This window comes from Lygodium microphyllum, chromosome 2 (genome assembly GCF_053477565.2).
Source record: "Lygodium microphyllum isolate KBCC chromosome 2, Lygodium_microphyllum_v1.1.10, whole genome shotgun sequence".
In the NCBI taxonomy this organism is placed as follows: Eukaryota; Viridiplantae; Streptophyta; class Polypodiopsida; order Schizaeales; family Lygodiaceae; genus Lygodium; species Lygodium microphyllum.
In genome coordinates, this window is record NC_141136.1 from 105,278,350 (window position 1) to 105,350,438 (window position 72,089).

The 72,089-nt window shown below is 41.5% G+C and overlaps 1 protein-coding gene across 1 annotated transcript; it reads left to right on the top strand.

Annotated features, from left to right (window-relative positions):
* Positions 1 to 5,546: 5,546 nt before the first annotated feature.
* LAG13 (LAG1 longevity assurance-like protein) lies at positions 5,547 to 59,674 on the top strand. The gene is made up of 6 exons (XM_087696984.1): positions 5,547 to 5,872; positions 22,998 to 23,227; positions 23,360 to 23,515; positions 58,662 to 58,847; positions 58,959 to 59,143; positions 59,222 to 59,674. The coding sequence occupies exons 1-6, from the start codon at positions 5,726 to 5,728 to the stop codon at positions 59,248 to 59,250; spliced, it is 933 nt and encodes a 310-aa protein (XP_087553110.1). The 5' UTR covers positions 5,547 to 5,725; the 3' UTR covers positions 59,251 to 59,674.
* The last annotated feature ends 12,415 nt before the right edge of the window (positions 59,675 to 72,089 follow it).

Consider the following 72,089-nt stretch of genomic DNA (forward strand, 5'->3'; position numbering starts at 1 on the left):
CGATGTGTCACACTTGAAAGTGTTTGATTGTATTGTATATGTTCATGTGCTAGATGAATTGCGAAAGAAGCTTGATCTAAAGACTGAAAAATGTATTTTTATTGGATACTCTTTAGAGCAGAAAGAGTATCATTGTTATAACCCTATCAAAGGTGAGTTTAGAGTGAGCAGGGATGTAATTTTTTTATAGATGAGCAATTGGTACATCTACAAGTATTGCAGGTAAAGACAAAGAGAAGAAGAAAATATCAGATGGTAATGATGCATCTACTAGTCATTTGGCATTTCATAAAGGTTTCGGTGGTTCAGAGAGGTTGGATGATGAGCTTGGTATTCCTTCAATCAAGACACTAGGTACATAGAGAGTACATGGTAACATAAAGGCTCCACTAAGTGATCCTATGGTGCACAAGTCTAACAAGGTTAGATACCTTGTTAAAAGATTTGGTTTTGAAGGTTATGCAGCTCACCATTATGCTTATATGGTAAAGGTAGTTGAGGATATTGAGCCCACTTATTTTGAGAATGTTGTTGGTCATGCTCATTGGGATGTAGCAATGGATGAGGAGTTGACTGCATTGGAAGCCAAGAAAACTTGGGATTTAGAACCATTACCTAAGAGCAAGAATGCTATTGGGTGTAAGTGGGTTTACAAAATTAAGCATAATGTTGATGGTTCTATTAGCAAGTATAAGGCTAGGCTCGTTATAAAAGGCTATGCTCAAACATATAGCATAGATTATAAAGAGACATTCAATCTAGTTGCTAGGATGGCAACTATTAGATACATGATTGCTTTGGCATTAGCCAAAGGTTGGAATTTGTAGCAAATGGATGTCAAGAATCCCTTCTTACATGGTGAAAAGAAGAGGTGTATATAGAGAAATAAGCAAGTTATGAGGATTTAGAGCACTCCACATATGTGTGCAAGTTAAAAAAAGCACTCTATGGGCTAAAGCAAGCACCTAGAGCATCGTCTTGACAAGATTGGAGAGTATCTTGTCAATATCGACTTTTATATTTCTGATGCTAACCACTCACTTTATGTAAGAAAGGGAGATACATGCTTGTTCATCGTAGTCATCTATGTAGATAACTTGATTATTACAGATGATAGTGAGAGTGGGATTACTGAGGTTAAGGACTTTTTGAATATAAAGTTTGAGATGAAGAATTTGGGTGAGCTAAGGTACTTTCTTGGTATTAACGTGATCAATGTGACGATGACATATGGCTATCCCAAAGACAATATGACTTAGATATGTTATCTAAGTATGGTATGACAATGTGTAAGCCTCTTTCAGTGCAATTGAAACAAAATGTGAAGTTGAGTGTTGATGTTGGGGATGAGATAGAAGACCCTACTATGTTCAAGAGGATAATAGGGGGTTTGATTTACATGACTATCACAAGGCCAGTTATGATATTGGCCTTGTTAGTCTATTTATACAGATGGCCTCGTTTGGATGTAGTTAGATGCATATTGAGGTATGTGAAGTCCACTTTGCATTATGGACCTTTTTTATGAGACAGGGAAGGATATATAGGTATTTGGGATACACAAATGCAAATTGGACTGGTAGTATATTTGACAAAAGATCTAGTAGTGGATTCATGTTTTCCCTTAGTAGTGAAACAATTATGCGGAGTAGCAAAAAGCAATCTATAGTTGCTTTATCGAGTACATAGGTTGAGTATAGAGGTGTTGCTATGGGTGGCAGCATGTGAGGTGGTATGGCTCCAAAAGTTATTGGGTGATTTGGATGTGCAGGGAGAAGGTCAAATTGTCATTCGTTGTGATAACATGAGCAATATAAAAGTTAGCTAGGAAGCCAATGTTCCATGCTAGAACAAAACACATTGAGGTGCATTATCACTTTGTGAGAGAGAAGGTACTTGCAAGAGAGATTGACTTAATATATATCGATACATACGATCAGATAGTTGACATTTTTACAAAGATATTGGGTGCAAAGAAGCTTCGAAAATTTTGAAGCTTACTTGGAGTTGCAGAGATAGAGTTGAGCTTGAGAGGGGGTGATGAGATGGCAAGCTCAATATGTGCAGACATTGATGATAGACTGCCTAGTTAGATGGGTCTGCATTTCTATACTTAGCATATCAGTGGTCATTATGATCTTCACATTACCACTAGCTTATCACTAATTATATTTAGTTTGTTGCACCTACGTACATTTGGCATAGTTATAGTATTAGTTGATTAGTATAGTCAATTATGCACTATTTGACTTAGTAGGGCCACTTTCCTTTATATTGTATCTTATCTATACTTTTTTCACATTGCATTGTGTGAGTAAGAAGAAGAAAAAAACCAGCAAGAAAATGTTTTGGCCTCCATCTCCCTTCTTGTGTTCTTGAGAGAGCTTCCTCTTATGAGTATAATATGTATTTGGTACAACAACTCAAGTAAGTCCCCCCACCATGTAATTCTTGACACATAACTATTATGCCCTCCAACATGCTTGAGCACACAATAGACCGCCTTCTTCCTTGTGATCTCCTTGATTTTGCATATATTCACTTGCATATTAGGAGTGCACTATATAACATTTGATACACACACATTCTTATTTGCTTCTGAAGCCTCCATACTGCACAAAATGCATACGTTAACCTTGAGGGGCCTATAAACTATTCTCAAAATTTAGAAATAGCGAAAACTCCCAGATGTCATTGGATTAGCCTTCTAATGCATAAAGTCTAATATTGGCACTGTTCTAAAGTCTAAAGGGGCTATATTTTCAAATGATTTTCCAAGCAAATCTCCAAAGTATTCCACTTAGCTCATATAATAAAAGTTTTTGACATTGTATTAATATCAAATGATATGTTTTTGATCACCCAAAACATTGTATGATCGATGTGAATATCCAATATCGATTGGATTTTCATTATTTACACCTATACCTCGAAAAAAGTCCTTTGGGGATATATGTGTGTGTGTAAACAAATAACCAAACAAAACTAACAAACCTATCTATTTGACTGACTAACCCACTAACAAAACTAATTGCCTACCTACTAATAAAACTAACACTAACATAAACAAAACTCTCTCTCTCTCTTTTTCTCTCTCCAATAAAATTAATCAAAACTAACAATCCAACCTAAACAAATAAACTAACCAACCCAACTAATTGACTAACATACCTAACTTTCTCTCTCCAACCAACAAACTCTCTCTCTCTCTCTCTAACAAAACTAACAATTTAAGCTAAATTAATAAACCAATAAGAAGAGGAGAGAGAGAGAGAGAGAGAGAGAGAGAATAATAATAATAAAGAGAGAGAGAGAGAGCAGAAGAAGAAGGAGAGCGAGAGAGAAAGATAGAAGAAGAGAGAGAGAGAGAGAGAAAAGGAGAAGAAAGAGAGAGAAGAAGAAGAAGAATAGAGAGAGAGAGAGAGAGAGAGAGAGAGAGAGAGAGAGAGAGAGAGAGAGAGAGAGAGAGAGAGATCTTACTAATATTAACTTGCACTAACATTAATAATAGCATAAACTAACAATAAACTATATAAACAAATCTCTCCCTCTTTTTCTCTAACTAATAACACTAACAAAACTAATCCAAACTAATATATATTCTCTCTCTCTCTCTCTCTCTCCAACCTATCTAACTAACAAACTAACCTACCCCCTCTCTCTCTAACATAAAAAATGCATAAACCGATAATAAACCAAATAAACAACCATCTCTCTCTTTCTCTCTAACTAATAACACTAACAAAACTAATCTAAACTAAAAAACTAACAAAAACACGTTCTCTCTCTCTCTCTCTCTCTCTCTAATAAACCAAATACAACAAAACTACAACCCATGTAGAGAGAGAGAGAGAAACCAAATACAACAAAACTACAACCCATGTAGAGAGAGAGAGAGAGGAGAGAGAGAGAGATTACCAACTTGGACAATAGTCATCGAAAACTACTTGAAAGACCAAGCCTCGCAAATAAAACTCCTCTACTCATAAACTTGCAACCAAAACACCAACAAAGAGTAGCACACAAAGCAAATAAATAAGCAAACCAACATCACACACACACACACAAATCGATAAATGATTAATAAATCTACCAAAAAATTAATAAATTGATAAAAAATAACAAACCAATAACCAAGCCACAATTAAAAATAAATAAATAAATAAACTAAAGTTTAATAAGCAAACTAATAAATAACAAATAAACTAATAAGCAAACTAATAAATAACAAATAAACTAATAACCAAACTAAGATAAAACTTAAACCAACTAAACTAAAAATCATTACTCTCTCACCACACATCTCTCTCTCTCCCACCTAGCTAACAAACCAACTAACCTACCCCTCTCTCGTTCCCTCTTTCTCTCTAACTAACCTCTCATCACCTATCTCTCCCCTCTCTCTCTCTCTCTCTAACTAATCTCTCACTTCCCCCCTCTCTTTGTGTAATCGATCTCTCACTCCCCCCATCTCTCTCTAACTAACCTCTCACCCCCTCTCTCTCTCCCTCCCTCCCCCCATCTCTCTCTCTCTCTCTTTGTCTCCAACTAACCACCCCTCTCTCTAACTTCCCACTCCCACTCCTCCTCTCCCCCCCTCTCTCTAACCACCCCTTTACACCTCTCTCTCTCTCTTTGTCTCCAACTAACCACCCCTCTCTCTAACTAACTTCTCACTCCCCCTCTTCCCCCTCTCTCTCTAACTCCTGTCTCTCTAACTAACCACCCCTCTCTCTCTCTCTCTCTCTTCTCCCACCAAAACATTCTCACCCTCTCTCCCTCACTCTAACCCCAGCCCTCTCTCTGACTAACCTCTCACCAGCCATCTCCCTCTCTCTCTAACCTCTCTCCACCACCCCTCTCTAATCTCTCACCGCCTCTCTCTCTCTCCCCACTAACATATTTCCACCCCCCCTCTCTCTCTCTACGCTATGGAGGAGGCTGCCCACTTAACTAGCGGCCAACGATTGCAAAGGGAGGGGTGGTGGTGGGATGGATGTTACTTTGGTGCCCCCCCCCCCCCCCCCCCCCCCCCCCTCTCTCTCTCTCCATCACGTGGAGGAGAGTGCCCACTCAACTTGTAATAACTACCAAGGGAGGGGTGGTGGCGGCTGGTGTCAACTACGGAGGGAGTAACAGTGGTGGGTGGATGCTTTTGGTGAGTCGGTTTGGGGGGTAGGTCTAGCAGGTGGATAGGAGTGCATGGCTAGCTAGAAGTGGACGAAGCTCTAGATAAGTTATGATGAAGTATGCTTTTTAAAAAATCATTCATTTAAAAAGTATATTTTAAAAAAGTACTTATCTTATGAAAGTTATTCTACATTTTCAGCAATGTTTCAAGAAGGGAAAGCTTAAAAATTTTCCCCCTTACCCTTCAAATTTGAGGGCAGCCCTTTACCTTAACCAATAATCTCCCCATTAGAGACGAAAAAGACCCACGTAAGAATGTAATGAGTCATGCATGACACATAAGCTTAGAGGCGAGGGGTTATAACTTATAATTGGCCAATCGATTAAGGCTTTATAAGTGCGGACCTACAAATGTAGTTTACTCCGTCATTGACCAAAGCGAGGTCCACTTCTGTCTCGGTTGAATGAAGCATCTGACTCGTAAAAAAGCCATCTCAATCTTACGTCTGGTCTACTTGGGGCTTGCCATCCACTGATATCGCGATATACCGAGAGAGAGAGAGAGAGAGAGAGAGAGAGAGAGAGAGAGAGAGAGATGGCCGGTTCTTTGCTGGCTACATGGTTGCAGATCAAGGGATGGCAGGAGGAAAAAGAGCCTTGCTTCGAGGACTTCATCATGATACCTGCCTTTGCTCTCCTGTTCCCTGCTGCTCGCTTCTTCTTGGATCGCGTTATACTGGAGGTGTGTTGTTCTTTCAATGTTCGTAGAATTATGTGCAGCTCAACCGGCGTTACTAGATGATTCGCCTTGCTTATCGTACTTGGCCGAAAAGCAGATCAAGGAATGGCAATGTTTTTCACCTCTGAACTTGAATTGTGAAACTTAGTTATCTGCGTTCTTTACGGACATACTGAATGCTGCATGCGTTGCCATGGTCTGCAATTCTGTACGAGATTGATGCCAGACCAATACTGTGATGTATTGGTTACTTGGTACTGAGCAGTTGGACGTGCTTGCAGTCAGCGTAAGTTTATAGATTGTTCAAGTTTTTTCAACTTACTCCTAGAAGGATAGCAACGGGTTGCAATCTGCATCTGTCTCAGCATGTGGATTCATGTTAGAGTCTATAGGTAGGCTATGGTGGACAATCAGCAACTACTGGGTAACATATTTTGGGGAAAGTTCCAATATGGGCAAGATTTGGCACAAGGAGGAGCTGTGCCAATGTTGTTCTATGGTCACATGCGTGGATTTGTCTCTCTGCATAAAAATGGGACTATTTGACCACTGTTGTTACCAGCATTTTTGTAAGAGTGAAACAGCTGATTTGGATGGATGGAGTGGAAATCTACCTTAAAAGAACAAGACTGATGGAAAACCGAACTTAGTAATAATGAACCTGAAAATATGCTCAGGTATGACTAAGGAAGCCATGCTTTGGTATAGTAAGCTAGGCTAAATCTTGTCAGATAAAAATCAAGCTCAGAGTAACTGATCTAGAGATCAATTTCAAATATTCAGGCTGACTAATGACTTTCATGATTCTTAGATCCACAGTTCTATTTGTTTATGGACAACTAGGGTTTGAATGATACATGATACTGAAGTGGCAGATCTTGAATGTGCTTGTATAAAACCTAGACTACAAATATAGTGAACCCACCTGAAAAATTGTTTTGTATTGAGGGTTTTTGCATTGTAATGTGGTTTGACATGCTGGATCTTATTACTTATAAGCACACTTAATCGACCACAAATAAAATTGAAAGGGAAAACAAAATGGAAAGATTAAGGGCTGTAAATTTCGTTTGCTAGTAGTTTGTGACTTTGCCTCATAGACCTCCAAGAAGCACCTTTGGTCCAGGGAGTAATTATTGATAAGTCATCGAGCAGTCGCAAAGAAGTAAAAATCCCAAGGTTGAGAAGACATCTAGCATATTAGAAATTCCTAAAGCTGGTCAACAAAAGTCTTAAAGGAGAAAGCCTATTTCAAGCAGATTTGTGGCTGAAAATACAAGCAGCTGAATTCCCACAGTAGATAAGGGGAATGATCTCCAAAACTATGGATGAAGGCTTAGAACCCAAAACACTAAGTAGTTGCGGTTATTAGTAGTACAATAATGCCGACTCCATAAGAGGAAAATTTAGAAATGATAGAATAGAAGAGATGATGCCCAAAATGATGGGAATGAAGGCTTAATACCAAAGCACCAAATGCTGTAGTTATTGCCAGCAATAATACTCATTCCTTTAGAGAAAAGGATAGTATTAATCTCCTCGCATCCATAAAATTGGAAATTTAGCCAAATGAAAGATTGGCATCTCAAACTAGCAAGATGATGAATTCATTGCACACAAATTTCTTGAAATGTGCAATTACTCATTTTCTTCAAGTGATTGAGAGACTTTGAACACTATCAAAAAATACACATTGTGTGAAGGCAATGCCTTTAGTTGTGTGTGAAGACAATGTAAAGAAGTATGGTTTGCAATGGAGATATAGAATGTGTATGGCAATTTGCAAACTATAATAGTGAATGGACTTAGAAACATAGAGTATGGATGAATGATGGATGAGCTACAATGGTAATATGATGACCTTAGGCCTCCGTGTCACTTTGATTGAGGCTAAGTATCATGGGGACGTGAAATTTTGAGATGCTTTAATCTTGCTGATAACATTTAATTAAATTATTAATCAAATGTGCAAGGTTGTTTAGCACATGTGATGTACATGGTAGTTGTTTCATGGTAACAGGCCAAGGACCCTGAGGATGCAGTGAGTGCCAAAGTTAAAAGTTATAATAATTTATGTTTGACAGGTACTAGGTGGTACTTGGTGTTAGATTTGGGCCTAGACTAGTTTATTGGCCACTAATGTTAGTGGTGACATTAGAGACTAGGCATTAATTAATTAATTAATTCTAGTCTAAGGGCTAATAACTGCTCATGGATACTTAAAAGACAAATTGGCTTAGCCAATTTAATTATTGATTGGTGAAATTAATTTTTTGAGCATTTGAATAATTATTAAATTAATTTTCAGAATTAATATTTTGAAGGTTGTGAGAGAGGTGAAGGTTGTTAGAGAGTAAGGAAATCTGTGGCAGTAGTTTCGAGCCCTCCAAGAGCAAATGACAACAGCCCAAGGCCCTTTTGGTGTAGATGACAGCATATAGGATGGGCAACAATCTTTCTGGTGATCCTAAGCTATAGGTGACAGCTTTCATAGTTGTTTGAGCAAAGTAGTAGCAAATTTTCAATGTTTCTCGCAATGAAACTCTGAAATTTCTCTCTCTATAGCATTTTCTCTCATTTTCCAGTCTTCTCTCAAGTTATCTCAACATTTTCCAGTAGTTTGAGCTATCAAAGGAAGAGATTTCGATCAATCTCTGCTGTAAACCCTAATTTATAGTAGAAATTAGGGTTTTGACAGCTGCATTGGGATGCGTGCTTAAAATTGAGGGCCTAGGACTTGAATTCTAGTAGTTGAATTTGAGGAATTTTAAGGACATTCAAGAGGCTAGCCAGCCAATATTAGATTTGGGCTGAATTTGTCTTTCAAGGAGCAGGGTGAAGGCCAATTCTCGAGCAAACCAAGGGGGCAAATTTGTTTGGAGGCTTGCTGGCCAATTTTGATAGTAAGAGATACTTGGATTAGTAGAGGAGATGAGAGGATCTTAGTTGTAGTGCTTTCATTTGTAATATAAGATAAAGAAATACTACAAGGGGCGGTTGTTTTGGGGCTAATAGGGTGTCCAATGTCCAAGATTAAAGTGGTAAAGTGTGCATTTTCAGTTTTGTGAATTTGTTAATTGTTGTAATTAAGTACTTAATTAGATTATTTACCACCCTTTCCAAGAAGATTGGCTGGTTTCATGGTTCCATTGTTGGGGTATCACTCAATTCTTTGATTTGGTGGGCTCGAGGCACCCGGTTACAAGCCAAAGCTTTGTGCTAGTGCTGATTTTTGCTTTCTACTGAGAAATTATAACAATGTCTTCATATTGTGAGATGCAATCAAGCAGTGATGATGGCTCTCAGTATGAACATTTAAATGGGTTTTGAAGGCTGCCACCTGGCAAAAATGCCCATGCAAGTTTGAAAAACGTCTTTGGAGGCTGGAGAGACGTATTCGGTGCATTCTAGGGTGCAAGAGAGAGGGAGGAGATGTTGCTGGTTTGATCTACAGCCATTGGAGAACCTTTTGAGGCAGCCAAGAGCAAGAGAAGACCCAATTGGAGCAGGTGACAGCAATTCTGGTCTTCCCAAGAGTTGGCAATTGGTGACAGCTTTAAATGCTGTTTGGTACAGACAACAATCAGATTTCATGCCTTTCTCATGAAGAATTCGTGAATTTCTCTCTTTTTTGGCATTCTCTCACCTTCTCTAGCTTGTGCTCAGTCAATCTCAACATTTCTCAGCCTTTTGGATCAGATTTTAGTCAAATTTGGTGGACAATAGAGAGATCTCTATTGTAAACCCTAAATTTCTACAGAAATTAGAGTTTGAAAGGTACCTTGGGACCCATGCCAATTGGTGAAGGCATTTTACACTGAATTCTGCACTTGAAATTTGTGTAATTGTCAGGGAATTACTACCCTTTCCAAGAAGGAAGGTTGGTTTCATGGTTCTAAGCTCCAAACTCCAAACTATTGTCACATGTTGTAGTAATGATCCCTGGTGGCTGAAAATCACATCAGCTGTCTCTCCTTGCTCTCTAACAGTCTCCTCTCTCACAATGGCTAGAGTAGACGTCCATTAGTTTCTAAAAACGTTTTTCCCACTTGCATGGGGAAGTTTTGCCAGGTGGCTGCCTTCTAATCCCATTTTTCAGCATTATCTAGCTTATTAAATTAATTTTTAAAATATGAATTTGGAAAATTAATTTAGTAATTATTCTAGTGCTCAAAAAATTAATTTTACTGGCTAATAATTAAATTGGCTAGGCCAATTTATCTTCCAAGTATCCTTGAGCAGTTATTAGCCCTTGGACTGGAATTAATTAATTAATTAATGCCTAGTCTTTAATGTTACCATTGACATTTGTGGCCAATAAATTAGTCTAGGCCCAAATCTGATGTCGGGTACCATACCAAGTACCTGTTAGACATAACTTATTACAACTTTTGCCTTTGGCACCCAGTGCATCCTTGGGATCCTTGGCCTACTATCATGAAATAATTACCATGTGCATTGCGTGTTAAATAACCTTGCACATTTGATTGATATTTTAATCAAATGCTATCAGCAAGATTAAAGCATCTCAAAATTTCACGTCCTTGTGACACTCCTCCCCCTTGAAATCTTTGCAATCGTCCTCGATTGCATTGCATTGTGCCAAAGGAAAAGTATATTGCACTAGAATTTCCATAAGGCATTATAGTCACAACATTGACCACTGTTATTCAACCATGTTACATGCCCCAATCTTGCTGAAAATTTCAAGCTAGCATATACCTAACATTAAATTGAAAATCAGTCTAGAACTCTTGTTAGAAACCCATTGGATCCATCCATAACTCATGTTTCTCAACAATTCTGACTTCAGAATCATAGTAAAGCATATTTTCAGCATAAACCATGGCTGAAACTCTCAATGGCATTTACTCACATGCTGCTGTCCATGGAACCAGCTATAAATCATTGAAAATTGAGTATCAACTGATCATAAACTGATCAATTTCTGATCTGAGAACTGATCACAAATTGCTGCAAATGTGATTCCAAATTGATCATAAACTCATTGCAAAAACTGACCAGCAATCAATGCAAAAAGTGATGCAAAACTAATTCCAAAAGTGACCATAAACTGTTCTCGAACCAATAAAAAATTAAGCTGAAATTGATCATAATTCCTATCTTAAAACTAAGGTAAAAGCTCATGGCAAACTAATCATAAACTGATGCAAAAGTATAGTTCCAGTGCCTAGGTGAAACTCATACTCATTTGCATACATCTCACAATGACTGGTACACTAAGTAGTAACCTCATGGCAAACATATTGTTAGCACAATACCTTAGATGCATGTTGAATACATCTGAGATCCACTACATACGAGAGCAATCCATAGCTAGAGTGGAAGTGCTACCTCCCCCCTCAGCATCAGGCAATACCCTGGATGAAACCAGCCTTCCTTCCGTGGATGGGTGGTAAATCCTTGATTACAACTTAATTATAGCAGCAAACAGTTTATGCAAAATTGAAAATACAAATTTACCTCTACTAATCTTCGACAATGCACACCCGATTGGTCCCAAAATTGGCACCCCTTTCGGTATTTCTTTAGCTTTATTGAATAAGAAGTTGAATTACAATGGGATTCTCCCAATCCCTTTCGGTATTTCAACTCCCCTTGTTATGATGAATCACTAGCAAGTCTTTAATTTGATTTGCCCCTTGATTCGGGCAATCAATTAGCCTTCACCCGCTTTGATGGAGATGAAGAATGCCCCAAATTCAATTATTTGCTGGTCCCTCCACTTGAATAGGCTAAAAAACAGCTTCAGCCTTGTTGAATCTAAGTCTTGGAGCTTCCAATTTCTTGCACGCTTCCCGAGGCTGCTGCTAAACTCTAATTTCTGCTGCTGCAGATTAGGGTTTACAGCAGAGAAATCTGAAATTTCTCAGCCTCCAAGGGTCCAAATGCTAAGATCTTCGGAGCAAAGTTGTGAAATGGCTGAGAGATGAGAGGGAAAGTTGTAGAGAGAGAAAAATTCAAAGTTTTGTTACGAAGAATGACTGAAAATTAGTCAAATGCAGTTGCTGTCCTACCACAACAGCTTGTAGATGCAAAGAACTGAAGAAAATCAATCATTTACTACTGCTGCTCTGTATCAACAGCCTGTAGATGCTGTCTCTTGTTGTTGATTGGTCTTCTCCTGCCCTTGGCAGCCTTAGAAGGTCCTCCAATGGCTGCAAATCAGACCAGCAGTCTCCCTCTCTCTCTCTTGCAGGCTGAATTGATAAAAATGCCTCTCAGCCTCTAAAGACGTTTTTGAGTTTTGCATGGTCATTTTTGACAAATGGCAGCCTTTCCAAATGGTTTTTCCAGCATTTTTTATAATTAAATATTAATTTTAGCCTTTAAATATTGAAAATTAATCTAATAATTATTTCGGTGCCTTGAAAAATAGTCTGACTGGCCAATAATTAAATTGGCTTGGCAACTTCCATTCTCGAGTGTCTCTACGTCATCTTTGACCATCAGATTGGTGTTAGGTATCATTAAACGCTACTTCTCTAGTGTCACCAACTGACACTCGTGGCTAAATGGATGACCTAGGCCAACAATTGGCACCAGATACCACCAAGTATATGTGCGGCATAACTTATAGCAACTTTTGTCTTTGATATCCCGTGATTTCTTCAGGTCCCAGGCTCGTAAATTTACTTTAACCCCAGTTGTACGTCACATGTGTAACATTTACTTAATCATGTGATTAAAATTAATCCACATGTTAAGTGAGGTTTCAAAAATACATGTCCTCATGACAGCCCTTCCCCTTGAAATCCTTGCAATCGTCCTCAATTGCACTGCCAAATGCATCAAAAGCAAAGTACTGCACTGGAATTTCCATAGGGCATCATAGTCAACACAACATTGCGCACTGCTGTTCAACCATTCCTATGCCCAACATATGCTGAAAATTACCAGCCAACATAACATAGCATAAGACTCACAAAGAATCTCAAAAACATTGCCAGATTATGATGTGACATGTCCATTTCTCATGAGCTCAACTCATCTGGCAAAACCAAACCATAGTATAGCGAAAACCAAGCATAAATCATGGCTAAAACATCAATGGCATGATAATATATGCTATTGTTCATGGAACTAGATGTTAACCATTGAAAACTAAGCATAATTTGATCATAAACTGATCACTTGCTGATCTGAGAATTGATCACAAACTGCTGCAAATGTGACCCCAAACTGATCACAAACTCATTACAAAAATTGACCAGCAATTAGTGCAAAAATTGGTGCACAACTGATCCAAAAAGTGACCATAAACGGTTCTCAAGTTCATAAAAAACTAAGCTGAGACTGATTAGAAATTTGGTCTCGAAATTGAGGCAAAGTTTATGCTAAATTGATCATAAGCTGATGCAAAAGTATAGTTTCAGTGCCCGGGTGAAACTCATACTCATCTGCATACATCTCATAGTGACTAGTACACTAAGTAGTGATCTCATGGCAAACATACTATCGGTGCAGTACCTTGGATGCATGTTGAATACATCCGAGATCCACTACATACGAGAGCTGTCTATAACTGGATGAGGGGAAGTGCTACCTTCCCCTTGAGCATTAGGCAAAACTCTGGACCCTTGCTCCGCTGAATCTAACAGAGCCCGATAAAGTCGGCTCTAACTAAAAGGCATCTAGGTAAAGCTGCAACAAGTGAAGATGGTCTGCCAAGTCATCCTCTTCCATCCATTTGCCATCCATTGGTGAATAATTATGAAATTTTACCAAGTATCTCCTGGAAACTTTATCTTTGACCTTTCTTTCCTTATGTGCCAAAATCTGCTCAGGTACCAAAATCTCATCTAGCTCCTCAACCTCAGGTTGAATTTCAGCAGACATATCCTTTGGCACATCACCATGAAAAGGCCTCAACAAACTGATATGAAACGCATTGTGTATCCGCCAATGTGGAGGTAATTTCAGGAGATATGCCACATCGTTGATCTTCTCCAACACTTGGAAGGGCCCATAGTATCTCATACTCAACTTCGGTTACAATCTTTCTCTTCCTTTCATTTTTTTCAGCCTTGGCTTTTCAAAATGCAGGAATACATAATCACCCTCTGCAAATTGCAAGGCGCGTATGTGGCGATCAACTGCCCTCTTTTGCTTTTCTTGCGATCTCTGAAGTGCATATTTTATCTTTACATAGGCTACATTCAAGTTTTCCACATCACGATCAATCTCAAAGACCTTATCCTTAGTTTGTAGAATAGGTGGTACCTTCTTGCCACCCTCAACCACCTCAAATGGAGCTTTGCCCGTAGAACTATGCACTGTGTTGTTGTAAGCAAACTCAACCAAGGGCAAATACTATTCCCATTGTGTCTTGTGGTCTAAAACATAGCACCTCAAAAGATCTAACATTGTGGAATTTGCTTCCTTAGACATTGACCATTTGTCTGCAGATGTAAGGATGATGAGAATTTCAGCGTGGTACCCATATTCTCAAACAAGCCCTTCCAAAATAAACTGGTCATTCGAGGGTCTCGATCACTAATGATCGACTCTGGCATACCATGATACTTAAAGATGTGCTGTAAAAACAATTGTGCCATATGATTAGTCTTTATTTTCTTCCTCACCGGAATGAAATGGGCTTGTTTGCTAAACCTGCAAATGATAGTCCATATCCCATCATTCCCTGTAGGTGTCTTAGGAAGCTCAAAAATAAAGTCCATTGCAATGCTCTGCCAAGGCCTATTTGGAATAGACAAGGGCTGCAACAAACCCGGCATCTTTTGCCTATCATGCTTTACCTTCTGGCATACGATGCATGTCTTAACAAACCGTTCTACATCATGCCTCAAAGCTGGCCAATAAAAGAAATGCTCCACTGCCTTGACCATGGCATCAATACCTCTGTATCCTGCATACGGAGGTACATGACTTTTAGTGATAACTCTAGGCCTTAACTGCTTTGTGACACATAGTCGTCCTTGCATCATCAGAAATCCATCTCTTATACAAAGTGTCTATGCCTTTGGCCATTGCAAACGTGATCATAAACAGTAGCAAAGTTCGAATTAGCAACATATTGCTCTTCATGGCATCCAACTCAGTGTGATAAACCATATTGACAGCCGATAATTGAGGTTTATGTGACAGTGCATCACTTTTGTCACTCTTTCTCTACTATCTGTTCCTCTTTCTAGCCCTATTTTCAGATCTGCCTTGATTTTCAGCTTTATTTTCAGATTTACCCTTTTTCTCAGCCTTTCCCTCTTTGACATGTAACTTGGCATCATCAATCTTGCATTCTTTCCACACAGCAATGTGTCAGCTATAGTAGCAGTTTCTATAAGCTGATACATGCTGGAAACAGTTGACTTAATGCAAAAATCCCAACTACCCTTTGGCAAACCACAAATATACTTCTCCACCTGCTCATGGAGGGGTATTGTGCGATAAGAAGTAACTGGCAGCAGATACCACCAAGTACTTGTGCTGCATAACTTATAGCAACTTTTGTCTTTGATATCCGGTGATTTCTTCGGGTCCCGAGCTTGTAAATTTACTTTAATCCCAGTTGCACCTCACATGTGCAACATTTACTTAATCATGTGATTAAAAATTAATCCACATGTTAAACCTTTGACATTTCTTTTTTTATGTGCCAAAATTTGCTCGAATATCAAAATCTCACTCAGCTCCTCAACCTCAGATTGAATTTCAGTAGACATATCCTCTGGCACATCACCATGAAAAGGCATGAACAAGCTAACATGAAAGGCATTGTGTATCCGCCAATGTGGAGGTAATTTTGGCCGATATGCCACATCATTGATCTTCTCCAACAATTGGAAGGGCCCATAGTATCTCATACTCAACTTTGGATACAATCTTTCTCTTCCTTTCATATTTTTCAGCCTTGCCTTTTTAAAACACAGCAATACACAATCGCCCTTTACAAATTGCAAAGCACATCTATGATGATCAACTATCCTATTTTGCTTTTCCTGTGATCTCTGAAGTATACACTTTATCTTTGCATAGGTTGCATCCATGTTTTTCACATAAAGGTTAGCCTTAAAGATTTTATCCTTAGTTTGCAAGATAGGTGGTACCTTCTTGTCACCCTCAACCACCTCAAATGGAGCTTTGCTAGTGGAACTATGCAGTGTGTTGTAAGCAAACTCAACCAAGGGCAAATATTACTCCCACTGTGTCTTATGGTTTGAAACATAGCACCTCAAAAGATATAACATTGTGGAATTTGCTTTCTCATATTGAACATCTGTCTGTAGATGGAAGAATAATGAGAATTTCAACGTGGTATTCATATTCTTAAACAACTCCTTCCAAAATAAACTGGTCATCTGAGGGTCTCGATTGCTCATGATTGACTTTGGCATACCATGATTCTTAAAGATGTGTTGCAAAAACAAGCGTACCATATGACTAGCCTCTCAAAAATAAAATCCAACGCAATGCTTTGGCAAGGCCTATCTCGAATAGACAAGGGCTGTAACAAGCCCGATATCTTTTGCTTATTGTACTTTACCTTCTGACATACGATACATGTCTTGACAAACTGTTCTACATCATGTCTCAATGTTGGCTAATAAAATAACTGCTCCATTGCCTCGATCGTGGCATCAATATCTTTGTGTCTTGCATACGGAGGAGCATGACTTTTAGTGATATCTCTAGGTCTTAATTGCTTTGTGACACACAGTAGTCCATGCATCATAAAAATTCATCTCTTAGCACAAAGTGCTTATGTCTCTGGCCGTTGCAGAGTTGATCATAAACATTAGCAAAGTTTGAATGAGCAACATATTGCTCTTTCATGGCATCCAACTCAGTGTGATAAACCATGCTGACGGCTGAAATTTGTGGCTTACGTGACAGTGCATCAGTCACAACATTCTTTTTACCATCAATATGTACAATTTGAAAATGAAACATAGAGAGAAAATTAACCCATCTCATATGCTTCTCTAATAACTTTGTTTGTGTCAGAAAGTACCTCAAAGTTTGATGGTTTGTTTGTAATGTAAAATTAGTCTCCCAACAAATAGTGTTTCCATGTAGAGAGTGCACGAATTACAGCCAAGAGCTCTTTCTTATAGACATGTAAATTCTTTTTTGCATCGTGAAGGATTCAGCTCTCATAAGCCACAACTCGGCCATCTTGCATAAGAATAGCATAGAGGATGGGACAATAGTCTTTTTGGTGGTTTGAAGCTGTAGATGATAGCTTCCATGGCTGTTTGAGTAGGGTAGTAGCAGTCTTTCAATGTTTCTCGCGATCAAACTCTGAAATTTCTTTTTCTATAGCATTCTTTCTCATCCCCTAACCTTCTCTCAAGTTATCTCAGCATTTTCCAGGAGTTTGAGCCATCAGAGGAAGAGATTTCAATCAATCTCTATTGTAAATCCTAATTTACAAGAGAAATCAGGGTTTTGACAGTTGAAATTGAGGGCCTAGGACTTGAATTCCAGCAGTTGAAATTGAGGAATTTCAAGGAGATTCAAGAGGCCAGCTAGCTAATATAAGATTTGGGGTTGAATTTGTCTTTTGAGGAGTAGGGTGAAGGCCAATCCCCGAGCAAACCAAGGGGAAAATTCATTTGGAGACTTGTTGGTAAGTTTTGACAGTAAGAGACACTTGGATTAGCGTAGGAAATGAGAGGATCTCAGTTGTACTTCTTTCATTTGCAATATAAGATAAATAAATAACACAAGGGGTGCTAGTTTTGGGGCCAATAAGGTGTCCAGTGTCCAAGATTAAAGTGGTAAAGCGTGCATTTTTAATTTTGTGAATTTGTTAATTGGTGTAATTAATTGCTTAATTAGATTATTTACCACTCTCTTCAAGAAGGAAGGTTGGTTTCACTAAAGAGAGCCAAGGTCTCGATGATGCTAGAGTAGCTCAAAATGATTGCACTATTGCAGCTAATGAAGTGTAGTAGTGGATGGATGGAGTCATTTGGGTTGTACAATGTTGGTGGAGACTTTGGGCAGTAGAAGGGATGGTGTGGGGAGTAGTGGAGGGAGTGAAACCCAATCCTCTAGGTAGTATGATGTCAATGTAGACTTTGGCCAATAAAACACAAGGTCTGTTGGGTGAAATGCAGCCCATGAACAACAACAAAGAGAGAAGATGATGACGCCAACTGGCACCCCTTAGTGTAGGGTGGCAGTTGGGCAATAAAGTATTCCATATGGCTGGCGATGGCACTAGGTGGTTGGTGATGGATTTAAACCGTAGCAGATGACCTATAGATTGGTGATGATAGGTCCAAACTGATGGCAACAACTTCTGTAGGTAGCGAACAAGCTAGGTGTCAAAAGATGACGTACCAGCGAGACAATAGGGTTTGCGGGGAGGAACACGGAGTGAACTCGGCAAACATGGAGAAGAGAAGAGAGAAGAAACTCTAATGAATGGAATGATGAAGTTCTGAATCATGGAGTGAATGTGATACAAGGGAACAAGGGTGCCATAGCACAAGGAAGATGATGAAGACAGCCATGAACCATGAACCGCAATGTCCTCCTGAAGGGGTGTAAGGGTAGTGGAGAGGCCGAAGAGAAGAGGTGACGGACTGAATGAATCAACTGTGAGGAATGAATGAGAGAGTGGTCTATAAATAGGCACAGTCAGTCTAGGATGACGCCCTTTTTTGGGGTTGCAAGCCCTAAACGCAAAACGCAGAAACGCAAAAACGTAAACTGCAGGTGAAGGGTTTCTCAAAACCCCCTCTCAGGCCCAAAAAGGGCAACAAGAGAAGATCACGAGGTGGAGATGTAATGCTATATGCTGAAGAATGCTCATGCAGCAGGTGCCACTTGGACAGTGTCCCTCGTGGGGAAATTGTTCACTTGTCCAAGTGCCCTAGTATAAAGATGATGAAAACATACAATGCATAGGAGGAATGTCGGACTTTGTGTGGTGCTGAGAACCATAAGGATATGCCCGTACTGGATCACGGGAGGTGGCTCCATGCTAACCAAGTGACCAAGGCAAGAAGAGAAGAGAAAGAAGAAGATGTAGAGGATCCCTAAGATCCAAGATTTCCACCGGAAAGGGAACTTGCAGGAAAGACCATTAGACAGAGTGAACTGGAGAACCCGAAATTGCCGCCAGGGGTACCGAAGAAGGTATCTAGGGTGCCGAAGAGCTCCCAGAGATAGCCTCTCGAACCTGAGTAGTCAAGGGTGGGGCTCAGAATGAGTAAGAGGTAGGCAACAATCGCTGTCTCTTAGTGGAGCAGTCTGGGTAGCCGAAGAAGAGGAAGGAGTTGAGCAGCTACCGTCTCTCGAAGGAGTGGACTGATGAGGAGATGGTATCATATAATCATTCTCTTGATGGAGTGGACTATAGATCCGTAGGGCGTGGAAGCCACTGTACCTGAAAATAAGTGGGAGAAGACTGTCGCTGGCATTGCGACGATCTCCAGGAGGTCATAGCGCCAATCGATCCTCCATGTGCTGGAAAGGACTTAGTGCGTATCGGATGTGTCTTATTGCCTTGAGCATAGTACTCTGATAGCCGATGCAGAACGATCTTTGTGGCCCAGAAAGGAGAGGTTGTAGGAGTGCCTAGTGTAGGACGCATGTGGGTGGGGAGCAAAGGTCGTTGTTGACAAGCATCGATGGTGTGCCCGATGATGCCATAGTAGGAGCACCCAGTAGTCTGGTCATCTGTTAGTAAAGAAGCCATGGATACCAGTGTGCCTTGCTAAAGAAGGAAGAGGTCAGCCACCATGAACCACGAACCGCAATTTCCGCCTCAAGGGGTGTGAGGGCAATGTGAAGCACGAACCGCAATAATGTTCGCCTCAAGGTGGGAGGGTAGTGGAAGGGCTAGAAGTGAGTTGCTTGTGGGAGGAGGATGCGACCAGTAGTAAGAGATTGCAACCAATAGAAAAACGCAAGTGAGGAGAGAGAAAGACTAAAAACGCAGGTAGCACAGCCTACAGGAGAGAGAGAGACTAAAAACGCAGGTAGGACAGCCTGCAAGAGAGAGAAAGACTGAAAACGAAGGTAGTAGGACTGTGATGATGTGGCAGGCTGTACGCAGCAGGTCTGCACAGGAACAACAGTCGCTTGACTGAAATCAGCTCAAAACTGCATGAAGAGGGCTGGAAATTAGGCGCCAATTGATGGAGACAGCAATGGACAGCTTTGGCTGAGATGTCTCCGGGAACGGGGTGTGGGCAGCAAGCTGAAACACTTGAAATCTGCAAAAATGAGATTTTGATGCAGTGGAAGAAGAAGAGAAGTGGATGCTGAACCCGCCACCGGTCTTTACTTCGCTGGAGTGGAGGATCTTCGTTGCTAGCTAAATAGATCCAGCTCTAATACCATGTCAAAAGATGGCGTACCAGCGAGACAGTAGGGTTTGCGGGGAGGAACACGGAGTGAACTCGGCAAACATGGAGAAGAGAAGAGAAGAGAAGAGAGAAGAAACTCTAATGAATGGAATGATGAAGTTCTAAATCATGGAGTGAATGTGATACAAGGGAACAAGGGTGCTGTAGCACAAGGAAGATGATGAAGACAAACACGAACCACGAACCGCAATGTCCTCTTGAAGGGTGTGAGGGTAGTGGAGGGGCTGGAGAGAAGAGGTGACGGACTGAATGAATCAGCCGTGAGGAATGAATGAGAGAGTGGCCTATAAATAGGCATAGTCAGTCTAGGATGGCGTCCCTTTTTGGGGCTGCAAACCCTAAACGTGAAACGCAGAAATACAAAAATGCAAACTGCGGGTGAAGGGTTTCTTAACACTAGGGAGCATCTCTAATAGCAGGGTGACACCTCTAGATGATGGGTGATCGCTTTGAATGATGGTTAAAGGAGAGACAAAACTCAAAGAGGAGTGGAATGAATAGAGTGATGAGGTAGAAAAGAGAGAGATGGATGCCCACAACATGTTCAAGGGATTTTTGGGCATTCATCCTATTGAATAATAATTTGTCCTTTCAAGAATGTGTAGACGAGGGTTGGGAGGGAGGGTATCACAAAAATGATCTTGAAAGTATAAGACACACCCCCAAATGTCCACAAGAGGGGTTGGCGTTAGTTGAGCTTTAAATTGGGCATATGAAGCCGCTCTCGCTGTTTTTCAGCATCACAAGGCATTGAAGCTTCAACTTTGTGATAACATTCTCAACATGGTAGGTCCATTTTATGATCTGGCAATACATTATTTCTATTGTCTTTATATTCCTCAGAAGAAGGCATCACCATAACCAGAATAGCAGTGGGCTGCTGGATCACCTGAAAATGCAGCAGTCCTCCAAGGTGTAATGATCGGGGCAAGGGCTAGAGTAGTCATAGAAGAGATTGGTTTGATGGCGACAATAGTTGGAACCAAATGCAGGTGTGATCAGCCTTTGGATGGTAATGGTAGTAGCTAGTAATGATGGGTAGACTGGATTCTTATTGAATATGGAAACACACTGAGTGTATTTGAGTCTTGGAGTAGTTTATTGTGCTAGTGAAGGTTTAATGCATAATGGACCTTTTTTAGCTTAGCAGGGTGAGGTGTGACCAGGACAGTGACAGGACAGTAGGGCAGTGTTGTCGAATTGGAAGAGGTTGTGAGGGGAAGAGGAAGGGTAAGCAATGGTGGTAGTGGCAGTGAGGGAAAAGGAGGTGTGCCAGTGCTGGCAGAGTGAACAGGCTGGGTGCTGCTCTAAGCCAGTGGGTGGTGGTGCAGTCCAGGCCCAAGCAAGGCTGGTAGAAAGCAGTGGTGGTGCTGGCCCAGGGCTGATTGGGAGGTGACAAGGAGACTGGTGAGGGCTAGGAGGCAAAAACTGAAAGGGAGAGAGGGGGATGTGATAGTCATAGGGAATGACCTTTTTTTGGGTTCCCTTGTCCTTGCTTGTCATCCCATTTCCCATCTCCTGACTATTCCATGCCACTATAGTTTAGCAAACGGCAATTCATGCCCATTCCCTGTCTTTGTTTCCCTCCCAAATGACTATGGGCAGTGATCAATTCCATGACAATGGTGGATAGGCCAAGCAGCAATTCTCAACTTTGTGCACGGGAGGGGTTATTTAGTGTGATAGAACTGTACAAAATGTGCACTACACAAACTCTTGTGTCTACTTGCTTTCACGTTCTCTGGCATATGCTCTATGTGCCTCTGATTCTTTTCTGCTCTGAAGTGCACCTGGCTGAAGGGAGCCATAGAATAGCCCCAAAAAATATGTTCATCATGTCCATGTGCAAGGTGGAACTAGCAATAGAAGTCATGGACTCCCAAGCTCCTTTTTTTTGCTATATGTATCCATAGTTGCATTCCAACGCGTATGATTCAGATCCCATATGTTTCCATACGAGTATGAATAGGGGCAATCATACTTGACCATCTATGTCACTTGCAGTTGCAAGTCCAGACTCTTGAGTCTGCAGTCTTACAGTTAAACCATTGTTATGTGAATCTTCTATTTTGGAAACAAATGATTGACTCTCGACTCTTGAGCCAATTTGTGTGCAAGACTTCACATGGTTGAATAATGGTTTTTACTCATCCTATTCATTAAAGTTATGAGGTTGGTATAAATGACAAGTTTTAATTACATACTTATTGATTATTTGAATAAAAATTAGGGCAATGTATGATTCAGCCCTGAGTTCCGAATCGTACTCCATTCATACTTTCATACTTGTATGTGTTTGATGTATGAATAAACTATGTACGTATCTACAAATGCACAAATACTGTATTTATGGATGCATACTACTTGTCTGATAAATAAACTAACTGACATAAACAATGGTGAAGGGAAGTGCTGGGCTTGCCTGACCTCTTTTTTTTCAATTATGTGTTGGGCCAAGGTTGTTTGCACATGCCCTATTATCTTGTTGTTTCCTTCCTGTAGAGGTTTCTGCATGTTGATGGAGAAGTCTCTTTTTAGCTCCTCTTGGTAGACTATGTGAATCATGCTTTTGTAGAGAGACTTCACAAGCTCCCCTTTTTCAGATTAATCTTTTGCTAGCATTTTTGTCATTTATTGAAGATCAGATTAACTGCTTGTATCACCTTAATTGTGCTATCCTAAACTACGTGACCATATAGGTGTGTCTCATTCATGCTGAATTCTCCTTTACACAGTCTCCTCATTTATAAGTGCCATTGCAGAGGCTTGGAAAGAAGTATGTAATAGGTTCCTCCAAGAACTTGAGTCAGGCTGAACTTGAAGAACGACAGAAGAAGCATATCAAGTTCAAGGAGTCCGGTTGGAAGTGTATGTATTATCTCTCAGGAGAGCTCTTGGCATTGGCTGTCACCTATGATGAGCCTTGGTTTACAGACACAAAACAGTTCTGGATTGGACCTGGGGATCAGGTCTGGCCGGATCAAAAAGTAAAGTAAGATTTTGGAATCACCTTGAGTTAGTTATGCTTGTCTTAAAAGAAATATGAAAGGAAAATATCTTATTTTCTAGTGATTTAATATTTGGTTGTCAGCAGCAGTTGATTGTTTTAATGCTCTGTTGGCAGGACAAAGCTTAGGACATTATATATGTACACTGGTGGCTTTTACATGTACAGCATTTTCGCACTAATGTTTTGGGAGACAAGGCGCTCCGATTTCGGTGTCAGCATGTCTCATCATGTGGCCACATTGGCCCTCATTGTCTTCTCATATCTGGCCAAGTATTGTTCACCTTTGTTTGGAGTTTACTTGATTGTGGTTCACAGGCTTCAATATTTTCTCTCATAGAACTGCTGGCTTATGTAATGGGTACTTTTATTGACTTTGAACAAAAAACCCCAAGGCAACTCACATTAAGTTGTGATGCTGAACAAAAGAGAGAGAAACTACTCTGGCTGATTTCTTTCAAGTTTATTAAACATCAAGACGTCAATCAACAGCGATCTCAACTTAGCCATATGCACATGTTGATTCAAAAATAAAAAATCAAAATGGAGAAGGGTTTGGTAGTGACACTGCTTTGTTGTATAAAGTAAGTTGAGTGAAAGTTCTGATCTACATAGGAATGGATGCTACTTGAGAAATTGGTGAATTCATCACATGTGAAGAAATACCCTAATATAGAAACACAAGTAACACTGTACGACAAAGCACAGGCTGATAGAAGAACATAGTTAGGGTTAGGGTAACTCAGAGACAATGAACACAAAGAATGAATGAAGTGATATGACTATTGAATATACAGTGCTCATGCAGCAAACACACTATGTAGTGAATGAATACTATACCTCGAACTCTTGTATTTGGAGGATCAGGGCAAGGGTAATGAGCTAGCGAGTGTGTCGTACTCTGAAAGGATTCCAAATTGCGGCAAGGCAGCCTTTGGATGTCGAACACTAGCGAATATAGCGAAGGAATGCAGAATCTGATGTAGACAGCAATGCGGGAGAGAGAAACTAAAAACGTAGGTGAGGAGAGAGAAAGACTAAAAACGCATGTTGTAGGAGAGAGAAACAAATGTAGGTTGCAAGAGAGAGAGAGACGAAAAACGCAGGAAAAATCAGCAAGAGCAGTGAACTCGTTGAAATGAGCTTTGAACAGTGTGTGTTAGGTTGGAAATAGGCACTAGACTGTTGTAGACGGTAATGGCCAGCTTGGACCGTGATGTCCTCCGCTGGGGTGTGGCCAGCAAGCTGAAATACCTGAAATCTGCAAGAAGGGGATTTAGACTAAATGGAGGGAAACATACTATTTATAGAAAGTTTGGGCCCTTCCAAGTGGGTTTGTTGAAGGACTTTTTTTTTAGAGGGCTTTGTAGTTTTGATAGATTTAACATTAAGTGTGCCATGAGGACATGTATTTTTGAAACCTCACTTAACATGTGGATTAATTCTTAATCACATGATTAAGTAAATGTTGCACATGTGAGGTGCAACTAGGGTTAAAGTAAATTTACAAGCTCGAGACCCGAAGAAATCACGGGATGTCAAAGGCAAAAGTTGCTATACGTTATGTCGCACACAAGTATTTTGTGGTATCTAGTGCCAGTTGTTGGCCTAGGTCATCCATTTGGCCATAAGTGTCAATTGGTGACACTAGAGAAGTGGGTTTAATGGTACCTAACGCCAATTTGATGGTCAAAGATGGTGCAGAGACACTCGGGAATGGAAGTTGCCTAGCCAATTTAATTATTGGCCAGCCAGATTATTTTTTAGAGCACCGAAATAATTATTAGATTAATTTTTAGTATTTAAAGACTAAAAATTAATATTTAATTATGAAAAATGATGAAAAAATCATTTAGGAAGACTGTCGCTTATCAAAAATACCCATGTAAGATTGAAAAACGTCTTTAGAGGTTGGAGAGAAGCATTTCTATAAATTCAGCCTGCAAGGGAGAGGGAGAGGAGGCTGTTGGTTTGATTTGCAGCCATTGGAGGACCTTCTAAGGCAGCCAGGGGCAAAAGAAGACCAATCAATAGCAGGAGGTAGCATCTACAGGCTGTTGAGGTAGGGCAGCAGTAGTAAATGACTGATTTTCTTTAGTTCTTTGCATCTACATGCTGTTATGGGAGGGCAGCAAGCTGCATGATTTTCAGTCATTCTTCGTCACAAAACTTTGAATTTTCTCTCTCTACAGCTTTCCCTCTCATCTCCCAGCCATTTCACAGCCTTGCTTCGAAGATCTTAGCATTTGGACCCTTGGAGGCTAAGAAATTACAAATTTCTTTGTTGTAAACCCTAATTTGTAGCAGAAATTAGGATTCAGGAGCAATATTGGGAAGCATGCCAGAAATTGGAAGCTCCAAGACTTGGATTCAACAAGGCTAAAGGTGAATTTCAGTTGAATTCAGGTGGAGGACTAGCCAGCCATTGAATTTGGGGCATTTTTCATCTTCATCAAAGCAGGTGAAGGCAAATTGATTGCTCGAATCAAGGGGCAAATTGGATTAAAGACTTGATGGTGATTCATCACAGCAAGGGGAGTTTGAATACCGAAAGGGATTGGGAGAATCCCTTTGTAAATCAACTTTTTCTTCAATAAAGCTAAAGAAATACCAAAAGGGGTGCCAATTTTGGGGCCAATCGGGTGTGCACTGTCCAAGATCAGTAGGTAAATTTGTATTTTCAGATTTGTATTTATTGTTTGCTGCTGTAATTAAATTGTAATCAGGGATTTACCACCCTATCCGAGGAAGAAGGTTGGTTACATGGTTTCGTTGCTGGGACACCACTCAATCCCTTGCTTTGGTGGGCCCGAGGCACCTGATTGCAAGCCAAAGCTTTGTGCTAGTGTTGATTTTTACTCTCAGTTGAGAAATTACAGTAATATGTCTTCATACAACGAGATGGACTCAAGCAGTGTGATGATGCCTCTTAGTATGAACGTTCACATGGGAATGAAGGAAATGCAATGTTTGACCTTGGACAAGGCTCAGACCATGGACAACAAGCTGAAAATGTTGCTGTTGGGCAAAATGCACGGCCTTCAAGGCATAAGGAGGCCAATGACTAGCAAAGTGAAGAGGAATTTGATGACCAGTTCAAGAATCTGATGAGGACAACAATAAATCTCTTTGCTGAATTGTCAAAGGATCCTCAATTTACCCGATTTTTGAATGCTCCAAAGAAGGATAGCAAAGGCAAGAAGAAGAAGATGTCCTCTACACCTTCGGCAAAACCCTATGTATGGCAGCATTGGCTTGATGCCTGGGGCACGAAGTAGCATGTTTGGTATTGCATCTGCCCCCCCCGAATGCTTATGGGGCTCAAGGAATGAATGTTGGTCATGCAAATGCACCCTTTTTGCAGCAGCCGGTGTATGACAACTTGACACCCAAAGGGATAACAAGAGACTATGATGAGGGTGGAAAAGGAGTGAAGTTTGAGTCCTTCAGCGGTGTACAAGATAGGTTGAAAGCTCTAACTTTCATTCAGTAGTTTGATGCAGCCTATTTAGGGGGAAACTTCACAAAGTCCTCAAAGATTCGAAAGGCAGCCACTTTCTTGAAAGTGAATGCATTACAGTGGTGGTTCACTCTTTTGATGCAAGGTAGAACACTGTCAACGTGGATATAATTCAAGCAAATGTTTGCATCGAATTGGTTGACAAGTATCTTTGAGGTGGACATCATGACAGCTTGGAATAAGTTGGATGCTAAGGAATGTAAGAATTTCAAGTAATATAATAAGAAGTTTTGGATGCATTGCTGCCTATTACTTCTTATCGCCCCGTACCCCTTCATGAGCAAGTGGAAAAATATGTTTGTGGGCTGCCCAAAGGAATCAGGGATTTTTGTATTAAATCCACCGTGTCTAGCATGTCTCAGCTTATAGAGACTGCTGCTACAACCGATGCTTTGCTGCGTGGGAAGGATTTGGGCTTCCTAGAGAGTGGGGCGAAGCCGAATAAAAAGTTGTTTAAGACTGAGAAAAGGGGCAGATCTGAATATTAGCCTGAAAAGAGGACAAAACAACAAAGAAAGGGCTCGAAAACATTGGCACAACGTAGGGAATTGATGGCTGTAAATAAATGTTTTATTTGTAAACAAGAGGGTCACATTGCGAGGGACTATCCCAATAGGCAGCAAGCTGAAAAATCAAAAAATTAGGGAGATTCTAAAGGAAAGAAGCCTAAAACATCAGTGGGATTGGTGCTCGATGTTGTTAGTGATCAGTCCAATGATGATGCTACTGAGTTGTGCAGAGCATGGGACAAAATTAGGGAACAACATGCATTGATTTTCTTTGATAATGGTGCATGAGCCAACTTCATCTCTGTTGACATGGCCGCTCGTCTAGGCATCAAAGAGGATGAGATGGGATCCATGGGGAAAGTTGGAATGGCATGTAAAGGCCATGTAGAGCCTGTTACACCGCTCATTGGAAAGCTTCGGTTTCACATACAAGGATATGTGGACAGTGAAGAGTTCTTCATTGTTCCACTTGAGGGTTGTGATGTATTGCTTGGTATGCCGTGGTGTCACCGTATGCATGTAGTGATTGATTCTTGTGCCAAAAAAGATCACTATTCAGCATAAGGAAAAGGTACTCACACTTGATGTAAAGTTGAAAGATGAATCTGTGCCTATTGTATCTACAACTACCATTTCTAAAGTAATGAAAAATCATCTTTCAGTGTACTTGGTTTTTACTAAGGATAAAGATAATAGTGAGACTGTTGGGAACATATCTAAGCTAGAGAAGGATCGCATGTCATTTCTGAAAATGTATGCTGATTGCTTCTCTCAATCACTTCCAGGGCAGCTACCGTCTGAAAGGCCAGAAGATCATGGCATGGATCTTATCCTTGGAAGTAGCCCACCTAATAAGCCACCTTACAGAGTTAGTGCAGCCCAATAGGAGGAGATTATGACTTAGGTAAATGAGCTGTTAGAAAAAGGGCCGATTCAGCCCAACTCATCTCCTTTTTGTTCTCCAGTGCTTTTGGTGCAAAAAAAGGATGGTTCATGGCGTATGTGCATTGATTATCGTGCTTTGAACAAGATCACAATAAAGAATTACTTTTCGATTCCTCGGATCGATGATGTTATGGATAGATTGTAAGGGGCAACCATATTTAGCCGTATAGATTTGAAAAGTGGATATCATCAGATACACATTAGACCAGAAGATGTACCTAAGACAGCTTTTAGGACGTCTTTTGGATTGTATGAGTTTCTTATTATGCCTTTTGAACTTACAAATGCTCCTACTACTTTTAATCGGATGATGGATAGTATCTTCAGGCCACATAGAGGATTTGTGGACACTTTCTTTGATGATATGATTGTCTATTCAAAGAATGAAGCAGAGCATAGAAAACACTTGGATATGGTATTCAATGAACTGTGTGACCATAGGTTGGTTATTAATGATAAAAAAAGTGAAAATTTCTTGTATGAAATCCACTTTTTGGGGCATATTGTATCGGTTGATGGTATTCTCATGGACCCTACAAAGGTTAAAGCAATACGATTATGGCCATCTTTGAGGAATGTGCATGAGATCCGTAGCTTCTTGGGTTTATGTTCTTACTACAGGAAGTATGTATGCGGGTTTACTGAAATTGCATCTCCATTGCATGCCTTGCAGAAGAAGGATGTGCAATTTAGATGGATAGCAGTGGAAATTTCAGCATTTGAAAAGTTGAAGGAAAAGATGACTTCAGATCTTGTGCTTGTGTTGCCCAATCTAAGGAAGTTAGTAGTTCAATGTGATGCATGTGGTAACAACATTGGGGCTGTTTTTATGGAGGACGGTCGAGTTGTGGCTTATGAGAGTCAAATTCTCCATGATGCAAAAAAGAATTTGCAAGTCTATGAAAAAGAGCTCTTGGTTGTAATTCATGCACTGTCTACGTGGAAACATTATTTGTTGGGGGCTGATTTTACAGTGCAGACAGACAATCAAACTTTGAGGTACTTTCTGACGCAAACAAAGTTGTTAAAGAAGCATATGAGATGGGCAAATTTTCTCTCTATGTTTCATTTTCAGCTTGTATATATTGATGGTAAAAAGAATGTTGTGACTGATGCATTGTCATGTAAGTCACAAATTTGAGCTGTCAGCATGGTTTATCACACTGAGTTGGATGCCATGAAAGAGCAATATGTTGCTGATTTGAACTTTGCTAATGTTTATGATCAGCTTTGCAATGGCCAAAGGCATGAACACTTTGTGCTAAGAGATGGATTTTTGATGATGCATGGACAACTATGTGTCACAAAGCAGTTAAGGCCTAGAGTTATCACTGAAAGTCATGTTCCTTCGTATGCAGGACACAGAGGTATTGATGCCACGGTCAAGGAAGTGGAGAATTTCTTTTATTGGCCAGCTTTGAGGCATGATGTAGAACAGTTTGTTAAGACATGCATCGTATGTCAGAAGATAAAGTATGATAGGCAAAAAATGCAAGGTTTATTGCAGCCCTTGCCTATTCCAGATGCCTTGGCAAAGCATTGTAATGGACTTTATTTTTGAGCTTCCTAAGACACCTATAGGGAATGATGGGATATGGACTATCATTTGCAGGTTTAGCAAACAAGCTCATTTCATTTCGGTGAGGAAGAAAATAAAGACTGATCATACGGCACGATTGTTTTTACAGCACATCTTTAAATATCATGGTATGTCAGAGTCAATCATTAGTGTCGAGACCCCCCGGATGACCCGTTTATTTTGGAAGGGCTTGTTTGAGAATATGGGTACCATGCTGAAATTCTCGTCATCCTTCCATCCGCAGACAGATGGTCAGTCTGAGGAAGCAAATTCCACAGTGTTAGATCTTTTGAGGTGCTTGTTTCAGACCACAAGACACACTGGGAGCAATATTTGCCCTTGGTTGAGTTTGCTTACAACAACACAGTGCATAGTTCTATGGACCAAGCTCCATTTGAGGTGGTTGAAGGTGGTAAGAAGGTACCACCTGTTTTGCAAACTAAGGATAAGATCTTTGAGGTTGATCGTTATGTGGAAAACTTGGATGTAGCCTATGCAAAGATGAAATATGCACTTCAGAGATTGCAAGAAAAGCAAAAGAGGGCAGCTAATTGACACAGACGTGCTTTGCAGTTTGCAGAGGGTGATTATGTATTGCTGCGCTTTGAAAAGGCAAGGCTGAAAAAGATGAAAGGAAGAGAAAGATTGTATCTGAAGTTGAGTCTGAGATACTATGGGCCCTTCTAGGTGTTGGAGAAGATTAGCAATGTGGCATATCGGCTGAAATTACCCCCACATTGGTGGATACACAATGCCTATCATGTCAGTTTGTTGAGGCCTTTTCATGGTGATGTGTGAGAGGATATGTTTGCTAAAATTTAGCTTGAGGTTGAGGAGCTAGATGAGATTTTGGTACCTTAGTAGATTTTGGCACATAAGGAAAGAAAGGTCAAAGGTAAAGTTTCCAAGAGATACTTGGTGAAATTTCAGAATTATTCACCAATGGATGCCAAATGGATGGAAGAGGATGACTTGGCAGGCCATCCTTAGTTGTTGCAGCTTTACCTAGATGCCTTTCAGTTAGAGCCGACTTTAGTTTGGGCTCCGTCAGGTTCAGCAGAGCAAGGGTCCAAAATGTTGCCTGATGCTCAAGGGGGAGGTAGCACTTCCCCTCCTCCAGTTATGGACAGCTCTCGTATGTAGTGGATCTCGGATGTATTTAGCATGCATTCAAGGTACTGCACTGATAGTATGTTTGCCATGAGATCACTACTTAGTGTACTAGTCACTCTGAGATGTATGCAGATGAGTATGAGTTTCATGTGGGCACTGGAACTATGCTTTTGCATTGGCTTATGATCAATTTAGCACGAATTTTGCCTCAATTTTGAGACAAATATTTTGATCAGTTTCAGCTTAGCTTTTGATCAGCTTGAAAACCGTTTATGGTCACTTTTTGGATTAGTTGTGCATCAGTTTTTGCATTGATTGCTGGTCACTTTTTGCAATGAGTTTGTGCTTAGTTTGGGGTCACATTTGCAGTAGTTTGTGATTAGTTATCAGATCAGCAAGTGATCAGTTTATGATCAGATTATGCTCAATTTTCAATGGTTTACATCTAGTTCCATGGACAATAGCATATGTTATGATGCCATTGATGTTTTAGCAATGGTTTATGCTTGGTTTTTGCTATATTATGGTTTGGTTTTGCCAGATGAGTTGAGCTCATGAGAAATGGACATGTCATTTCATAATGTGGCAATGTTTTTGAGATTCTTTGTGAGTCTTATATTATGTTATGTTGGTTGGGCATATGGAATGGTTGAACAACAGTGCACATGTGAGGTGCAACTAGGGTTAAAGTAAATTTACGAGCCCAGGATCCGAAGAAATCATGTGATGTCAAAGGCAAAGTTTGCTATAAGTTATGCCCCATAGGTACTTGGTGGTATCTGGTGCCAGTTGTTGGCCTAGGTCATCCATTTGGCCATAAGTGTCAGTTGGTGACACTAGAGAAGTAGCGTTTAATGGTATCTAATGCAAAGATGACGTAGAGACACTCGGAAATGGAAGTTGCCTAGCCAATTTATTTATTGGCTAGTCAGGTTATTTTTTCAGGGCATCGAAATAATTATTAGATTAATTTTTAGTATTTAAAGATTGAAAATTAATATTTAATTATGAAAAATGCTGAAAAAACCATTTGGAAGGTTGCCATTTCTCAAAAATGCCCATGCAAGACTAAAAAACGTATTTAGAGGTTGGAGAGAAGCATTTCTATAAATTCAACGTGCAAGGGAGAGGGAGAGGAGGTTGCTGGTTTGATTTGCAGCCATTAGAGGACCTTCTAAGGCAGCCAGGGGCAAAAGAAGGCCAATCAACAGCAGGAGGCAGCATCTACAGGCTGTTAGAGGCAGGGCAGCAGTAGTAAATGACTGATTTTCTTTAGTTCTTTGCATCTACATGCTGTTGTGGCAGGGCAAGAGTTGCACTTGACTGATTTTCAGACATTCTTCGCGACAAAACTCTGAATTTTCTCTCTCTACAGCTTTCCCTCTCATCTCCTAGCCATTTCATAGCCTTTCTTCGAAGATCTTCACATTTGGACCCTTGGAGGTTGAGAAATTACAAATTTCTTTGTTGCAAACTCTAATTTACAGCAGAAATTAGAGTTTAGCAACAACCTTGGGAAGCATGCCAGAAATTGGAAGCTCCAAGACTTGGATTCAGCAAGGCTAAAGGTGAATTTCATCTGAATTCAGGTGGAGGACTAACCAACCATTGAATTTGGGGCATTTTCCATCTCCATCAAAGTGGGTGAAGGCTAATTGATTGCCCGAATCAAGGGGCAAATCGGATTAAAGACTTGTTGCTAATTCATCATAGCAAGGGGAGTTTGAATACTGAAAGGGATTGGGAGAATCCCATTTTAAATCAACTTTTTCTTCAATAAAGCTATAGAAATACCAAAAGGGGCGCCAATTTCGGGGCCAATCGGGTGTGGACTGTCCAAGATCTATAGATAAATTTGTATTTTCAGATTTGCATTTATTGTTTGCTTTTGTAATTAAGTTGTAATCAGGGATTTAACACCCTATCCTAGGAGGAAGGTTGGTTTCAAAGTGAGGGTTTCAAATTAGTTTTCGTCCTAATGAGTATCCGTGTTCCAAACGGGAGAGTGATAAGGAATGGTTAGGACCTAAGACCTTCACAAAAAAAGTAGACTATCCCTACCATTACCAGGTGTGGGTGAAAAAGAAAAATGGCTAGGATGTAGGTGATACAAATATAGTAAAGATGTGAAGCAAGCAAGCAAGCTAGGGAGAACTGCCTTGGAGTTTGCCATGTGCAATGCCACAAATATGGTGGATCCAGAGTCGACCACTCCAAAAGATAAAAAAGGGATAAATGCGCATAGATGCATGTTTACGTGAACAAAATGACAATGCATGGGGTAATGCAAAGGGAGCGCAAGATGTTATGTTCACGCAAAATGCAATGCAACGGTGCCACTTGGACAATGCCCTCGCAGGGGAATTGTTCACTTGTCCAAGTGTCCTTTTATAATCATGTCATCTTGATATTGCGGATGAAGTTACAAATGTCCATAAGTACAATACAAAAGAATAAATGAATAAATGAATGTATAAAAATTGTAATTATTATTACCGTTACTATCAAGACAAGTAGTTGCCTCTCAATTTGAAAGGGAAAGTAAGAGGGAAGCACCCTCTCCCCGTCAATCTGAAGAAATAGGGGAGGGTGTATCCAAGCCAATCCTAGGTAAAAGGTACTGAAGAACCAGTTGGTTGACCACTTTGGTCAAAATGTCTGCAAAGTGGTCTGATGAAGGCACAAACTCTAGGCGGATAGTGCCTAGCTCAACTTGCTCTTTGGAAAAGTGGAAGTGGACTCCCACATGCGACATTCGTGGTGCGATGATCAGATTGCCTGCAAGGGCAATGGCATTTTGGTTGTCGTAGTAGACAATGGTGGGAGAGTCACAAGGAAAGTGAAGTGCCGCCAGTAAGCTCCTCAGGTAGATGGCCTTGGTGGTGCTATCGAAGAGAGCCCTATACTCAGCCTCGACTATGGAAGCCGCCACCGTCTCTTGCTTACAATTGGACCAAGAAATGGGAGCCATATCCAAGGTGAAGAAGTAGCCGCCATGGGAACACCGGGTGTCAGGATTTGCCCAATTAGAATCAGTGTATCCCTGCTAACATAAACCAGAATCATAAGTGAGGCCATGAGAATAGGTACATTGTAAATAATGTAACACATGAAGACATGCAATCCAATGTGACATCCTAGGTATTGTGAAATATTGATTGAGAATGCTAACTGAGTAAGCTAAGTTTGGGCTGATATAAATTAACCAAAGAAATTTTCCTATTTTATCATCAGGTGTATATGTGTATGCACGACACCGGAAGACTCTGAAGTGAGATATGACATTTCGAGAGCCAAAGAATTGAGAGAGATAGAGAGGATCAAAGCTCAGCTGAGAGTGGAGTAGACAGTGTGGAGCGTGAAGCACGACACCCAATGCAATATCCTTAAACCTTAGGATTGTTAGAGGGTGTTCACACCCAAAGTGTGTGCAACACAATAAGTGCTTGAAAATGTATAAGTAAAGAGAATAAATATGGGGGGAGAAAACCTCTCGTACAGAGAGTAAAAAGTGCCCCAGTGTCCTATTGATCACTGACACTCCTTTGTGAGCGTAGGCGTGAGTGAAACCCAACAAACCCCCCCTAGAGTGAAGAGTGATTAAAATACAAGGGTCATCGTCCACCAAAGGAGATCAAATTTAAAGCATTGCGAAATGCTTTAAATTTTCACAAGGAAGAGCTTTGGTGAAGATGTCTGGCACATCACTGGTGGTAGGACAATAGACAAGGTTGATATCTCCTGCATGTAGCTTCTCTCCGACAAAGTGATAATGGATCTCAATGTGTTTCGTGTGTGCATGAAACACCGGGTTCCATGCCACTGCAATGGCACTCTGACTGTCAATGAATAAAGGAGTAGTCTTCGTGACAGATACATCCAAATCAGTTAGCAAGCGTCTAAGCCATACACATTCAACTGTGGTAGTGAAAGCTGCCTTGTATTCAGCTTCACATGACGATGTGGCAATAGTGGGCTGTTTCTTACTAAGCCAAGATATGCAAGATGAGCCAAGTAAGAAACAATTGCCACTAGTGGAGTGACGTGAATCATAATCACCAGCCCAATCAAAATCGCTGTAAGTGTGAGGTGGGAGGATCGAGGTGCAGCTGAGAGTGCAGTAGACAGTGTGAGAGTGAGAGAGATAGAGTGAAGCACGACACCCAAGAGAATAGACTGAAAGAGTGTCAAATGAAAGTACAAAGTACAACCCTTAAACCTTAGGGTTGTAGGGGGTGTTCACACCTGAACACGGTAAGTGCCCATAAATGTGTAATATAAGCACATAAGCACATACGAAAATAAGACTATAAGTCTGGGGGAAAAAACCTCTCCTACCGAGAGTAAAAAGTGCCCCAGTGTCCTATTGATCACTGACACTCCCATATGAGTGTAGGCGTAAGTGAGGCGTGAGTCAAATACCCAATAGTAAGCATGTAAGTGTAGTGGTCCCCCCTTGGCGTAAAGCAATCCAAGAGATCTAGTATCCTGGAAGTAACGGAAAACACGCTTGACAGCTTGCCAATGTGACATGCGTGGTTGATGCATATATTTGCTCAGGGCTGAAGCTGCAAACTATATGTCTGACCTATTATTGCATAGGTAGATAAGACATCCAACTGCTAGAGCATATGTGTGTATATCAAACAAATCACTGTCATCATGCAATGACAGCTTTAGTCCATGTTCCATTGGTGTACAGAGTGGCTTGCAATCCTGTGAGCCAAACCTCTCAAGGAGTTTACCAATGTATCTTGATTGTGATAAACCGATACCTTTAGCATCATGTATGAACTGAATGCCCAAGCAATAATGCAAAGATCCCAAGTCTGACATCTCAAAAGTTTCCTACAGATTTTGTTTAAATGCTGAGATCTGATCAGCATGTGTCCTTGTAAGCAAAAGGTCATCAACATATAGACAAATGATCAGCATGGATCCCCCTTCTTTACATACGTAAACGGTAGACTCTGATGAGCTGTTTATAAACCCTTGACTGAGTAAAAAGGCATCAGTTTTTGTGTACCAAGCTCTAGGAGCTTGTTTCAAGCCATATAAAGCCTTTTTCAGCTCGCAAACCAAGTGTTCGGATCCCTCAATTGCAAAACCAATGGGATGCTGTACATATATTTCTTCATGAAGTTCCCCATGTAAAAATGCAATCTTTATATCTAACTGATGCACAATCCATCCATAATGGGCAGCCAAAGCAACCATAGACCTGATGGTAGTTATGTGGGAGGTAGGAGCAAATGTCTCCTCATAGTCAATGCCTTTCTTCTGTGCATAGCCCTTGGCTACAAGCTTGGTTTTATATTTGTCAATGGATCCATCTGCATTCCTTTTCAGCTTGTAGACCCATTTTGTTCCAATGGCTTTCTTCCCAATTGGCAAAGACACCAAATCTCATGTTTGATTCTTAATGATGGAATCAAACTCAGCTTGCATTGCTGCCATCCAATGAACATTATGTTGTGCATCCTCAAAGCATTCAGGCTCCTCATCATCAATTGTATTTGCTACCATAATAAACTCCATGGTATGCACAATATCATCCATACGAGCTTGCCTTCTAGTACGACCAGCCATGGGAGCATCCAAATGACTATCTTTTATAGTCTATAAATACTATCCAGGCATTTGTCTTGCCTCCTGACTGTGTAGAAGCTCTTACTGAATTTCAGATTCAGTAGTTTGCTGAATATTCAGATCAGTCATTGGCTGAGTTTTTGCATTTTCCAATGGAGCAGCTTGCTGAACTTTAAGTTCACTTGCTGAAACTCCGGCTGAATCACCAAACGAAATGGGCAGTAGCCCTTCAAATACATCACTGGCGGCTTGATATGTGTCAAAAACAACAAGGGATAATTCTGATTTTTCATTGAAAAGACATCCTTACTGACAAATACCTTTTTAGAGATAGGATCATATAGTTTGTATTCTTTGCTCTCACTGTTGTATCCCACAAAAATGCATTTGACAGCTTGGGAATGTGTGCATATGCAAGACACCCAAAAGTACGAAAGTGCCCAACAGAAGGTTTTCGGCTGCTCCTAGCCTCAAAAGGCGTGATATTCTTTAATGCTTTGGTGGGGCATTTGTTCAAAACATGCCAAGCACACATAACCGCTTTTATCCAAAACCTGTGTGGCCAACTCTTTGCTTTCAGCATACATGTGGCCATCTCCATGTGACCGATTCTTTCTCTTTGCAACCCCATTTTGTTGTGGAGTATAAGCAATAGTGTACTGATGAACAATGCCATTTTGCTTCAAAAAAGAATTCAGCATATAGGATATATATTCTCCCCCTCGTTCAAAACGGAGAGCCTTCACCCTACAGCCAGATTGATTCTCAACAAGTGCTACAAAAGCCAAAAATGCATCATCCACTTCAAACTTTTTCCCTAAAGAATAGACCTAGTAGAAGCGAGTAAAGTCATCAATAAAAGTCACAAAATAGTAACATCCACCCAATGACTTTGTTTGCATAGGGCCACATACATCCAAGTGCACTAACTGTAACATGGCCGTGGCTTTAAAGCAGTATCATGGGGAAACGAAAACGGATGCATTTTCCCTAAAATACATTCATCGCATAAGTGCTCAGGAGGTCTCTCCACGAGAGGTAATCCATCTAGTATCTGGATACGTTATCCAACTTTTTTCTAAGTACCTTGGGAATGTGTGCATATGCAAGACACCCAAAAGTACGAAAGTGCCCAACAGAAGGTTTTCGGTTGCTTCTAGCCTCAAAAGGTGTGATATTCTTTAATGCTTTGGTGGGGCATTTGTTCAAAACATGGCAAGCACACATAACGGCTTTCATCCAAAACCTGTGTGGCAAGCTCTTTGCTTTCAGCATACATCTGGCCATATCCATGTGACCGATTCTTTCTCTTTGCAACCCCATTTTGTTGTGGAGTATAAGCAGTAGTGTACTGATGAACAATGCCATTTTACTTCAAAAAAGAATTCAGCATAGAGGATATATATTCTTCCCCTCGGTCCAAACAGAGAGTCTTCACCCTACAGCTAGATTGATTCTCAACAAGTGCTACAAAAGCCAAAAATGCATCATACACTTCTGACTTTTTCCCTAAGAATAGACCTAGTAGAAGCGAGTAAAGTCATCAATAAAAGTCACAAAATAGTAACATCCATCCAATGACTTTGTTTGCATAGGGCCGTATACATCCAAGTGCACTAATTGTAACATGGCCGTGGCTCTAAAAGCAACATCATGGGGAAACGAAAACCAATGTATTTTTCCAAAAATACATCCATCGCACAAGTGCTCAGGAGGTCTCTCCACGAGAGGTAATCCATCTAGTATCTGGATACGTTATCCAACTTTTTTCTAAGTACATTGGGAATGTGTGCATATGCAAGACACCCAAAAGTACGAAATTTCGGCTGCTTCTAGCCTCAAACTGCGTGATATTCTTTAATGATTTGGTGGGGCATTTGTTCGAAACATGGCAAGCACACATAACGGCTTTCATTCAAAACCTGTGTGGCAAGCTCTTTGCTTTTAGCATACATCTGGCCATCTCCATGTGACCGATTCTTCCTCTTTGCAACCCCATTTTGTTGTGGAGTATAAGCAGTAGTGTACTGATGAACAATGCCATTATGCTTCAAAAAAGAATTCAGCATAGAGGATATATATTCTCCTCCTCCGTCAAAACGGAGAGTCTTCACCCTACAGCCAGATTGATTCTCAACAAATGCTACAAAAGCCAAAAATGCATCATACACTTCTGACTTTTTCCCTAAAGAATAGACCTAGTAGAAGCGAGTAAAGTCATCAATAAAAGTCACAAAATAGTAACATTCACCCGATGACTTTGTTTGCATAGGGCCACATACATCCAAGTGCACTAACTGTAACCTGGCCGTGGCTCTAAAAGCAACATCACGGGGAAACGAAAACCGATGCATTTTTCCAAAAATACATCCATCGCACAAGTGCTCAGGAGGTCTCTCCACGAGAGGTAATCCATCTAGTATCTGGATACGTTATCCAACTTTTTTCTAAGTACCTTGGGAATGTGTGTATATGCAAGACACCCAAAAGTACAAAAGTGCCCAATAGAAGGTTTTCGGCTGCTTCTAGCCTCAAACTGCGTGATATTCTTTAATGATTTGGTGGGGCATTTGTTCAAAACATGGCAAGCACACATAACGGCTTTCATTCAAAACCTGTGTGGCAAGCTCTTTGCTTTTAGCATACATCTAGCCATCTCCATGTGACCGATTTTTCCTCTTTGCAACCCCATTTTGTTGTGGAGTATAAGCAGTAGTGTACTGATGAACAATGCCATTTTGCTTCAAAAAAGAATTCAGCATAGAGGATATATATTCTCCTCCTCGGTCAAAACGGAGAGTCTTCACCCTACAACCAGATTGATTCTCAACAAATGCTACAAAAGCCAAAAATGCATCATACACTTCTGACTTTTTCCCTAAAGAATAGACCTAGTAGAAGCGAGTAAAGTCATCAATAAAAGTCACAAAATAGTAACATTCACCCGATGACTTTGTTTGCATAGGGCCACATACATCCAAGTGCACTAACTGTAACTTGGCCGTGGCTCTAAAAGCAACATCACGGGGAAACGAAAACCGATGCATTTTTTCGAAAATACATCCATCGCACAAGTGCTCAGGAGGTCTCTCCACGAGAGGTAATCCATCTAGTATCTGGATACGTTATCCAACTTTTTTCTAAGTACCTTGGGAATGTGTGCATATGCAAGACACCCAAAAGTACGTAAGTGCCCAACAGAAGGTTTTTGACTGCTCCTAGCCTCAAAAGGCGTGATATTCTTTAATGCTTTGGTGGGGCATTTGTTCAAAACATAGCAAGCACACATAACGGCTTTCATCCAAAACTTGTGTGGCAAGCTCTTTGCTTTCAGCATACATTTGGCCATCTCCATGTGACCGATTCTTTCTCTTTGCAACCCCATTTTGTTGTGGAGTATAAGCAGTAGTGTACTGATGAACAATGCCATTTTGCTTCAAAAAAGAATTCAGCATAGAGGATATATATTCTCCCCCTCGGTCCAAACAGAGAGTCTTCACTTATAGCTAGATTGATTCTCAACGAGTGCTACAAAAGCCCAAATGGCAAAAATGCATCATACACTTCTGACTTTTTCCCTAAAGAATAGACCTAGTAGAAGCGAGTAAAGTCATCAATAAAAGTCACAAAATAGTAACATCCACCCGATGACTTTGTTTGCATAGGGCCACATACATCCAGGTGCACTAACTGTAACCTGGCCGTGGCTCTAAAAGTAAGATCACGGGGCAATGAAAACTGATGCATTTTCCCCAAAATACATCCATCGCACAAGTGCTTAGGAGGTCTCTCCACGAGAGGTAATCCATCTAGTATCTGGATACGTTATCCAACTTTATTCTAAGTACCTTGGGAATGTGTGCATATGCAAGACATCCAAAAGTACGAAAGTGCCCAACAGAAGGTTTTCGGCTGCTCCCAGTCTCAAAAGGCGTGATATTCTTTAATGCTTTGGTGGGGCATTTGTTCAAAACATGCCAAGCACACATAACGGCTTTCATCCAAAACTTATGTGGCAAGCTCTTTGCTTTCAGCATACATCTGGCCATCTCCATGTGACCGATTCTTTCTCTTTGCAACCCCATTTTGTTGTGGAGTATAAGCAGTAGTGTACTGATGAACAATGCCATTTTGCTTCAAAAAAGAATTCAGCATAGAGGATATATATTCTCCCGCTCGGTCCAAACGGAGAGTCTTCACCCTACAGGCAGATTGATTCTCAACAAGTGCTACAAAAGTAAAAAAATGCATCATACACTTCTGACTTTTTCCCTAAAGAATAGACCTAGTAGAAGTGAGTAAAGTCATCAATAAAAGTCACAAAATAGTAACATCCACCCGATGACTTTGTTTGCATAGGGCCACATACATCCAAGTGCACTAACTGTAACCTGGCCGTGGCTCTAAAAGCAACATCATGGGGCAACGAAAACCGATGCAATTTTTCCAAAATACATCCATCGCACAAGTGCTCAGGAGGTCTCTCCACGAGAGGTAATTCATTTAGTATCTGGATACGTTGTAAAAGCATGAAGCTACCATAGTTTACATGCCCCATGCAAATGCAAGAGTGCCATAACTCCGCCTATAACATAGTAGGAGTAAGAGTAGACGCTAAATATGCTAACTGATCATCTGAGAGAGCATTCGACTCATATAACCTATTACATAGAGTACCATTCAAGACCAAAGTTGTGTGTTCCTTATCTTGCACCATGGATCTGTCATCATCAAAGATGACCTGCAAACCACACTGTGCCAAAGAAGAAATAGATAACAAATTCTTCTTTATACCTAGCACAAACAAAGCATCGTGTAGGCAGAGAATAGAGCCATCAATGGTTGTGAGCACAATCTCCCCAGTACCTCTAACAGGGTACGATGCATTGTTGGCACACTGTACAAACTTGCCAACCGGGGCTGCACCAACAGAAGCAAACAAAGCTGTGCGGAGATGTGATATGCGTAGAAGCACCACTGTCAAAAAACCATGTGCCAGTATCCTTAGCAAAACTAAATGCTCTATCAGCCCAAGAAGAGTCATAACTACATGTATAAAAACAATAGTCCCTGTGTGCAACAAAAGGACACGGACTCAGTAGGAGTGGAAAGAGCATCAGAAACAGACATCCCTGACTCCTTCTCCTTGGCTATGCGCTTTCTACACGCAGTGATGTAGTGGCCTAGCTTCTTGCAATAATGGCATTTGCCTTTCTTGGCTTGTGTGCCCTCTTGTTTCCTATTACCCTGTGAAGTGCTTGAAGTCCGAAAGCTCTACAAAGCATTCTTTGCTTGGTTGCCCTTGCCCTTCTATCGTGCCATAAAAGCCTGCTTAAAGGCTATAACATCAACACCACTGTGTCTTCTTGTTTGCTCCTCCTCTAAGAGCAAAACTGACTAGTTGAAGAAAAGTGGTTGTGGGGCAATCCTCATGGTGAGGTTCAAGGCCATATGAAAGGCTAAGTACGAGGGCGGCAATAAATTCAATGTAGTAGATATCAGCTGTGCATCTGAGTAATACTCATTGACATTCATATGCTGCTCATGCAAGTCTTGAATTTTGTTTAGGTGATCCTGTATAGAATCACCCTCATCCATCTTCAGTGTCTCAAGCTCTTTCTTTAAGATAGAGATGCGGGTCTCATTCTTACCAGCAAATATTTGCTCCAAAGTCAGCTAGGCTTCTCGTGAAGAAGTTGTAGACTAAATGTGAGGGATAATAGACCGCTGAACTGCCAATGCAATCAACGACAAAGCCTGCGCATCACGTGCATCCCATGCCTTTTGAGCTGCTGATCTTTGGGGAAGTGGTTGAAGTGGAGCATGCTGAATAGGCCGAGTTGCCTGTTGTCCATGTCTTGCTGGAGGAGTAGCAGGAGCCTGTGCATCACTTGTATCCCATGCCTTTTGAGCTGCCGATCTTTGGGGAAGTGGTTGAAGTGGAGCATGCTGAACAAGCTGAGTTGCCTGTTGTGCACGTCTTGCTGGAGGAGTAGCAGGAGCCACAACTCCGGGCCTAACTTCTTCTCCGCTTATGTAGTCCCAAAGATTCTTCGCAATCAGCACATTCTTCATCATGAAGGACCAGAGTGAATAGTTGTTACCATCCAACCTATCCTCCTTGGATACATAGGTAAATATACATCACCTCCCTGATTTGCCATGATAAACAGTGCCAAAAAGAGCAAAAGAGCAATGTCCTAGCTGGACCAACCTGGAAATCTAAAAATTTCCAGAAATTACAGCAAATAGCTTGTTGCAATTAGCAAACTGAAGTACACTTTGTCAAAACTGTCTATAATGCACCAGTCCAAGGTGCATTCAATGCTCAGCAACAATGTAGAAGCAAAAGCCCCAAAATTTATTGCCCCAAAATGCTCAAAAACAGTCTATTTCAGACTGCAACTGCTTTGCATGTACCAATGTCTTCACAAAATCCGAAAGCCCCAAAATTCTTGACTTATTTGCTAATAAATTTTTGCATCAATTGTGTCCCAGACATGTATCCAGACTGTTGTGCTTGCCTGGGCAGAAGCCCCTTTTCCAGAGATGAATCTGGAATAAAAAAGTAATTTATACTTGAAAAAAATTTTGTACCTTGGATAGGAACCAATGGTGGGAGCAGCTGGTCTCAGTCGAGTTGAGTTGGTGGCGGACTAGCGGCGCTGGGCACAGGAGTGCAAGCAGCGGACACAAGGTGGTGCAGGCTGGCAGTGCTGGCCACAGGTAGATTGGAGGTGGCTGGAGGTGCAGGGCAGAGGCGGGCGATAGAGGGCCCAAGCAGGCGATGCTGGGGCACAGGGAGACGCAGGCGGGGTGAGGGACTGTGTGGCGCAGGTAGCAGGCAGCTTGGTGGAGGACTGGTGGCGCTGCTGGTGCTGTGGAGTCCTGGCTGGCGGTCCGGGCAGCATTCAGACTGGCTCCACCTGCAGGAAATGGACACTCAGCCTGATATCGTGCTGCCTGGCGAGGGAGACGAGCTTGTGGCTCTGCTGGAGATGGTGGAGCTGTTGACAACAGAGAAGCTGGAGACGATGGCTCTCGGATCAACTAAGCTGAGGTTGAGCTCTGATACCAAATTTGAGAGATGGAGAGGAGAGTGGAGTAGACAATGTGGAGAGTGAGGCATGACACCCAATGCAATAGACTGAAAAAGTGTAGAATGAAAGTACAAGGTACAACCCTTAAACCTTAGGGTTGTAAGAGGGTGTTCACACCCAAAGTGTGTGCAACACGATAAGTGCCCGAATATGTGTAACACAGGTACATAAAATAAAGAGAATAAATGTGGGGGAAAAAACCTATCGTACGGAGAGTAAAAAGTGCCCCAGTGTCCTACTGATCACCAACACTTCTCTGTGAGCGTAGGCATGAGTGAAACGCAACAGGAATGCCTTGTATGGGGTCTTCTGAGGAAGAGCCGTAGTTGGCACGGGTTAAGGATATACACCGCAGTGTTAGCAGCCTCAACCCAAAGGCGCTCAAGGAGCTCTGCTGGGAACAACATAGAGCATGCCATTTCTATGATTGTCCTGTTGCGATGCTGTACGACTCCATTTTGAGTGGTAGAGGTGAGCTAGTGAGAGATGCCATGTTGTTGTAGAAACTCGGAAAACTTGTGGGAGATGAACTCACCACTACTATCTTCTTATGCAACCAACACGACGACCTGTCTGGTTATGAATCAGTAGCACCCAAGTAGAGAAACGTGTGAAAGCATCGGACTTATGCTTGAGAAAGTACACCCAGATGTATCTCGAATGATCATCCACTATAAAAAAGAAGTATAGTGTGCTGTTTAAGGCAACAGTGAATGTGGGCCCACAAAGATCAATGTGAATCAATCTAAGAGACGCCTCAGCTTTATGTGTAGACTGTTGAGAAAATGGGATACGGTGCTGCTTCCTGAGCTGACATCCTCTACAAACATCTCGAGCTAGCTTTAGGCGAGGAAGGCTCTCAACCATCTCATGCCGAGACAACTCATAAAGAGAGTCATAGCCAAGATGCCCTAGGCGGAAATACCAAAGACGCTCATTCATAGGCTCTCGAGATGTGACTAATGCTTGGAAGCTATGGAACATGGAGCCCTCGATTGTCAGCTCGGTAAGAAAATGGGTCATATGATATGGGCCATTAGGTTGTGCTTCACTGTGAGCAATCACTAAGTCAGTCTGAGAGTCAAGGACCTTGACTGTGGTCGCTATAAAGAAAACTACTCACCCCAACCGACAATGCTACTGAGTAGATAACAAGTTTACCCCAAGTTGAGGGACACGGTATACATTGTCCAGTGAAGCCAGATTCAGACCCTTGTCAGTGTTAAGGCTTGGGTACAAAAGATGTCCTCTATAGGAGTCATGTGATGTGTAGCTCCATTGTCCACAATCCAAACAGGTGCTGATGTGCTCGACTCTAATGAATGGGCCTATGCGGTAACCTTGTCGGGAGGCAACTCACAGATGTGGACGAGACTTGCATCGGATGTCTCTACGGAGATACATGTGGGCCTCGGCAGGCCAGTCAAACAAGCCCTCTCGAGTTAAGAACGTTGTCGACTGAGATGACTGATCGTTGGTAGTGTGGGTTTGATCTTTCCATTGTCCCTTGCCATCACCTTGCCTCCCCTAATGGGGGTTGCTCGACCAAGGGGCGGGGGTGTGTGACTTGGGTTTTGGTGTTGTGCCTTTTGCGTTTGATCGATACTCCTCATCAAAATGACTAGTCTTTTGACAATGTTGACAATACCTATTCTTCTTAGGTACATTCTGCCACTTGGGTTTGAGTTAAGATTGGGAGTTTCCTTGTGATTCCCTTGTCTGATTCTGTTTTTGATTTTGATTTTGATTTTGATTTTGATTTTGATTTGAAGTTTGATTTTGTTTACTTTTCTTTGGCTGCCCCTTCTGAGGATGAGTAACAAGAGCCCCCTCTGAGGGATTATTTATATTAAACTGATCGAACAACCGTACATAACGAAATAGTTGACATTCAAATTCATAGAATGTGGGTAAATTGGGTAGAGAAACCACTTGTTGCACAAAATTGAAGTATTTAAGCGGTAGCTTGTTAAGAAACAATGTGACCTGATTGTCAAAGGACTTAGGAGTTCCTTTAGTGGAGAATTCGGCAAGGAGACACGGATACTCAGCCAACTTGACTTTCAAGTCATCCCAGTTAGAGATTTTGAAGTTCTGAAGCTCATGGTCAAGATTTATTTGACGGGTCCTATCTCGAGCCGCATAGTGGTTAGTCAAGTGTGCCCATTGCTTTGAAGCTAAGTCACAATGTTGAAGCTGAGAATGAAACTCAGGTAATAAGTCTTGTATCATCTCGACAATAGCGGAGGCATTCCTAGCCTTCCATGAGCGGATGACCTCGTATGGAACAAGTGCGGTAGTGGGTTGGGGTTCCAACCCCTGCACAAGATCCCATAGGTTCTGTGAGTCAAGGATATGTCTCATCAAGTTCGACCAAGTTGTAAAGTTTGACCCGTTAAAACGAGTCTTGTCATTTAATGCATGCTTGGTGGAAGATGAGGTAGAACCATGTGGTGTCGGGAATGTGGGGTAAGATGGATGTGGAGGATAAGATGGTGGTGGAGGTGTCGGGTAAAAAGGAGGAGGGGGAAGAGGTGGGTAGGCAGACATAAGTTGCGAGTGTCTAATTAGTGTCAATTGATGCGGAGGCACTGGAACATGAATGTTTTCATAAGATGCCAGTGGAGATGGAGGCACTGGGACACACAAGCCTTGTCCAAATGTTGGTTGGGACACAACGTAATGACTAGAGGGTCCACTAGGTAATGCCATGGACGCAAATTGTGGCACCAACTAGTCCACACTCGAGAGAGATAGGGGGAATACCCAGCTTGCATTGATCCCGAAAGTGTGTGAGGAAAAGATGGAACACCACGTGGCTAAGGAAGAGATAAGGTCCTAATGGTTGTGCCTAAGGTTGAAGGATCCCTCGTTTTGGTAAATGAAAACACATTTAATCCTACATGATGCGGTGCACTTAATGGAGGCTGAAAGGATGTAGCAACGGAGTAAGAGGGTGTGATGAGAGGGAGATTAAATGGATTTGTGATAGATGTAGATGTGGAAAATAATGTGGATTCCTTTTGTCCATTAAATGCATTAAATTGAAATAATGATGATGAAGATGCACCTACTTCATTTTCACCTTTGAAAACAAAATTGTTTGAAGGAAAAAAAGAGGAAGGAATACTCACAGTTTTTTGTTTCAATTGCTTACCTAGTCTTGAGTTCATAAATAAATATTTGTCTTCCTTATTACTCGTACACCAGGAATTGTTTTGCATACATTTTTCATCATGAAAACCATCCATACCAATAGGAAAAGGGGAATCATCATTAACAGAATCTGAAATGGTAGATATACTTAGCACCGGAGAGAATAAGTATGAAGGCAATGGAGTATACTCTATGCCAGTTTTCACTTGCGGACGGCCATTCCTAAGTGGAGATTCCGCTCTTTCTGCATGGTTAGTAGATCGGTGCACCGAATCTAAAGGGTGAAATTCAAACTTACCTTCTATGTGCTGCTACACTCTATGCATCAAAATGAGATCGTACTCAGTTGCAGTGATTTGTGAGGTCATGGAACTCCATGGTAGTCCAATGTCTGTCCGGCCATGTTGGGAGTTTGTGAAGCAAGCTATGAGGCTCACTTTGACCCGTTTCTCGATGAATTTAGCTCGCAAATGAGAAATGATACAGTAGTGTTCGAAGTTATCTGCCCTTCTGTTATTCCTCACTTCTTGTGTATAGCTTTCAGATCAATTCCTAGGTTTCTCTTAGAGAACTCGGCTTTCATACCATGTGAAAAAATACCCTAACACAGAAACACAAATAACACCGTACGACAAAGTACAGATTGATAAAAGAACACAATTAGGGTTAAGATAACTTAGAGACAATGAACATAGAGAATGAATGAAGTGATATAACTATTGAATATACAATGCTCATGCAACAAACACACTACCCCCAGTGGCGACCCAAAAACAGGAGTGGAATCCTACCAATTGGAACCAACAACCCCCAAACTCAATAGGAGCTCTATATCAAAACCAGAATAGATGACCCTCTAAATCAACTCAACCAGCTTATGCAGTAATTACAGAAGCTTCCCAAAACCCTACTGCAAGTACTCCAGGAGGTGAAAATTTGAAGGACTACCTGTCCAATTCAATTGCAAGCATCAAGAAGGAGTTGATGGATGTGACTACCGAATAGCTACAAACGCTGAAGGTGAATACCACAAACATATCCACTCCTGCAGGAGGTAGAGGAGATGTACTGCAATCTAATACATGGTGTGGAAAGTGTCATTAAGTGGGACATTTAGCCACTGAATATACCCAAAAACCAACCATCCCTGGAGCCTTCTGCTCGTATTGTTTAAGGAAGAACCATACAGAGGAGGGTAGCTTGGACTGCGATGTCCTCTGCGTCCGAGGTGTAGGCAACAAGTTGAAATACCTGAAATCTGCAAAACCGAGATTAAGACTGAATGGAGGGCAACATACCTATTTACAAAAAGTTTGGGCCCTTGCAAGTGGGTTTGTGCTTATGGTGTTGGGAATAAAGGCCCTCGTGCCTTTTAATGTACTCGGGTGTGAACACACCCTTAGCACTTGTACTTACACATATATCTCTATCTAAAAAACCTAAAGAGGTACACTCGTTATTGTACCCATAAATCGTGCACACTCTCTACTCTGCTCTCTCTCACTCTCTTTTTCTCTCCATGTGTAAGGAACACCAACTATCTCAATCCTCGTGCCTTTTGGTCACTACAAATTGGTATCAGAGCTGCGGTTGAGGCGTTCGTACTTCTCGGAGTTCGAGCAAGAGTTGTCACAGGCGAGCAGGTCGTGAGGTCATTTTCTGACTTGATAAGTAGGCGTGAGGCAGTCAGTCGTCAGGCAGTTGACGTGTTGCCAGTCGGACAGGCGATTGGCGGGAGTTGTAGGCGTGAATCAGGCGGCACTTGTTTTTGCAACAGGACTGGAGGCGAGTTGACGGATGGTGCCTGCAAAGCAACTGATAGGCGATGAGCAAGCTGCACGACGGGACAGGGTGCCGAGCTGCACACACGCTGATGAGCTCAGCAACTGACGAGCTGCACACGCGACAAGCCTCCACACGCGACAGGACTGACGGGCGTCCTACACACGTGACCTGACTACAAATCCTTGGCGTAACGTGTGTCTGGCTAAGGTCAACGGACCATTTTTTTGTTTACTTCTTTTTTTTACCCCTTTTTTGCTGGGTGTTCACACCTACAAGCATATATAAAAATCTGTGTCTTAAAATTGGGGGTTTTCCCAAATTTATTCCCGACACACATTGTAGTGTTCTTTGGACCAAAAATTGCAAATAGCGAATGCGCAGGCCTCATAAATTTTTTGGGGATTCTCAAATGCAAGTGAGATTTTTTCTTGGATGAGCCAATTTCACTGACATTTGTGCATTCTTGGCCCAAAAATTTGGGGCTTTTCCCGGATTTGGGGATTGTGATGCAAGACAAGACATTTTCTTAAAAATTGCAAGAATTTGTGACATTTTGCCTCCGGCATTTGGGGTTTTTCATGTACATGCACAGATTGGGCTGAAATTTACCCAATTTCTCGACATTGATGCAAATTGGACCTAGTGCAATTTGGGGCTTTTGCAGTTTGGGCCAAAATTTGTGCACCATTTGGTCATTTTATGTACATGTAGGTTCAATTCCATGTAATTTGGACATCCAACACTTGGAAAATTTGGGGGTTTTGCCGAAATTGCTCTATTTTAGCAAAATTGGCATGTTCTATGCATGACAGAGAAAATGCAGATGTGTGGTTGATGCTTGAGCACAAAATTTTGGAGCTTTTGACCGTGCGTGCCAAATTTTATGCCCGTGGGTACATGTACAACAGAAATTGTAGCTAAAATTTGGGATTCCTCATGTAATGTGATGTATATGCCCTTGGAACAGCTGTAATCAGTTGTGGAATGCTGTAGCACATGGTTTGTAAAATTTATTTACAGATCTGAAATCTCTGCTTCTACGTGGTCATTTATTGCTTGTTTGTACCTTGGTCACTTGGGTGACAGTTTGGGTCTGCATTTGCTGATTTTTTGGTCACATTTGGGCTGAAAATCATGGCTGGCAGTAGTGATAGTAGTAATCTCATGGAGATAAAGAAGCTTGAAGGAGCACATAACTTTGCAGTTTGGCAAAATCAGTGCTACAATATCCTGTTGCAAAAGAAGCAGGCAAAGCCAATTAAAACCAAAGGGGTAAAGCCCGCGGACATGGAACTGGAAGATTGGGATGAGTTAAATGAGCTTGCACGCTCAACCATCGAGCTATCGATTTCTGATGCCTTGTTGTTTAACATTGAAGGTTTGGATTTTGCATATGCTATATGGACTAGAGTGGAAGAACTGTATGTACAAAAGAGTGCTGCAAGCAAAGTGTATTGGCTGAAAAAGCTTATGGATTTGTGTATGAAAGAGGGTATAGCAATGTCTACTCACTTGAGTGAGTTTAACTCTATTTTCAGCCAACTGGTTGCCTTGAAGAGTTGGGATACATTCAGGATTGCTATGAGCAATTCGAATGCGATCCTTTTGTATACTGATGTAGAGAGTGCTCTACTTATGGAAGAAATGAATCGGCAGAACAATGCATCCAGTAAGTCTTCTAGTACTTTGCATACTAGGGGCAGATTACAGCAGAAAGGCAAATCTGATAGCAAGGGATGCAGTAAATCACGTGGCAAAGATGTTGAATGCCACCATTGTGGTAAGAAGGGTCACTTTAAACGTGATTGCTACAAATGGAAGAAAGAGAAATGAAAGGGTAAGAAGACAGATAATAGCAAAGAAGAGAAGAAAGAGGGTCAACCCAAGAAGAGCAGTGTCAAAATTGAAGAGGTGAATGTAGTCACTCATGACAGTGAGGACAGTGGGAATGACATACTTTTGGTCTCTTCACACTTCGGTGCACATACTTTACTTGCAGATACAGATGAGGATATACATACCTGGATTCTCGATTCAGGTGCTTCCTTTCATGTCACTCCTCATCGAGAGTGTTTCTCTGCCTACACAGGGGGTCGACATGGTGTTGTCCATCTTGGGGACAACTATGCATGTGACATTGCAGGTGTTGGCAGTGTGTAGTTGCAAATTTAGCATGGCTGTCTCTTCACACTTCAGCATGTACGGCATTTATGTCAATTCAAGAAGAGCTTGATTAGCACAGGGCAACTTGATGATGATGGTTTCATACCACCTTTGGTGATGGAAAGTGGAAGATCTGTAAGGGATCTAGAGTGATTGCTAGAGGTTGTAAAAGTGATACTTTGTATCCTCTCCATGTATCTAGTGTGAATGATCATGTTGTTGCCGTGACCGATCAACCAAGCGTTTCTTTGTGGCATGGCTGGTTGGGACACATGAGTCAAACATGAATGAAAGTGCTTTCTCATTTGGGTTACTTGCCTTGTCTTCGTTATGCTGATTTTGAGCATTGTGATCATTGTATTTATGGTTAACATGCACAGACGTCCACAAAAAATCTCTTTCTTTGAAATCTTCTCCTCTAGAGTTAGTACATTCAGATGTATGTTAGATGCCAGGATTATCTTTAGGGGGAAATAAATATTTTGTCACCTTTGTCGATGATGCTACACGAAAGGTATGGGTTTATCCTATTCGTAGCAAGGATGAAGTATTCGACAAGTTCAAAAAATTCTTGGCATTGGTTGAAAATCAAATTGATAAGACACTCAAGTGTCTTCGCTCTGATAATGGTGGGGAATATGTGTCCAAGGCCTTTCAGGCATTTTGTGACAGCAAAGGGATAAAGAGGGAGCTCACTGTTCCTCATAATCTACCCCAAAATGGAGTTGCAGAGCGTATGAATCGGGCCATACAAGATAAGGTCGGTACGATGCTATCTCATGCTACATTACCCCATGGTTGTTGGGCAGAGGCTGTTATGACAGTTGTAACTTAATTAATCGGTCACAAAATAGGTCTTTGGGGAGGGGAGTTGCCCAAGAAGCGTGGTCGGGCAAGCCACCCTCATATGCTCACCTGAAAGTGTTTGATTGCGAGTCTTTTGTGCACATTCGTAAAGAAAAACACAGCAAACTTGAGCCAAAGTCCTGTAAATGCATTTTTCTAGGATATGGTGATGAGGGTGAAATGGGTTATAGATTGTGGGATCTTGAGAAAAGGAAAGTAGTACGCAGCAATGATGTTATCTTCCGGGAAGATTGCATGCATAAACAGGCCGAAAGGACTGAGGAGGTCCGTAGGGTTGTATTCTGGGAAGAAATACCTTTGGGACAGCACAATGTGCCCGCTGTACAACAGCAAATACCTGCTGTAAATGAACCTGTAGATGGAGAAAATAATGCTGGAAATGATCAGCCAGCTATTGCCCATGTTAATGAGCCACTTCATGTGCAGGAATAGCTAGGACAACAAGCTGTTAATGCTGATTTGCAGGCTGAAATGCGAGGACAACAAGTTGAAAATGCTCAATAGCCAGCAAACAATGATCATTGGGTTAGAAGATCGTCTAGGGCTACTAGACAACCTGATAGATTCATTCTTGGTACAAATAATGTGGCTGATTATGTCATGTTGATTGACTGTGGTGAACCATCTTGCTTGAAGGAAGCAATGGACAGACATGACAGCAAGAAATGGTATAAAGCCATATTGTCAGAGATGGAATTTCTTGAGAAAAATGGCACTTGGGACTTGGTGCAGCTGCCTAAAGGGCAGAAAACACTTCCATGCAAATGGGTTTACAAGATGAATGCCACTTCTGGTTTCTCACTAAAGTACAAAGCAAGATTGGAGGGGTACAAGCAGGAGCATGGAATTGACTTTGATGAGATTTTCTCTCCTGTAGTCAAGATGACTACATTGAGAACCATTTTAGGCTTGGTTGCAGCTGAAGATATGGAGCTCATACAGATGGATGTAAAGATTGCATTCTTACATGGTGATCTACATGAAGACGTATATATACAGCAGCTTGAAGGGTTTGTGGAAAAAGGGAAAGAGAAGATGGTATGCAAACTCAAAAGGAGTTTGTATGGGCTGAAACAAGCACTAAGAGAATGGTATCATAAATTTGATACATTTATGCAATCTCAAGGTTTTCATAGAAGTCAAGTGGATCACTACTTGTACACTAAGAAGGCAGCAGATGATAGCCTGATTATCTTGGTTCGGTATGTTGATGATATGTTGATTGCTGGCAGGGATACTCATGCCTTGGATTCACTAAAGCTAAGTCTTCATGGCAGCTTTGACATGAAGGATCTTGGTGATGCAAATCATATTCTTGGTATGCGAATACTCAGAGATAGGTCAAAAGGATTGCTCTATTTATCTCAGCAGGAGTATATCTCCAAGGTTTTGCAGCGTTTCAATATGGAGGGGGGGAAAACAATTGGGGTTCCATTATCTCCATATGTGAAACTCAGTGCAGAGGATATCCCTACATCTGATGATGAGAAGGCTAAAATGGCCAAGATACCATATGCTTTAGCTGTTGGCAGTTTGATGTATGCTATGGTTGCTACACGTCTTGACATTTCCTTTTTAGTGGGAGTGGTTAGCATATACATGGCAAACCTTGGCAAAAAGTATTGGGATGCAGTGAAAGATATTATGAGATATCTTAAAGGCACAAAGGAGTTGTGCATTTGCTTTGGAAAGTAGAAGGCATTTGTTGTTGGCTTTATGGATGCAGACTATGCTAGTCATGCGGATTGTAAAAAGTCCACTTTTGGGTATGTGTTTACTTTCACAGGAGGAGTAGCCTTTTGGAGCTCCAGGCTACAAAAGTGTGCTGCTCTGTCTACTATAGAGGCAGAGTATGTGGCTGCCATTGAGGCATGCAGGGAGGCTTTATGGCTTTCACGTCTGGTGGGAGATCTTGGCATCACAGAGTTACCTATTCTTCATTGTGATAGTCAGAGTGCTATCATGCTAGCACGGAATCCTCTCTTTCATGCAAATACGAAGCACAGATAGGTGAAGTACCACTTCATTAGAGATGTACTTGATAGCAAGAGCATTGAGCTTGTCAAAGTGCATACAAATGAAAAATTTGCAGACCTTCTCATGAAGGGTCTTCCAACAGAGCGGTTTGCTCGTTGCCGACAGATGATGGGAGTCGGATAGATATATGTATTTCAGCTTTGTACATACCTAGACTTAGCTGATTCTTTTCTCCTCTTAAGGCACATTGCGTTTAGGTGGAAGGCTTGAGCTACGGAAGAGGCGTTTTGGCCGATGGCATTAAGAGAATTCAGCGTCATAACAATGATTTACGGTGCACTTATACATATATATCTATCTAAAAAATCTAAAGAGGTATACTCGTTATTGTACCCACAAATTGTGTACACTCTACTCTGCTCTCTCTCACTCTCTCTATCTCTCCGTGCGTAAGGAACACCGACTGTCTCGATCTTCGTGCCTCTCGGTCACTACATATGGGATACAAACACTCTCTAGGAATGCATTTCTTTTTAAATAAACATGGTTTCTTCCTTAATTAAGCATGTTTTGGGGCTGTTTAAGTGAAGCTAATGCATTTGAATCAAGTGTCCAAGTGTGCATGTCATCCTCAGAATCTGCAATGAATGCATGTGCACTCAAAGAAGAAGCAAGAAGTACATCATTGTTATTGTCATTCTCATGAGTGACTACATTTACCTCTTATGTTTTCACACTACTCTTCTTTGCAGGTTGACTGTCCTTTTTCTTAGCCTTGTTGTCTTCAGTGTTTTTGTTTTTGCCTTTCTCTTTCTTCAATTGAAAACAATTCCATTTGTTGCGCCCTTTCTTGCCACAATGATGGCACTCCACATTTTTGCCAAGAGACTTGTTGCGTGCTCTATTTTCAGAATTGCCCTTTTGCTAAAATGTGTCTCTAGTGTGCAATGCATTAGAAGACTTGTTTGCCGAATTATTTTTCTTGTTGAGTTCTTCCATCAGCAAATAACTCTCCACATCAGAATATAACAGCTGAGCATTTGAGTTACTCAAAGTTGTCCTGAAAGTATCCCAACTTTCTGGCAAAGTGCATAGCAAGAAAGTAGCCTTGAATTCATAATCAATATGAAAATTCAAAGCAATCAGCTAACTGAAAATTGAGTTGAACTCGTTCAAATATACAGACATGGTTGTACCTTCCTTCATGCGAAAGTCCATTAACTTTTTCAGCCAATAGACCTTGTTGGCTACACTTTTCTGAGCATACAATTCTTCGAGTCTTTACCACATTGCATATGCTGAATTCAGCTTCTCAATGTTAGAGAGCAAGTTATCTGACATTGAGAGCTCAATGGTAGAGCGTGCAAGCTTATCCAAATCATCCCACTCTTCTTGTTCCATATTTTTTTGGTTTTATTCCCTTCCTTTTGATGGGCTTTACCTAGTTCTTCTACACCAAGATATTGAAGCACTGTTTTTGCCATATGAATGTTCGGAAAAGGGGAGAATAAAAATTCCAAGAATAGATTAAAAAATGATGAAAAAAAAAGTTAGTCGAATCTGGGGCTTGATGCGTTGACCTATCTTGTTGCCTCTGTCGCCTGCCCAGGTGTGCCATCAGCTCGCGACCTTGTCAGTGTAATATCCCGTCGTGAGAACCCCCCTTAAAAATCGAATTATTATTATTATTATCCTCCCCCCTGTTGCTAGCGGGGAGGGAGGAAAAAGACAATGGCAAAGGTGACGATGACGGGGAAAGAATGGAATGATGCCAAGGGGGGGAAGGACGAGGTGGATGGCGATGTGGACGATAGCGAAGGAGATGGTGACGATAATGCCGAAGAAGGGGAGGCCACATGCCTCACTTGGCCAGTCTGCAAGTCCCTGCCACCATGCAGAAAATGGCAAGCCAAATTGGCCGCCACGTGGAGGGGAGGGCCTCCACCCCCCCGCCCAACCCATCACTGAAGGGGCATATGAGGCCTTAGGGAGAAGGCTTAACGGCTTGAATGTTGGAAGAGGGAGAGAGAGAGGGAGAAGAAGAGAGAGGTAAGAATAAGAAGAAGAAGAAGAAGAGGCAGAGAGAGAGGGAGAAGAAGAAGAAGAGGGAGAGAGAGGGGAAGTGATAGAGAGAACCAATCCCCCCCCCCCCCCCCCCCCAAAAAAAAAAAAGATTCTCCTACCTTTCCCCCCCTCCTAAGAGGATGGACACACGTATCTTTTTTTCTCGTTGCCCGCAAGCCTACACTCTTTTTGCAAGATTGCTCTCCACCCCGCAGCTTAATTCTCTCCCCCAAATTTGCCCCGCTAATGGAGTACAAGGTGCGGACGCCTTGTGTAATTCGCATCTAAAGGAGACGAAGGTCGAGAATGGCCCCCAAGTGAAAATTGTCGTGTGTCGATGGAAATCCCATAATCCACAACGAAGCCTCGGGCGAGGGCAACACTGGCAATCCATATGTGATACTGGTCGTAAGTAATGTATTTTCAAATTAATAGATGCTTACTTTGATTTCCCGCATGAGGAGCATTAGTCCTGTATTATGCCGTGCGAGAATAAAACATTGAAAATGATAAACTGCATCGTAAGTATTCAAAGGATTGAATTTCCCAAATGCATGTATCAAGAGAAGTTAATTCTATTTAGATGCTATGCGATGAATTCATAAACAACATTTAAGGCTTCAAGCATGTCCTCGCAATAGTAGGTGCGGTTTCCCCGCTTTGAAGGTATATGTTGCAAGTTGCATGCCTGAAGGATTGCATGGCAAGCAGCTTAGTCTAGAAAAGAATCGTTATCGAAGCTCTAGACCTTTGTCCAAGCTCTCGTTAAATAGCTTATGTTTGATAGATTGCGAGTCTTGATGTTGTGCGCAATTAACACAAACGGCGGTCATAAGGGCTAAAAGTGAAATGCCTTGAGATCCGTCCGATAGTTACGATGTTATCAATCCTATTCAGGGATTGGAATAGATACAAACAACTCTAGGCCTCAAAGGCAAATTAAGAGCTCAAGGGTTAGGAAACCCTAAGTCAAAGGAAAGACGGATGCTTTTGTACTCGTTAGGAAGAAGGCTCGGTTGTCAATCAAAGTAAGGGATTATTAGAACTCATGTCTTGAGCAATGTTGAAGCTTCAACATATGTCCTAGCCGAATGGAGGAAGTGTTAAGTAAATTTTTCATGGAATCGCTTAGATCCCAAGGGAAAAAAGCAAATACACGATAGAAAGGTTATCGCGACTATTCTTGCAATGTCTGGAAAAGGATACCATTGTTTTTGTTGATTGATCGAATAACATTCTAAATGCTTCAGTTTTGCATTAAACTGATTGTGGGGATGTGATCTGGATGATTATTCCAAGTGCTTGTGTTTGATGGTAAATGCATGGCAAGGGTCAGTGATGACAAATTGCCATGGAAAATAAAGGAATGTCTACTTGGAAAATGATATTAGGCTGATTGCCTTGATTTTTAAATGGATTAATTAAGGAAGGATATTTTGCATGGGTGGATCATCTCCAAGATCGCACCGCGGATTACCCCGAGAGGGCACTGCTCGATTCACGGGCCGAAGGTCGAGTGGTGAAAAGGCCAACCACGGAAAGTTGTGTCTCACTCCTAGGTCGCTTGGGGTCAGTGGAGCTCTAGACACCCCTTGCAGAGTTCGGAACGGGGTTGTAGACTATTGTGAGTCCAACGTTTGTGGCGTTGGAAGATCCTATTCTAGATAATGGATGATTGCAGAGTTCACTACTTGCTCAACCTGCAACTGTCTAGCTCACACCTATTCATTGTGCCTTGAGAAGCGTGCACTCTCGAACTAGCTTTGATACTAGTTTGATGGCTAACTTGCTAGGATCGAGATAAAGTACAGGACAAACTGAGTGCAGAGTTCAGAGTAGGAAGAGTGAGCAAAAGGAGTGAGAGCATGACACACAAAGTATTTGGTACAATGACAAGACATACCACTTCAGGTTTAGATAATATATAAAGTGCAAGAGTGTAGGGGTGCGTTCACACCCGAACACTGTAAAAGGCATGGTGAGCCTTTATTCCCAACATTATGTGATGAAAGTTAACGTGTATAAGTTGGAATCACGTGCATTTTTTTGGCCGCATTAATGATAGTTTCACAAGGGTCATGTGCTTTCCCTTGTGAGAGAAATTGGAGCAAATTTCACTTCTTGAAACAAAGAGAAGGAATAAGTTGCTTCTAAAATGTATAGAGAAGCTTGTATACATTCATACAAACCTCCGTCTCATCAACAAAATTAAGGAAAAAGGCTATGAAAAGATGGAGGCTACATTGGATGTACTCAATAAGAAGAAGAATGATGATAGATTGCTTGCATTGCAGTAGATATGAGAGGAGAAAGAGGACATTGTAGCCTCATTGTCACAGAGGGGGGCAAGCACTAATGATGTTCCTAGCATGAGTTCTCTTGGTTTTCATTAGAGGGAGGATGATGATAATGAGGATGAGGAGGAGGACTGCACTCTTGTGAATGATGAAAATGATAAGTAGATCAGTTGACAGTGACTAGTTGTTGCTAGCTCGTCAATGATGTCTAGTATCCATAGACTATAGCCTATAGCCTTGTTACAGACTAGTCACAACTCGCATAGTTCACTTTTGGTTGTTTCTTTTGAGTTTTCAGGCTAGTATTTAGTCAGCATGCCTCTAGTGTCTATGTTTGTCTTGTAGGTTGTTGACTTGATGTCAGTTCCTCCTATATTGGCTCAGAGTCTTGGACTTCAATATTCTAATACGAGTTGTGCATTGTTGTTCTCTGGACTGTGGGCTCTCTCCCAGCCACACTAAAATCCCGGATCTGTGTATCCTGTTGCCTTCCCTCTGCTTTGCTGGCTCGAAGAATTAACAGCTGAGAGATTAGGGTGGAGATTTGGATTTTTCACTTTGGCAATCATTATAGAGGACTGAAAATAGCTAAGTTGATATCAAGACATGTTTTATATTTTGAGATGTATAAGACCTTGACCTTTAATAGATGTCTTAGTCTAAGACTTGCCTATTTTTTTGTGCTGTATATTAGCAGTCTGTTTGATAAGCCTGAACTGTGTATTTATTTAAAATCACACTTTCTTGATAGCCAGGTTTGCTCGAGTTGGCTCTGTTGTATTGTCTCTTCATGATGCAAGTGACGTTTTTTTGGAAATTGGCAAGATGACTAAATATGGAGGCTCTAACTTGATACCTAGTTTAGCCTTCATTCTTTTTGCTGTCTCGTGGGTGCTGTTACGACTAATCTACTTTCCATTTTGGGTTATATGGAGCACAAGGTATGTAGTTGAAACAAATACTCTTATGTGCTAGGTTACTTAACATTTGCAAGGCAGTAACTGTTATCAGCTGGCAATTTTTAAGTGCTCACTATGTTTAATGTTCTGCAGTTATGAAGTCCTTCAGACATTGGACAGAAAGAAACATGAAAAAGAAGGGCCTATTTATTACTATGTCTTCAACTCTCTCCTCATCAGTCTCCTTGTTCTTCACATTTATTGGTGGGTACTTATTTTCAGAATGCTTGTCAAACAGATACAAGCAAGGGGTAAGCTTGGAGAAGATGTGCGATCAGGTATGCATAACTAGTAAGAAGTGTATGCAGAAAATTTATGCAAGTCATATACTGAAATAAAATTTATGATCTCTGCAGATTCAGAAGGGGAGGATAAAGATGATTGAAAGGGAGTTGATATGGATGCTATTATTGGAAAAGTAGCTAACCTTCGATCAGATCTTTTGGAGGAGACTATGTACGATAAAGACAGTATCTTGTCCTCCCAAAAAGGAGATGGAGTGGTGGTGGTCAGATTCTAAAGAAAAGCAGCCGCTTCACTGATAGATTCCTCTTTATTATCGATCACTTTTGCTTGAAAATAGGCAGTCTATAGAGGAATTCAGCAACCTGCTTGAATCTCTCGAGCTACATTAGGTCTTTTGTTCATCTTAGTCTACATGGAAGACACATAATGCGGGTTTCTTCATTGATCTTTTTGTACTTTTTAAAAACCATTTGTGGTCATTGTAAGGATCTTATTGGGGGAGTTCGCTGGTAAAAAGTTATCGACTTGCCTTCTGAAAGGCTAATTTGAGATTAAAATTCTGGGACTTGGATGGTGTGGGTCTTTCGTATTTAAGGAAAATATGCTATTGCGATCTTTCAACGATGAGCTATGGATTGTGATTCTCGGAATTGGAGTGGGATTTCTTAATGCGCGCATATAGGATAGCTTGCAAAGCTGTATGAACAACGGACCTGGATCACATTGGGACCCTCCTCGGTGACCCTACCAAGAAGGATCTACTGAGAGTTTCAAATGGGAGCTTGGATTTACACGAACAGACCACATGAAGAGTTTTGCAATGGTCTCAAGGAACCACCAAAAGAAGAAAGGCGCATCTATTATTTGAAGCTATTTGTGTGTACATGTGTACAGCTAAATCTGACCATCATGCATGGAGGCAAGGTAGATATATATAAACATGTGTGTGCACATGCATGCATGATGACATGAAGTGAGGCTCCATATGAGTCCAAGAGACAAATGTTGAGAGAGAGAGAGAGAGAGAGAGAGAGAGAGAGAGAGAGTCAGTTTGGCATTATCTCAATGGAAAAATGATGACATGAAGTAAGTCTCCATGTCATTGCAAAAGACAAATGTGTGGAGAGAGAGAGAGAGAGAGAGAGAGAGAGAGAGAGAGAGAGAGAGATATAAGATCTATTAGCATCTATAAAAGGCCAGAATGGCCTATGAGACCATAACCAATACAATTGGTATCATCATCTCTCATCAGAGAAAAATAGAGAAATTTATGTGTAGGTCTACATGGTAGATTGGAATGAGAAATATGGAAATTTGAAAAAGCTAAAAAAACCAAGTTTAAAAGATAAAAAAGAGTGTAGAGTATCTCCCTCTCAGTCTATGGAATCCACCAAGACTTTGCAAGTTACCTTCAATTGAGTCAGTGCGCCAATCTGCATCTGTAAAAAGCAATCATGATGCGAATGTGATGCTTATGCGTATGCTTATGTTGCCAAGTAGGTACTCTAGGACATCATGCTTTGCGTAATGCTGTAGCTCTATCAATTGTGATGCCGCTTGATGATATCCCTTGATGACCTCTATCAGAAGATATAGTGTTCGAGGTGGTAGTGATTAGGGGTTTGGTTACATCGAAAAAGTTTGTAGCTGCTCTCTAGAGGGGTGGATAAGGTTGGGGTCGCCTCCTGTCTTGTAACCATACTGCTTTGCGCCGCTAGAGCTCCAATAAGAAAGGCCCAAACATCTTTGATCCTTATAGTCCATTACCCGTCTTAGTGGTCCAAAGTCGTCCAAAGCCCTTCTTAAAGAGGCAATGATAGCGGCCTCGGATATCATAGTATATAGTACATCTACAAATGTAGTGCTCCTCCGATTCTTGCTCCCATCCACAAAGCTGGCATATTCTCTCATTTACCCGTCCACAAAGCTGGCACATCCTCTCATTTGCTGCGATATGCCTCCATCGACCTGACTCAATAGCTGATGCAATGAGGTGCGAATCTGACCAATTGAAACTTGGAGGCCATGAGAAAGTTGAGTATCCATGTATCTCGGCCTCACTATGAAACCATCATGAGAATGCATCAAGAAGTGACATTGGTATTGTGCTATTTTCATGCCTAATGGGAAAGGGGGCTTGGACTAAGTCCTTTTTGTCTCCACTTTAGTGATGTCTGCTTTGATCACATTATTCAGCTCTGCACGATTGAGACTCAAAGTAGGGTAGTCAAGGCTGTAATCGAATGGTGGCAGTCTTTGTACTCATGCCATGTAAGATCAACCACGTACTCATATGTGCAGACCAACACTGTCTATCTCCCTTTGTTGCAAGCTATCTTGAAGAATCCATGAACAAAGATGTACGGTGCATAATGTGAGCACACACATCAGGGGTATGAAAAGAACTTCAAAAAACCCTCTTGGTCCATCATAAATCTCTTCAACGAGAGGGACTTGCAGTTGCCCTGAAACATCAACTTGATGCACATCAACATTGACAAGCATGGGCTGCAACCAAGCACAGATCTTAGTAATCAAAGGAATCCTTCCCGTAAAATAAAAGATGGCTACCCTCTCATGGAAAGCAACAATCTGCTATAAAACCAAGTCAGTTTCCATGACAACAGCCACGTGATCCCCTTTTGGTAAGGAGCTCGCTTTACCCTCATTAGCATGAACATAATCTAACATAAGATTGTTTGCAGTGGCGAGCATAAACTGGAGAGAGAGAGAGAGAGAGAGAGAGAGAGAGAGAGAGAGAGAGAGAGAGAGAGAGAGAGAGAGAGAGTGTGTGTGTGTGTGCGTGCGCGCGCGTGTACTATTGACATGTTTTATGGATGACAAGTGCAAAAGATTATCATTAATATGTATTACATTATTCAAAAGTTCAATAGATAGATTTTCAAAACCATTAAATCAATTCCTATCACAAAATATTTTGCACTCGAAAAACGGGAGGCCAAATCTTTAGGGGAATAGTTTTGCAATAATTTTAATAGTCCACCCAACAAGAAAGGCGATAAGTATAACTTTTTTTAATAAAAAGGGTACCCCCCCCTATGATAAACCTGCACTCGTTACGCACTCAACACGGCACAGAAAGGTAACACGATATGAGCTCAAGGTATACTCTTGTATTATTCAATCCAAAAGCGGGACAACATAGACACATCCTAGGACTACACCCTCGTGACGCCGCACATAAGAGGGTTCACCACTGGGTATAGGGAATCACACGTAGAGTGGAAGTTTTTGGGAAGTGACATATTCTTAGAGCTCACTAGGACCATGTCTCCTTTGGCGAATAGTACAGCCTTTCTCTTTTTGTTTGCTTGCTCTGTCATGGTGATCTTGCTCTGCTCTAGGCTTTGTTTAGCTGCTGCATTGCGGTCTCTCCACTTCTTCAAAAATTCTTCGGCATCTTGATCTTCTGCTTTGGCCGCTCCGAATGCTAAGGCCAATGGTGTTATGACTTCTTTTCCTGTTGCTAACTCGAAGGGAGTATACCCGGTTGCCGAGTGTATGGAGCTATTATAGTGGAACTCCAAAACATCAAGGTACAATGCCCAATCTTTCTGGTCTACTCGGGCATAGCTTCGGAGATAATCTTCGATGCCTTGGTTGACTCGTTCTGTCTGTCCATCTGTCTCTGGGTGGAAGGATGATGAGAATCTCAATTGTGTTTCCAGAGTCTTGAAGAGTTCCTTCCACATGTCGCTCATGAATCTTCCATCTCTATCTGATACAATCGCCAGCGGTAAGCCATGAAGTTTGAATATATGTGTGAAGAAGAGGCGTACTACCTCCTTGGCGTTTAGTGGTGGTTTGGCTGGGATGAAGTGGGCTTGTTTGGAAAAATAGTCCACCACTACAAAGATGATTGTGTACCCATGGGACTCAGGTAGTTCCACAATGAAGTCCATGCTGATGACGTCCCACGGGCGGCTGGGTACTGGTAATGGCTGTAGTAGACCTGCTGGTTTTGATCGCGGTGCTTTGACCATCTGGCAAGTGGGGCAAGTTTTGATGTAGTCTATTACTTCTTCCTTCATGTTTGGCCAGAAGAACTGCTTCCTGAGGGCCTCCAAGGTTTTGCTTTGCCCTTTGTGGCCTCCAATCTTGCCATCATGTATTTTATGTAGTATGAGTTTCTTCAATTCCACATTGTTGGGGATATACAATCTCTTGCCTAAAAAGAGGATACCTTCCTCTAAGGTGTACATTCCGTGTGGGGTCTTCTCTGCTTCCACATCTTTGATTATCTTGTGCATTTCTTTGTCTTGCTCTAGGGCCTCTTTGACGAGTTCTATGAAGTTGCTGCTGACCACACTGACAGCTTTTAAGTCTGCTTTCCGGCTCAAGGCATCTGCTATTTTGTTGGTCGAGCCAGGCTTGTGCTTAATTTCCAGGTCAAATTCGGCTAGGAAGTCTAGCCAACGGGCTTGCTTTGCTGATAACTTGGGTTGGGATTGGAAGTATTTGAGGGAGATATTGTCGGTGAAGACTATTGTATGCTTGTCTTAAACATAGTGCTTCCATTTTCTAAGGCAGTGGATGACTGCCAACATTTCCTTCTCATGTGTGCTCCACCTTGTTTCAGCATCAGTAAATTTCTTTGACTCATATGCGATGGGGTGCCCCTCTTGGACTAGTACACCCCCTATGCCATAGTCAGATGCATCTGTAGAGATTTCAAAGGGTTTGGTGAAGTTCGGTACCCTTAGGACGGGAGTTTGGCTCATGCACTTCTTCATCTGCTCAAAGGCTTCCTGTTGCGCGTTCCCCCATGTAAACGAGTGGTCTTCTTTGGTGAGGTGGGAGAGGGGGGCAGTGATGAGGCTGTAATCTTTGATGAATCTTCGACAAAATACTGTGAAGCCTAGAAACTCCCGCACTTCTCTTACAGTTTTCAGTACAGGCCATTTTTGGACAGCTTCCACTTTCTTAGGGTCCACTTTGATTCCATCTGCTCCTACAATAAAGCCTAGGAACTCCAATTCTTTCACTGCGAATTCACACTTTTCCGGCTTGGCGTATAACTGATGTTGCCTCAGTTTCTCAAAAACTTGGCGTAAGTGTTGCTTGTGCTCTTCTAAGGTCTTGCTGTAGACTAGGAGGTCATCTATGTAGATAATGACAAAGATATCTATCTCCGGTCTAAAAATTCCATCCATGAGGCCACAAAATGTGCCTGGCCCATTGCTTAGGCCGAATCCTAATACTAACCATTCAAAACTCCCATATCGGGTGCGGAAGGCTGTCTTTGGGATATCTTCTTCGGCTATGCGGATTTGGTGGTATCCTGATCTAAGGTCAATCCGACTAAAGTGCTTGGCCCCATGCAGTCTATCTAATAGGTCTTCCACTAGGGGCATAGGGTATTTGTTTTTTATGGTGATTTTGTTAAGAGCCCTATAATCTACACAGAGTCTAAGTCCCCCATCCTTCTTCTTTACAAACAACACTGGGGCACCAAAGGGGGATTTGCTAGGGCGGATGAATCCTTGTTCTTCTAGTTCATGTAGTTGCTTCTTCAGTTCCATGAGCTCAGTGTGGTTCATGCGATAGGGAGCTCGGGCCGGTGGAGACGACCCTAGAATTAACTCAATCTTGTGATCCACATCTCGTTTGGGTGGCAGACCTTTGGGTAGTTCGGCTGGCATTACATCTTTGAATTCTTCAAGTATTTCTGCCACTTCTGTGTTCTTCTTCTGTTGTTTGGGTTTCTTGCCATCTTCTTCTTCTATTGGCCGGATCATACACAGATAGACCATATCTCCTTGTTTGACTGATTTCTCAACTTGCTTTGCACTGCATGTCATAATACGTGGCCTGATGACGGTCCCTTGGACCGGTGCTTTTTGGGTCTGGCCCTTTGGTTGGTTTGCAGCTGGTTTTACTGTTTGGCATGATACTCCTGGCTTGTTCTCCTTCATTTGTACCTTGATTGGGGTCCTACCAGGTAGCTGCATTCTTTCGCATGGTACTCTGACGCCTTCTCCTTGCATATCTAGCATCATTTCATTCACCCCCTTTCCAAACATTGCAATGACATACTTGTCATAGAATTCTAAGCCTAATATCACTTCAAAATCATCCATGGGGATTACTAAGAAGTTGAGTTTTGCTTTCCACTTGTCGGCTTCCACTTGGACTGCAAAGACTTGTTTTACTTCCTTGGCTTCTCCTTGTGCGAATGTTACTGTTAATCCTTCTGGGGCTTTGGATAGTTTCAATCCATGCTTGGCTGCACACTGTGGTGTCATGAAGTTGTGGGTTGCTCCTGTGTCCACCATGATTGGTTGGTTTCCTTCGCCCATTCGACCTTTGATGTATAGATGGTGGACTGCCGCTACTCTGGCTGCCATGCATTGGGGTCGGGCACTAACTGACCCTACCCTTGGGTGGTCCATGCTCTCTTCACTCCCATTTAGAATTTCCTGGATACGTGGTGGTTGTGGTTCTTCTCCTCCATATGCACAAGCTGCATTCACCCTTGATCCACTTGATGAAGCTGTGTCTTCTATTGGGCATCTGTTTTGGTAGTGTGGGCCCCCGCATTTGAAGCATCTGATGCCAGTGGAAGGGCCTGGGGGTCTCCACCATGATGTGTTTGATCCTGCGGGTCCATATGATGTGCTGGGGGTTGGCCTGTAGTGATTGTTTTCCCATCTCCCTGCTGCTCCTCTTGGTACTAATGCTGTTTGGGATACGGCCGTGGTGTTAGTGGTGTTTTGACTCCTCGTATCTGTGAATGCCCCTCTAGGAGCATTGGGCCTTTGGTTCCAGGAGTTGCTGTTGTTGAAGGTGTTGTTAAAGTTGTTGTTGAACCTGTTTTGATTTCCTTGTGCTGTTCTTCTGCCTTCCAGGTCCACCAGTCGTTCGGCCATTCTCATGGCTTCTGCTAAGCTTGTTGGCTCCTGCCTCTCCACATCTCTTCTAGCCCATTCTTGCATTCCAAACAAAAATCCATGTAGCTTAGTGTCGGTATCCATGTTTGGTAGTTGCATCATGATTTGCCTATATTTGCTGACATACTCTTTCATCTTCCCCTGTGCTTGCTTGAGGTTCCTCCATTCATCTCTTACTTTGAATTTCTCCAGCTTTGGAATAAAGTAGTCCCTCAGTTCTTCTTGGAGTTCTTCCCATGAACAGATTGTGTGGCCCTGCTCCTGTTCCAACAGGTACCAACTGGCAGCGTCCTCCTCCAAGTAAATGGCTGCCACTTCCGCCTTCTTGTCTTTGGTGATTCTTGAATACTTTAAGTACCTATCCACTTCTGCGATCCATTTCTTCAGAACTAACCCATCTCTCTCTCCCTTGTACTTGGCGGGTTGGGGCATCTTGAATTTTCCATAGTCATCTTCTGAACTACTGCTATCTTCCTCTTCTTTGCGATGGTGCTTCTTCTCCTTCTTCTTGTCTTTCTTTTTGCTTCCTAATTCTACTACTTTCTCCTTCTCCTTCCTTGTATCTTGCGCCCTCCTAGATGACTCCTCTCTACCTGTTCTATCCATCTCCTCTTGCATTCGGTGTCTCCTCTCCTCTTCTTGTTGTTGACTCACCCATTCTCTATAGCCCTGCTCTACTTCTAGTTTCTTTCTCCTTTCTTCCTCTTCCTCTTTCATCTGCATGTTCCTCCATATTGATTCTAGCATGCCTGACATACCATCTATTTGTCTTTCTAGTCTGGCCACCTTCTCCTCTTGGGCCACTCTCCATTCTTGTCCCCTACTCTTCTTCCTCTCCTCTAATGTCGGGAGGGTGACGTTCTCCCTTTCTTCCTCCATGTGGTTGGTGGTGGTGTCGACGTGGGGAAGCCGCGTTTTGCTGGTGGTGGTGTGGGTCGTGCCGCGGGGAAGCCGCGTCACGTCTTCAGACGGTGGGACGTTGAGGTTGGGGCGTCACGCCGGGGCAACGCGTCGGGGGGGCGACGCGACGTGGGTCGACGCGACGTGGGGCGTTACGACGCGGGGCGTCGCGACGTGGGGCGACACGACGTGGGGCGTCGCGCTGTGGGTCGTTACGACTTCGATCTCTTCGGGGCACTGGATCTTTCCTCCTGCTTCCGTGAGCACTCCTTCACTCCGAGCAAGAGTTGCTCTGATACCAAGTGTGATAAACCTGCACTCGTTACGCACTCAACACGGCACAGAAAGGTAACACGATATGAGCTCAAGGTATACTCTTGTATTATTCAATCCAAAAGCGGGACAACATAGACACATCCCAGGACTACACCCTTGTGACGCCGCACATAAGAGGGTTCACCACTGGGTATAGGGAATCACACGTAGAGTGGAAACAAGGCAGGGCTTTGAGTCACTACTACTCCCTATGTAGGTGCAATCGGTAGCAACGGCATGGTATAGCTACAAAGCCCTTACACCCCCCCGCCCCCACCCCCCCCCCCCCCCCCCCCCCCCCCCCCCCAAACCACACATACACACAAACCATTCAAATTTTCTCTCTTTGGGGTTATTGGAATGGGTGCCATATAAACTTGTGTCAAGTTTGGCCATAAGTTTGATAGATCTCAAAATAAGAGAGAACACACACACACACACACACACACACACACACACACACACACACACACATTCTCTCTCTTTGGGGTTATTGGAATGGGTGCCATATAAACTTGTGTCAAGTTTGGCCATAGATTTGATAGATCTCAAAATAAGAGAGAGTATATATATACGTACATACACATACATACACCCACCCACATATGCATGTATGTATGTAGGAGCTAGACTTATTGGAAGATGCTTTTCCAACAAGAAATCCTTTAATTTGATAAGCAATTTCACCATGTAGAGGAACACACAAGTTTCCTCCTATGATAGTCGATGTTCATAAGGACATTATAGACCCAAAACTTTGGATCTAGAAGCTTCACTACTTCACCCCAAGGTTCTAACAATAGCCTCAACACTTCTCACAATCTAAAAAGAAAATGAGTGCCCCTTGAAGGTTGTAGTTCCATAGCTAAACCGTTGCTGTTTGACTAATGGTTGCAGATTCCTTATACTTAATCGCATGACTAAAAGGGCATTGTTACTATTAAACTATATGCTAAGACCATTTATATCTCTTTTTGTAATTGATTACTAGATCTAGTAAATCCAAAAACGTGCTTCAAAGAGTTTTTCTACTTACTTAATTAGACACTACCTCCTAATCATTTTGATGATATCATCCTTGGATGGAGCTTTCTACCATACTTAAGAGACTCCCTCTACTAGCCAATGGATACTTTTTGTAGTGCCCCTTGTTCTCCTTGTAATTACAAATCCTATGATGAAAAATTCCACTTCAAGGGCATTGGACATGTTGGTACTATTGACACTAACATTATAGTAGATAAAAATCTTATGCTTCAAATTTCCAAGGGATTAAATCACATCCCATCTAGAAGCTTCAATGTTAAAGAGACACACAACTCTCTCCTCATTGGACTTGAGGAATTCTTGAACATCCTCAATTTGAACTCAAGTGGATACCTCAATACATTCTCCTTATATAACCTGAAAATAAAAGTTACCAGTATCTTTGGTTGTTATTTTCCATATGAACTCAATCCAAGATATTTCTCTAAGTTACTTGATGACTTCTTTATTGTGGGAATAGAAAAATCCCCCAATAACCCCTTTTTCTTATAAACAACTGATTATGTCCCTTGCAAAAGAAAGATACAATGGAGGAAACTTTGACTTGTGTGATATAAAGGCTTCTTCCATTTGTGATATGATCTATGATTCCCTTATATATCTAAATTTAGAAAGGATTCACTCTCAAGAAAAACTATCCTTCCTAATGGGTATCTATAAATCACACAAAAATGATTTTAGATGGCTTACAAATGCATCTAATTGTGTTTATTCACGATGCACCTCTGTCCTTGCCAAAGTCTTCTCCTCTTGCAAGGATGAACTAATGGGTTTTGGTGTTGAGTTGAATAAAAAAATAGCCCTTGTAATTGGCACTAGCATACAATCCTTTTGGATTTCAGACTCTAGTCAACATGCTTTCATTAACCTACCTAACAATATATTCAATGCATTTTTAACTCACATAACAAAATGTTATCAAACCATACCACATGATGAAGGAGAATTCACCATTATTATGGTTATCGACACTATCATCAAATGGTCATTCAAGTGCAAGACGAAAAGTTTCCTCTCTATCAAGAAAAATGAAGGTGTGTAGACAAGCAAACTATCTTCTTAAGATCTCGCTTTCTCCTTGGATGATTGCACACGTCTAAACTGTTGGATCATCAACAATACCTTCATTACTTTGGATGACAAAATAAAAGGACAAAATAAAGGTATCCCTATGGGATTTAGCTATTCACCACTATGGTGTAATATCTTTTTGGCCTTCTTTGAGTACAATTTTTGTAAAGACTTGGATGCTCAAAACAGATATGACATTCTCAAACATTTTACCCACTTCTTTCGCCACTATGTTGATCTACTTTTGGTCAATGTACCCAACCCCACCATATTTCTTGGAATCAACCCAAGTTCCATTTTTACTATCTGTAAAGGAGTCCTTCTTGAGTTTCACTACTCAAAAAATTCCTTAGTACAATTTTTGTAAAGATTTGGATGCTCAAAATATATATGACATTGTCAAACATTTTACCCACTTCTTTCCGCTGATCTACTTCTGGTCAATGTACTCAACCCCACCATATTTCTTGGAAGCAATCCAAGTTCCATTTTCACTCTCTATAAAGGAGTCCCTCTTGAGTTTCACTACTCAAAAAATTCCTTCGTTTTCTTGGAAACATGCCACTTTATCTCATGATCTACTACCTTCTATTTAGAACTATCTTGTTCAAATGGACACCCTCATAACAACCCATGATAAAATGAGGAAACTCTTATTTAATAGTAACTAATATCTACATTGTACAAGCAACCATTCTTTTGGTTGGTCACATAAGGTTATCATCCCCCACATTGGGCATATTCTCTATGATTACTTGTTAAGAACTTTACAAATAATGACTTTATCAGAACACATCTTCAACAACTTATTGCTATGGCAATTACTAAAGAATCCTTTCAAGATTGAGAAACAAAGACTCTTAGCCATGTTGTGTTAATTGGGTGTGAAGTACGATGTCGTGCCGCTACACGGACATAGTGTGAAAAACCTTTGAGTGCATCATCATTTGGATTTCTTATTAATCTAGAGAGTTAATGTCATATTAGTCATTAATGTTAGTGTCCATAGTATGGATGGTTCAAAAATACAAGATTTTTGGACAAGTTTAGCCTATTTTGGATATTTTGGATATTTTTTATTGTAAATATTCTAAAAAGGTGTATAAAGTTTCTAGAATAGGGTGACATATAAAAAAGAAAGTTTCTTTTTAGCCGATTTTGGAGATGTCATGAAAAAGGAAGGGCTCCCGAATTCATGCGAGATGCGCGGTCACAGTTCTCCAATTTTACCCCCCTTTCGGAGATGTATCTAGCTTGCCTACTGTTACACGAAAAATAGTTGATGTATCCAGTAAGCCACCTACTTCTGTGGGTAAACCTATGGTTGCACCTCCTGTTCCCACTGTTAGGGAAGATAAATTAGATGAATTGGTTAAAGGCATGTGGGATATTTAGTTGAAGGTTGCAAAATTGGATGAGAAAAGACAAGAGGAAAGGGGACGGGCAATAGCCCCTAAATCAAGGAAAAGATGTATGTGGTATAATAGTTTGTAGCATGATAGGAAGGACTCTGCTGCTTATTAGGAGACCTTGGCATGACAACTCATCTTTTGGAAAGATGGCAAGATCCATGCACAATAAATGGGATTTCCTCTTGCTTTGAATTTTAGAAAGGGAGGTATGCAAAATTTGTTGGAAGACTTGGCTGCTAGAAATGCTTATGCGGCTGTACATGCTGCTACTTTTAGTCTATAGCTGGATAGAATGCCTAGCCAAGTCTGAAAGCTACAATATGGACACATGCTTCGCATACAACTGAAAAGAGCAAAGCTACTAATAGTGAAATGTGTCATGCAAGGCAATACATTCGTGATATAACTAGTTGGGAATCACCGGTAGATGCATATTCAATGTATGCATATTTAGAAAAAGCATAAAACACGGATGTACTTGTGGAAGAGAAACATAAGAGAGATGAAGATAATGCGTGGATATCTAAGAGAGTGACAATAAGAAGTGCGGATCAGCCCAAGGTGTGAATCAACCACCTCCTAAGCATGTTATGGAAGAGGTTGGGCAGGAGCAGAAACATGATAGCAAACAAGAGGACAAAAAGAAGGGCAAGCAATCGGGATATAAGCTGCAGTAGTCTGACATTGAGATATCCATGGATCTCAACAAGGTTCTTAAAGAATGAATTTTAAATAGTCGGGTGGAATTCACCTTGGGAGAGGTGCTTGGCATCGCCAAGAGGGAATTTCATAATGAAATCATTGACATAATAGAGGAAGCGTCAATTTCTTGGAGATACCATTGCTACAATTTGAAGAGAAAACTAGTTTGTTGGGCATTCAGGCTGAATATGAGCATGATGTAAGTGCTGGTTCATCAATGGAGGATGTTGCTAATTAGTGGGTAGTATGTGGAAAATAGAAGAAAGTGATTGAAAATGCATTGTCTTGTAGCAATATGCATGGTGGAGTAAGGCAAATGCAACAATATGAGGAAGAGACTCCAAGATTTATTCCTCAGAGTCATTATACAAGGAATCATTGGGCAAGGGCTACCGTTGAAACGGTAGTGAAAATAGGAGAGCATGAAACTACTTGTGTTACTTTGCTTGAGCATGGGTCCACCGAAATTAATGTCCTTGAGTATGTTTTGTGTTAATCATCTTAGGAATTGGGATATGCTTTGAGTCTCCTTTGCCTCCAAATGCAAGGGAATTCAAAGAACCGGATTTTCACTCTGAGCATTGTTGTAATGCGGGGCTACAATAGTGTTATTCAAAGGA

Coding starts and splice junctions, on each gene's coding strand:
- LAG13 (XM_087696984.1), top strand. CDS start 5,726: ATGGCCGGTTCTTTGCTGGCTACATGGTTGCAGATCAAGGGATGGCAG. Junction 23,228..23,359: donor TGGCCGGATCAAAAAGTAAA/GTAAGATTTTGG, acceptor CTCTGTTGGCAG/GACAAAGCTTAGGACATTAT. Junction 58,848..58,958: donor TGGGTTATATGGAGCACAAG/GTATGTAGTTGA, acceptor AATGTTCTGCAG/TTATGAAGTCCTTCAGACAT.